At 36.9% G+C, this 60,122-nt stretch overlaps 1 long non-coding RNA gene and 1 pseudogene across 1 annotated transcript; one reads left to right on the top strand and one right to left on the bottom strand.

Annotated features, from left to right (window-relative positions):
• Positions 1-13,295: 13,295 nt before the first annotated feature.
• On the bottom strand, positions 13,296-24,123 carry LOC132614276 (uncharacterized). Its single transcript, XR_009572231.1, has 2 exons — positions 16,280-24,123; positions 13,296-13,545 (listed from the first exon to the last, which is right to left on the bottom strand). It is a non-coding gene; the product is annotated as an uncharacterized LOC132614276 (long non-coding RNA).
• Positions 24,124-25,994: 1,871 nt separating this feature from the next.
• On the top strand, positions 25,995-50,716 carry LOC132613262 (toMV resistance protein Tm-2(2)-like; annotated as a pseudogene).
• Positions 50,717-60,122: the final 9,406 nt, after the last annotated feature.

A 60,122-nucleotide genomic window follows, 5' to 3' on the forward strand; every position in this document is an offset into this window, starting at 1 on the left:
AGGAGGACTAATAATTAACTCCATAAATTATTCTCTTATTTTCATATTAAAACTATTTATAAGGCCTAGTATTTATTTTGAATAATTAATTCACAAAATGCCATGACTATATATTTTAAGTTAAAAGGAATTATATTTTATTCTTATTATCTAAACATTTCAAAACGTCATTAATATGTAAATATAAATTCAAGTATTGTTTTATAAATAACTCTTCAAGTTTGAATCAATCATATATATTTTAACCAAGCATAATTAAATAAAGTTTTAAAAAAGATAACTCATCATCTTTTGCATTCTATTTATGAAACAAGTCTATGATTTTCTACGCCATTGCACTCATATGATATAATTCTAGGTTTAAATTGGTTAGTTCTTTTTTTAAAAGCTTCTATTTATGTATGAATCATTACATTTTGCAAGTCTCATTTTTACAATAAAATTATTATTTTAAGCTTAACAACATTTATAAGTTTTATTTTTTAAGTGGACTACTATGTATTTCTTCAAGTTGGTTTAAATAGCATCATTATGTTTTTCCTTTAAAACCTCAACAACATTTACAACCTATTTTCCTAAGATTTAGGCATTATATTTAATCTGAATTAATTAACCTAAGTTTGGTCGGATAACCGTAAGTTAACGGATTCTAAAGGATGCCTAATCCCTTCCCTTTAGGATAATATAGAGCCCTTACCTAGAATCACATTGGTTAAGCAGACTACTAATTGAGGTTTAGTTTTAACTTTGCCTTAATTAATATTTAGGTGTCCTAATTCACCGTAAAATTAATTAGGTGGCGACTCCTTAAAATAAAATAAAATAGGAATCACCAATATGTCATACTCTTAAATTTAACCAGGTTAAAATGGGTTGTGACAGCTTGGCGACTCCGCTGGGGACTTTAGGCTCTTAACCATAACAACTTAGGTTAATAAATAATTTATTGGATGCTTTGTTTGTTCTGCTTTATTTTGCCTATATTGTTGCTTTCTATGCTTTTAAGTATTTTTTATTGTTCTATTCCTTATGTGCATTTTCTATATAATATGTATATTACTGCTTTCCTTAAACTGGCATTCCGTTCATATTTCCTCCATTTCTGGAAAACTCACACTATCACACGTACACGCGAGGTGTGTTTTGCGCACCCGCAAATTTCTTCGTAGAATCCAAATTTTAGGAGAGTTGGCGTATGCGCGGGGTGCCCGAGTAACGGGGACCGCGTAGCCTTCTCACTCGAGCAGTCCGCTCGGGAACCTTGTGTCTAGTAAACCCACTCTTAGTCTACCTAGGGTAGAGCGAAAACCAAAACCTTGTAAGGACATGCATCATTTTAAACCTAGGAGGCTTAATACCCTTGGCGTATTAAGTTCATTAGTCAACCTTACCAAATGTCCAAACGAGTCTATGACTCTAAGTGACACTATTCACTATCTATGTGCATTATTTGAAGGACAAATATGTGGAATATGTGGACCTAGTACTCTATAGATAAGTATTTCAAGGAAACTGACCTTTTGTTGCAGGTTGTCGTGGAGCATCCAAATTAATGCCGGAGGTTGAAGACAACCAAAAGAAATTAGTGGAGCTGAAGTATTAGATATCTTAGAGACGTATTATTGATTGGCATGTAATAATTTCTATTATTCTTGTAAATTAGTTGTAGGAAGAGTTATGGAATGATACATAAAAGACATGTTTATCCTTCAAATATTCATTAGGCCTACCTCTGGCATAAAGAGGTCCCTTGCATTATAAAACGCGATGTATTATGTGCAATAATGTGTTTATATGCAATAGTATTGTCCTTACCGTATACTGACTTATTTTCCTTTTCTTTTTCTTGTTTTATCTTTTTTCTTTTCAAACTTATTTTCAAAATAAAAGGTTGACTTGTGCTAAAGGGGAACTGGTGGAGCATTCATATTTCACACGGTCTAGAGCCAAGAAATCAGATTCCAACCCATCACAAATCACCTGGTTAACCAAAAGGACTCGTTCTAAAATGGAGCAAAGTTTGATCAATGCAACTATTTCATCTGAGCCATCTCTTAGTTACCAATCACGAGTGATCCCACATCCTCTAAAGAATCAGAAACACATTTGAAGATCATTGCTCGTCTGGAGCGACGAGTTGCTGAATTAAGTCACATGGTACTTCACAACCGGTCATTTTCTCAAACGCCACCACATGTGACTCCATCTCAGGGGGTTCGTCAGACTTTTCCTATGCCACCTCCCTTCCCAAATTTGGACGAATTTAACCAAATAAATTATTTTACCACTTCGCAGCCAGTTCGTTCCGAACCCCTCACTCAAAATGCTCCCTTTTTGTTTACAGCCACCTCTTCAAAAGCTCAGTTCATACCGCCGGCACATGATGTTATCAATACACATCAAGTTCCGCTAGTGTATACTTATACCACAGCTCCACCCATGACACAAATTCAAGGACCATGTCGCACAGACATTGATCATTATGTCGAAGTTGAAAATGAGGCACGGTCAGTTAATGATGAAATGATGAATAGAAAGCTCAAAAGTTTGGAAGATGCCATGAGAAGTTTGCGTGGAATTGGTAGTAATCAAAGCGTGAGATATGAAGAGTTATGTGCATTTCCTAAGGTAGAATTGCCACCAGGTTATAAGATTCCAAAATTTGAGAAGATTGACGGGTCGGGAAACCCTTTCTTCCATTTGAAAGTCTATTGTGAAAAGTTGATTGGTGTGGGGAAGAATGAAGGGATAAGAGTCAAGCTATTCAATCAGAGTCTGAGTGGAAAAGCCTTGGAGTGGTATTCCAAGCAGGACACAACCAAATGGCGTACTTGGGATGACTTGGCAAATGCTTTCGTGGATCATTACAAGTTTCATGTTGAGATTGCTCCTGACAGAATTTTGATTACAAAGTTGAAGAAGAAGTTAACCGAATCATTTCGAGAATATGCTATACGGTGGAGGGAAGAGGCATCTAGAGTACACCCACCCATGGAGGAGACAGAAATGGTTACTTTCTTCATTCAAGCACTAGAGCCGGAATACTATGAACGTTTGGTGACAATGGGCGGAAAGACTTTTGCAGAGGTGATCAAAGCCGGGGACATGATCGAAGATGCATTAAAACAGGGAGAATAACAAGTCTTGCGGTTTTACAGTCTACTAGTAGGTCCATACAAACTGGTGCTCTCGGAAACGGAAAGAAAAAAGAAAAAGAAGCAGCATCGGTAATGGCTTTGGGAAACACATCATACCACCATCAACAACCCCCGCGATATCAGTCTAACGCTCACCACTCACAATATTTCCAATATTCTCCACATCCATACAACCAAACTTTGTCATCTTACCAACCTCAATCACCACAAATTTCCTACCCCGTTTACAACACACAACCAGCATATCGAGCTCCACGACCACCAACATACCCAGCTCCACCATCACAATCTCATCATCCAAACAATGCATCTGCACCTCGCCCAAATAAAACCTTTTCACAATTTTACACCGTTAGGAGAGCCATTGAGCATTGTTTTTGAAAGACTGCAAGCTTTAGACTTATTGCATCCTGTGAAGGGTAGAATTCCAAATCCACTACCTAAAAGTTTTGATCCCACTAAGAAATGTGCATATCATTCGGGGGTAAAAGGCCATTCCACTGACCGTTGTTATGCATTGAAACACAAGGTTGAAGATCTTATCAAAGCAAAACAGATCGTGTTCAAACAACCAACATCGAACCAGGACCTGAATTGAAGAATTGGATTGGCATTTCAACCCCGATTCGCCGGGAGTTTCAGTAATTTAAGTTTAAATTTTCTCTTGTAATAGGTCGGAGGCATCAGCTAGAGCCTTTAGTTTCTTTATCATGTCGCCTCTATGTTTTGTTACGGCCTTTCTAAATTAAGACTGTGTCTTTATTTTTGTAATGAACTACGTTTGGCCTGACTTCCTTTTGGATACGTAGGCAGCCCACATCGGGTTCGGCCACTCTTTTCAAAATATTTCGGTGTCTTTGTTTTGTAGGTTTGAACTACGGGTGGCCTGATTTCCTTTTGGATACGTAGGCAACCCGAGGCGGGTTCGGCCCTTCTATTTTAAAATTTTTTATCTTCAGTTTGTCCAAACATTTTGGTTCCTATAAAATACATAAGGATTTTTATACAAGACTTGGTCTTCCCACCGTTTAAATTCATGTGTCTTAGTATCTTGAAACTGGGACAAATTTTTGAAATCGGTCAAATCACTTTCAAATTTTTTTTCATTACAACTTTCTCACTTTTCGATTGTTTAGAACCAAGTGTTTCCAGGACTTGAAACTGGGACAAATTTTGAAGTCGGTCAAATCACTTTAAAAAACTTTCATTATAAGTTCTTACTTTTCAATTGTCCAGAATCAAGCATCTCCGGACTGAAACTGGGACAAAATTTTAGAAGTGGCATAAAAGTGGTCTTAAATGTTTAACCATTTTAAATAAGAGTCCATCCATATTTCTAAAATGCAAATAAATTCCAAAATCAAGTCTTCCTAATCATTTTACAGATTAGAGCCACTAAGTATTTCCTTTCAAGGTCATTCAAATCTTATTGCTTTTTTTAAATACACTTTTTATAACGTAGCGGAGTTAACACTAAACTGGAGGGTTGGAGACAAACTCTGGAGTCTAAAGTGTTCAAGTTGAGTAGGACCAAGACAGAGTACTTGTAGTGCAAGTTCAATGACATACCACATGAGGATGACGAGGAAGTGACGTTTGGTACCCATTCCATCCCAAAGAAAGGTAGTTTCCTGTATCTCGAGTCTATTATACAAGGAAATAGGGATATTAAGGATGATATCCCACACCATATTGGTGCAGGGTGGATGAAATGGAGGCTCGCTTTAGGAGTGCTGTGTGATAAGAAGGTGCCAACAAAACTTAAAGGTAAGTTCTACTAAGTGACGGTTAGACCGACTTTATTGTATGGGGTGGAGTGTTGTGGAGTCAAGGACTCTCATGTTCAAAAGAAGTTGCGAAAATGAGAATGCTGTGATGGATATATGGGCACACTAGGAGAGATAAGATTAGGAATAAAGATATCTGGGACAAGGTGGGAGTGGCCTCAAAGGAAGACAAGATACGGGAAGCAAGGCTGCGATGGTTTGGGCATGTGAAGAGGACAGACATTGATGCTCCAGTGCGGAGGTGTGAGAGGTTGGCTATGGACAGTTTTAGAAGAGGTAGAGATAGGCCGAAGAGGTATTGGGGAGAGGTGATTAGACAGGACATGGAGCAGTTCCAGATTACCGAGGACATGACCTTAGATAGGAGGTTGTGGAGGACGCAGATTAAGGTAGAAGACTAGTAGGTAGTCCCGCTTACCCCTTTTCACTAGTAGCCATAGTTTTGCCCCATAGTTTCTTATCCTTTGTTTTATGCTACAATCTATTGTTTCTTGTACTTTGATATTCATCTGTGGTAGGTACGAAACCCCCCCCCCCTTTTCCAGTCTGCTGTACTATGATTTTTCGCTTTCGTTACTTCATTCCCACACTACTTTGAATTACTTGTTCTTATCTAACCTTTTTTGCCATGCTCACTCTTAAGCCGAGGGTCTTTCGAAAACAGCTTCCCTACCTTCCGAGGTAGAAGTAAGGTCTGCGTACACTTTACCCTCCCCATACCCCACATTGTGGGATTTCACTGGGTATGTTATTGTTGTCGTTTCTCACACACACAAAAACACAGAATAGCATCCAAAATGTAGTCATCAAAGAGTTTCGTTTAGGGGGAGATTATTCTCTCATAGTTTTATGCTTTTTTTTTTATATGTATAGTTTTCTTTATCGTCGTTCACGGTTTGCAATTGTAAGCTTCTGCATGACGCCGTATTTATTTCGATTCCCAACAGTTACGCCCCCAAAAAGGAAGGGGGGGGGGTCCCTGTTTGACATCTATCTTGTACAATTCATGGTGTGAATCATGTTCTAACTGTCTGAAGGTATTAATAAAAAATTTACCCATCAAAAGCTATTCAAGTTTGTAATTAATATAGACTGAAAAACTGAAATTCGAACATAACTTAAAAATATTGGAAAGCCAACAATCCATGAGCCTCTAATGACTAAAATCAAGTACAAAGCTTTGAGGTCGGTTGCCCAAACAAAATCACAGGAAACCGAGCTCAGGAGGCTGGTTTCTCCGGGAAAAAAAATAAATTCAATATTATCAACCTTCTGAGGTCGATTAATTCTTAAAAAAAAATCAAATCCTAGAATACCAACCCCATAGGTCGGTATCTATTAAAAATAATGAGGTCAGTATTTAATAAAAATAATTAATAAGTAAATAGAACTACTGGCCTCATGTGGTAGGTATTTTTAATATTTTCCAGGTTGGGTGTCAAAAAATCGAGTAGACCTCAAGAGGTTGATTTTTTTGTCAGGATTTTACCGACCTTCGTTTGGATGGTTTATCCAAAAAATTGACCTCCTAAGGTTGGTCTCCTGGGTTGATTTTGAGAGTTTTTTATTAGTGTTAGAAACCCATAAAAAGAGAGTGGTGATGAGATCAGTGTCCCATGCTATAGTTCTTTGATGAGAAAGAGATATATTTTGTCGGTGGAGGAATAAAGATATATTCTATTTACAAGAAAGATATGGAAGAAACTAGAGTCTGGAACCTAAATGACCCAAAAAATGACCAAATGAATCAAAATACCCCAAGAAAAAAAAGTGTTATCAAAGTACCTTTAACGCAGTAAATTAGTGTGTTATAGGAGTTAACAGTAATGTACGGTTAACTCCTGTTGACACCCAATTTTGTCCCACGTTTCCTCCAAAATAGCTATTTACACTTAAGAAATGTTTATTTATATTTTTACTATAATTATTAGCTTTTATTAATACCGGCATTTCATTATTCTATTGCAGTCACTAGCTGTTATTATTTTTGTTATTTATCCTTATCATTGTTATTATTATTATTATTATTATTATTATTATTGTTATTATTTTATTATCATTATTACCAGTATTATTATAATTTGCATTTCACCATTTTTACCACCTTATGCACACACATCGCATTTATTTTTGTGCAGTTAAGTAATAGCATTATTTACTGATATTATCGCACGGTTATTACAGCGTCTTATAATTTTATTATCTGAGCACTAATAAATATATATTTTTATATTAGGTAATATTTTAGCACATATTAGTATAAAGTTAATTCAAATAGGTCTTGTATTTAAATTTAGAAGCCCAAATCCGAGTCCAATCGATCCATATTATTTTTCAGACCAGTTCATGAAAGCAGCCCAATATCGTTAGCCCATATTCATCATCCCACATTTAATTCATCCACCAGCCTATACCCGCAATCCGACCCGACCCGACCAGATTCGCGTACAAACAAATGAAGCCTAGGGTTTCATATTTTTCCACTAGCGCCGCACCCCCCCCCCCCTCTCTCTCTTCCCTCTCTTCTCTCTCTCGTCACGCCCTTTCTCTTCCACGACCAAGATGGCAAAATTACAGAGGCCTTTCGCTTCTCACAGACCTATGCATGGTCGATTTGGGAAGGGAAGTTAATGTTTGTACCCCCCGTCAGTTTGTCGATCGTTGACGCGGGTAAATCTTGTCTCTTCCTCTTTCTTTTCTGCTAGAATCTGAAATGATTCTGATGAGTTTTGTCAAGTTGTGATCAAAAATCGTTTTATTGTTTTTTTTTTTTTTACTTTCAGGTACAAGAGTTTTAGTGGGTTTTGTATTCTTCTTCGTCTTTTTCTGATGGAGGATAGAAAAGCCCTAGGGTTGTTGACTTGAAAGGTATTTTTGAACTTCAAAAAATCCCGCTCAAATTTGTGGAACCCGAGCAAACCCTATATTTTCCCCCTTATAAATATTCGTTTACTGGGTTCGTAGAAAGAAGTTTTTGAATCGCCTAAAAACCCTTCCCTGAAAATAGATTCTTTTTAGTCGTGAAATTCCCCTAAAAATTGAAACAAGTTTTTTTTTCTCTTTCCTTTTCAACCGCAAAATCTCCTCTAAACAAAGCATAAGTTTAAGCCACTTGAAAATTCCCTAGAAAGATTAGTTTATTTTAGCAGTGGTGACATTGTCTGATATCGAAAAAATCTAAATCATTTTCTTTGTTTCCGCATTTGGTTCTGTTTGGGTTCGAGGAAATAATAACTCGGCGGGTTCGAAGTGTTTCGAGGTATATCGGAAGCTCGAACCTCACTTCGCTGCACCCGAAGAAGGTAATTCACCTTCCTTTAGTTAATTTTTTTAGTAATTGTTTGAAGTGCTTTAAACTACTTAGGTGATTTGTTTGGTTAGTTATGTTTTAGTTCCTGTTTGTGTTTACTTTAGTTGTATCATGCATGTTTAAGCTTAGATTAATCCTGTTTCTAGTTCTGTAGTTGTTCGGTTCTATGTTGTGTATCAATTTGGGTTAATCGTGTGCTTGTTAGGTCTACTATTATTCCACGTACTAGTTTAGCAGAAATCCTGTTGATACCATTATGTATGCTTATTGAGATATTTTAGTAGTTTGATAAAAATTGAATGTTGTTTCAGTTTGATGTCTTTTCATATTAGCTGAGCATAAGCATATTTATCTTTTGGGCTTCTTTAGTTGTGCGTCTCAGTTCGACTTGAGCCTTGTTCATCATTTGTGACATGGTAACTTAACTCAAAATATGGTATTTGCTTTCCTTATTTGACTAAAATATGTTGTTAAGGTTAGCTGATAATTAAGAAATGAGTTTAACATGTCAGACGAAGTCATAAACCTATATTCTAAATCTCACCTATCCATACTAGAAATGCCAGCCCATTTTTTTGTATTGTTTGAATCCCCTGGATATAAGTTAATGCCCAAATATGACTTAGTTGAACAAAATGGCAGGATCACTAACTCAAAATAACAGAGTTTGTCCCCTCATTGCCTAATATGATGTAATTAAAGTCTCTGTATGTTCCATGAGTTAATTTTAATAAGTGTTTAGCATTAGCATAAGCTTGTCTGATCCACTTAGCTAAATAATCTTCAAATAGTTTCTTGATAAGTCCAAATGGGGTTAATGAGGAGATGAACTTAATTTAATCCCCGTAGATGTGTAATACCTCTGAGTAAGTATACCTTCTGTTTAAAATGGTTAAGGATGATCATACTTGTAACTGTTCCTTGTGTTTACTTTGGTATGTCTGTTTTTGGTTTGAAATACGCGAGATGCCCCTGAATTTTCTTTCCTCTTTTCTTTGCATTTTCGAATCTGATCATGTTGCACCTCTCCCTTCCCCTTTAATGTGTTCCTCTGTTTCTAAGCATTTGGCATATGCCCTGTTAAATGTGAATCCAGTGTGCAAATCTGGTTTTTTGTCTGCTAAATGTTGTCTTTTTTTTTAGTGCTTTTGTATGTCTTAAAATGATGTCTTAAGTATGTCAACAAGTTGAAATTTATTGTTGTTTGAGTATTCTGTGTCATCATAGATAGGGCATTACTAAATAATTTCTTAATTCTAAAATATAGGTTCGGCTGGGATTAGTATATTTAGTCGTATTGGTGCTCTCTTTGCTTTGTTTTTGCTCAGCTTATTGTAGTATCTGATCCTGCTGTCCCCTTGTTTGGTTTACATTTACGCTCCAAATGCTCATGACTGTTAGCTAGGATACTGCATGTTTGATTTATGGCATATAGAAGGATATACCTAGATATACAAAGTATACCCAATTCTATATACATCCAAGGGTATAGAAGTTGATGTATTTAGTATATGTGGGATATATCACTTGTGTAAATTTACTAGTCTAAACTGTTGTTGGGTTTGTTTAATGTTTGGGCCTGTGTCTCCCTTTTAGCTGCTGGGCTTCGGCCATATGCTCGGTGTGAATTGTGGGGCTTGTTTGAACATTGTCTGGTTTGGGTCTTTATTTCCTCACAATTGTTAGAGTTGGGCCTCCTATTCTTCTTCCTGTGTTAGGCCTCTATGTGTACAGCAGGCCCAATTCGAAAACTCAGCCCAGTTACCTATTCTTGTATAGTCACTTATTTGGGTCGCGAGTTTGTTTGTCTTAGCCGAATAAAATTTAATTTTCTTACTATTATGTGAGGGTATTTGAAATTCTTTCTTTGTGTTATGAATTTTGCATTATCAATTATTCATTGATCGTATACTAATTCTTTTCCTTTTATCTTATGCATGACCTTCGCACACGAGTCCAAGGGACTCGTCTTCCGCATTCGATGTTAGGCTAAGGCCCAACGAAAATATTATTCCCCCTCTGTCCAGTTCTGTCCACAGCAAGTATAAAATATCTGGGCCGAAGCCCATATCGCACAAACAGAATCACAGCCCATTTGCAGCAGTGTTGAAAATTCTGGGCCAAGACCCAACGCCTGAAGCAGATTTTCTTGGCAAAGGCCTAAGTGGGCCGATAATCTGATTTTGTTTCTTCTGATTGATACGTATTTGGTTTGGGGTTTATGTCTTAACATTTTATTGTTGCTTGTTTTTTTTAGCCTTAGGTGAATCCTAATTAGTATGGGGTAGTTTTAGAGTAATGGGTAGCTAATTTAAGAAAAATTAACGATTAATTCCATGAGTTTCACTCTCTTTTATTTTACGTTAAATTATCTATAGTACTTATAATATTTATCTTCTTAGAATGATTGGTTTTCAACAATAGCATAATTACATATTTCGAACCAAGAGAATCACGTGTTTTTTTACTATCTTAAAAATTTCAAGGCGTCACTAATATGTAAATAATAACTTAAGTATGTTTTATAAAACATTGTTTCCAAGTTTCATTCAACTATACATATTTTAGCCGAGCCTAGTTAAATAAAGTTAGGAAAAGAGAAAGAAAATTCATCACCCTTTGCATTCTACTTATAAAAAATAAGTTTAGATTAAACAAGAGAATTTTAAAGCTTCATTTACATTATTTTAAACCCTTTTTGCATTCTATTTATAACAAGTCTAGATTTTCTAAATATAATGTAATTTTATTTCAAGTTTAAATTGGCTAGGTCTTCTCTTAAAAGCTTTTATTTACATGCAAATCATTATATTTGCAAGCCTCATTTTTATTAAAGCATAGCAATATTTATAGTTTATAGCATTTGAAGTCTCTTTTGTGCAAATTATTCTACAAGTCCTATTTAAATAGCATTATTAATATTCTTTCTTTAAATCTTAACAAACTCTATAAGTCTTATTTTAAAATAGCCTTTAAAGTTCTTCTTTATACAAATTATTATATTTTTGTAAATCTTATTTTAACTAACATTATTTTCCTTTAAAACTTTAGCAATGGTTGTACGCCATTTTGTCTAAAATTTAAACACTATATTTAGCCTTAATTAATTAACCTAAGTTTGGCCGGATAACCGTAGTTACGGATCCTAGAGGATGCCTAACCCCTTCCCTTTAGGATAATTAGAACCCTTACCTAGAATCGTAAGTTAAGCAGACCATTAACGGGGTTTAGTTAACTTTACCTTAGTTAAATAATTAGGTGCCCTAATTCACCTTAAAATCAATTAGGTGGCGACTCCTTAAAAGCAAAAAATAGGAATCTCCAATATGTTGTACTCTACTTTAACCTGTTTAAAATGGGGTATAAAAACTCCCATAACGCATTAATTTACTGCGTTATCCAATAATAATGCATGAAATTCCTGCGTTATAGAAGTTAAATAACCGACCATCGACTTTCTTCCCCACCACTGGTCCCCCACCCCCTTTTTGAAGAACAAATGCCATTAAAAACAAAACAACGCGGGACCACATTCCAAAACGGCCTTTTCGTTTCAAATTTTATTCCGAAAGTCAAGATTTTCAGTATATTCAAGTCAAGGAATAAAATTCGAAGGTTGAATTTTCGAAAAAAAAAAAAGCGACGTACAACTCTATTCAAACAACCCTACAACAAGCTTTGATTAAGGTATTTTACTATGAACTTTCTAATTATTTTGTTAAATATATTATAATCCTAAGCATGATCAACGTTTCATAGTCTCAAATTTCAAAAAATGAATTGTTTTTTTAGACTCATAGCTTTGTTTCCATTGGCAGTTTTCGAACTACCAGTGTTATTTTTTTTCTTGTTAATTTATTATTTTATGAATTTATTAGTAATTGTTTAATTAGAAAAATATTGTAATCTCCTATTATTTGTTAATTATCTAATTGTTAATTTTATTTATTTATGAAATTATTCATCCCATGTTAATTGTTAATGTGCTAATTAGTTATCTACTGTTAAGTAATTTTTAATTAATTAAGAATTTAAGCAATTTTTATTTAGATATTAATATTCAAAAATATAATATGACATAATTCTCATGACTTACAAATTTTGATTAACAAACGATAAACAAAATCCTTAGTTTAAGATTAGTTATTTAACATAACTTCCCGTTAAATAAATTAGCTATTTAATATAAAATTTTAGTTAAGAAATTAATTAATTAAGTAATTTTTAATTAGATATTATTATTCAAAAAATATAATACATCATGATTCTCATAATCCACAAATTTTGAATAAAGATGGACAAACTAAATCCTGAATAACGAATAACTAACTAAATCCTGAATAACGAACGATAAATTAAATCCTTAGTTTTGGATTGAACATCATTAATATAATTTCCTTATAAATGATTAGTTAGTTAATATAATTTTCTGATAAAGAATTAGTTAGTTAACATAATTTTCCTCTACTTTCAATAATAATGAATAATTTAGTCTATACAGATACTACACCTCCATGGATCCCAATGTTTACCCGGGACCCGACAATAGATCAGTACTTGCTCTACAAGATTATCATATTCTCTTTTAACCACAGGTCAATTATCCAATTTTTATTTATATTGGAGGTCAACCATACTCCATTTTGAACCCTTTCCTCAAAATAAAGCACAAATATAATTCCCTTTGTTTTATTTCCATTTAAAGTTGACTTGGGCCAAAGGGTTTAGAAAATTCTTTTAAGTCACTTACATATTTCCATCACGTCTACTTTGAAATCAATTTTGTTGTCCCCTTTGTAAACTCTTAGATTAAAAGAAGAAAAGTCGAATTTATTTCTTTAAATGCCACCGTTTTTAATTCTAGAAATTTAATAAAAAAAGCTTAACCTTTTCAAAAATATATACTCCAGTGTTCCAGTTTCCTACCTTGTAAGAACTTATTTTTTGTCACATTTTTTGAAGGAATATTATCATTTATTTTTTGTTGGGTCCAAATTTGATAAGTAACCAGGTTCCTATCCATTCTAAACGACATACACATTGTTTGCCTAATTTGACTAAGTTCTAACGATGGGTTTCAATATCCACTAGTATTCATACATACAATACAAATATAATTAAAATAAAATGACAAAATGAGTTGGTGGGTTTACCAATCCCACCAACCTAAACTTGAACCATTTTCACCCATGATTGCGCCTTCTATCTGCGGCTGCTGCTAGAAATGGGATTTGGCTGACTCCATAGAATGTTATGTTGGGCCTTTGGCACAACTCGCAATGCAAAGAAGCTAAAGTCCAATAGACTCGTTCGGGATTTCGTACATAGAAAATAAGGGAAAAAAGATTAGTAAAAGGAGAGAGGAGATTTAACATTAAACCAATACTCAACTAATATTAAATATATTTTTCCAAGGTGAATTCAAATATTTAAATACCAAAGATATGGTCATCAATTATTCAGAAATTTAATTATGTTCCAGTACTCCATTTTAAGCAAAATAAAGAGTTCTTTCAAATCTTGTTAATACTACACTTGGACTTAAACTTTAAAGGGAAACAAATGGATTTTCAATCTTAATATCAAACGTACGAGGCTAACCAAGAAAGTTCTGATCCTGTTCCATTAGTACTAAAATGAAGCTCCAGAGATAAAGTCCTAATTAACTTATTTATATACCCAGATGACTTATCATGCCTTGAGTAGGTCCTTGTTAATGTCCAGTAATTCAACATGAATATCTTAAAAGGAAAGGAGTGTCTTCGTAAAAGAGATTTAAGCAAAATTAACTAACAAATTTAAGTTGCAGCTCTAAACCAACTCAGTTTCCCAAAGACACAAGAGTCGATGGTAAAGTGTTAAGACCTGAACTAGACTATAACATATTAGATCATTTCTAAATTAAAGCAGCAACCAATTTGAAGAAAAATGAGAGCATACCTATTTTTATACCATAGCAACAGTGACCAACTCCTATCCTAAACTAGTTTTGGTGAGCATTAAATACTAAATTTAAAAGTTGAAAAATATCAACTGGATGCCCATAACTTCATTTAGTATTCAGAGGAAGTGAATTGTTCATCTTACAACCATAAATAGATATTGGCTAAACAACTACTCAAGTAAAACTTTGGAGAAGGTAAAGATTTAAACTTAACAGAGAAAGAGGGCATATTAATTCTAAATAGAGATGAGCATGTTATGTTAAGCAACTAAACAATATTAAGACACAAAAAAGAAAAAAGAAAGGGAAGATTTCATAATGCAACTTGAGCAAAGAAAAATTAACTTAAATTACTATTTTAGCAGTTATGTAGACTAACAAATCACAACAGATTCAGGCTAGTCCATTCTTCAAAGACATAAACAAACACTTGAACTTAAAATGTCATTCAACTTGGTGATTTGGAGAGTTCATAAGGGAAGGAAGAGGCTGGCAAACAGATCACTAACCCTTGCTTCAAATGATTTTATAACAGGAACTTGACTTTGCAAAAAAAAAAAAAAAAAGGAGCACACAATTAACAACTTGATTATTTTCTCAGGTTTTACCAATCAGCTTTTAAAGAAACACATAAACTATTTCAATTTAATCATTTACAAATGATACAGATCGAGTGGTTTTCTATACAAAAAAATGGATTCAAACCAACAAGTTCTGATTTTGAACTAGCAAATGATTTCAAAAGGAAGCACTTTATTCATAGTTCATATCAGTTCTAGCAGGGGAAGAGACAAAAGGCAGGGAAACACTTGTAAATCATTTTAAGGACCCCAAACCAGGAGCGATAAACTAGCAAACAAGAAACGGACTAAACCAAATACACTGTTACAGCAAATACTTAACCAAACACTAAACGTAAGACTGACACATGTAGAGTTTAACCATTTTCGGGATACTGAGATATAAAAACCAGTTTCAGCTTTTAAAAATCTTAATATATGCTTCAACCAAACAGAAACAAATTAAAGCAGCTAAACATAACAACCCAATTTTCCACTTCTAGCCATCTAACTAGTCACAAAGGTCTAAAGAAGGGAGAGGGTTTATGACTTTTATCCTGTTAAAATACACATGGGAGATACACTTATTTAGCAGAAAGGAAGTTAAATAGGTGATCACACTGCATATATTCATAGCTTAACAGTACTTCTATTAAAATAAAACAACATTCTTACAAGAGAATCAAGACAAATGATGACTTCCAAATTTAAGAACTGTTCAAATTCACCCCAAATGTTTATAAGCTAATCCTCTTGACATGTTTTGAACCAATTTTCAAGACTCAAATAATATCCTACTGGTTTTAAGGAATAGATTATCTTAAACAGCCACACAAACATCATTTTATATCCTTAAATAGGTGAACAAGAGAAAACTGGGAAGAAGTATTGTTTGAACTCATCATACTGATTTAAGGTAGTAGTGAAATTTCACATAAGAACTCCCGGAAAGAGTTTTAAGATCAGTTTTTAGTTAATGTTTAAGGTTCAACAAAATATACTTCATTACAGGAGTTTTGATTTCTTATTTTTACAATCCAAACAACACTTTTTCTTTGTTTCACTTTAGACTTAAAACTACATGAATACTTATCGTTACTTTCAGGTTAAATGGTGAAGAAAAGGATGTTAAACCCCAACAAAACCTCTGATCCATGCTAACTCTAAACAAACTGGGAGGCTAGGAATACCATTAAATCAGTGACTCCAAAAATAAAACAATGGGCCACTTACAACAACTGAAAACACGATAGGAGAACATGAAATGCTAAAAATAGATGGCTGAACATACTTGATATAAGGATTGACTCATGTTACATTAGAATGAGCAGATAACAGAACTGAAACAATAAATACACCTGCAAGCAACAGAACTAAAATAAAACCATCACGAGAAAGAAAATTACCTATCTAACTCAAATAATATTTCAAAACTAAACTTAATCTACCAGAGAATCGGAAAAAAAAACACACACACAGAACTAAAAATAGAAATAAAGCTAAGATGAGGAAGAAGTTACCTTTTCGTCGAGCAGCGACGGGGTGACGAGAGTAGCGAATCACCTTCGACCTTTCACCGACTCAACACGACCTTTCACCGACTCAACAAACTCACTCGAAACGAAACAAAATTTTTAAACTTGTTCCGATAATTCAAGAACGCGGAGTACAAGAGAAATTTCTTGTTTTTGGAGCCAAGAAATTTAAAATTCTAGAACTTGGGGTGTTCAAAACTTGTTCTTGAATGAACAGTGTAACAAACCGTTTGGTCGTTATGATCTTTTCAGCATTTTCACCCGTTTCTGAGCATTGATTAGCCCATTTTCTACCCGAGAGGATCGTTGGCACGCTTCCCGAGGTGTCTAGACCGGATTCAGGCAACTTTTGTGAAATATTGGCTTGAAATGAAAAATGGTTGATCCAAAGTTGACTTTTGGATAGACGTACCTTTTTCGGGATTCCGTCGATTCCTAGAGGTCCGGATGGTCGTTTAGAAATTGTGTGTGTATTTGGTTCGGTACCCAATGCACCTGGATGCATTTTGGGACTTAGGTTGGGAAATTGGAATTAAGGCATTAGGGGTTGACTCGGTCAACGAGATCTTTGTTGGGAATTCCGAGGCCACGGGCGCGTTCGTAGGGTGTTTTTATATGTGTCTATGTGTTTGGTATGTGAGCAGATGGCCTCGAAAACTAGTCGAAAAATCGGATCAATTGGTGAAACTTGGAGAGTTTTCTGGTGTCTGGTGCCCGCTTTGGCGGCAGCAGCACCACGGCAACGGTACCGCTAGAGTTGTAGCCCTGCCGCTGAAGCGGTCCAATGGCTTTTGCCTTGACCGCTAAAGCGGCACCACTGGGGTGGTCCCAATGCCGCTAAAGCGGGTGACCGGCAGTTTGTAAAATTAATGAAATGTTAAAAGCCCTTAAATCCTCATTATTTCTCATTTCAAAATTTGACCTTGGGGAACAGTTCTTGGAGGTAATTCTTTCTAATTCCTTTACTTTTCCTTTAATCATAATCATCTTAGATTCCCCTTTCCCTTGAAAAACCCCTTAGAAGTGGAAGTTGGAAGAGGGTTTTGATGAGCATTTTCTCTAGGCTATTAATGATAAAATTGAGGGAGTTTATGTAAGATTTTGATGAATCTAAGCTTGTTAATCATATATCTTCCATTTCTAGCGTTGAATTTCGGAATCAAAGAGTTAGGGTTTATACCAAATTTGGGGGTGTTATTATTATTCCACACTATTCTACTTTTATATATATATATATATATATATATATATATATATATATATATATATATATCGTGAGACTTACGCGTTTATTCTATTCTGTTGCTTAATTTCATTCTTTTATGTATTTATTCATTGTTAGGTTGAGGGTTAGCTTACCGAGGTGTTCGCTTATCGAGGTGGGAAGGTGAGTGCCCGCACGGCTTAGGCAAAATAGGTTGGGACAAGTTGGTATCAAAGCGCTAGGTTACCTGGTCTATAATACAAAAGCGTGTCTAGTAGAGTCTCGTGCATCGGTACGATGAGCTCCTTACTTATCTGCGAGAGGCTACAGGACATTTAGGAAATCTCACTTTCTTTCGTTTTTCGTGCTACTTTATTCGAATTGGTATCTGGAAAGATCAAATTAGTATCTGACCCTTATCTTTTCTCTCATAGATGGTAAGGACTCGAGCCACGATGGCCCGAGGTCATGTGCCAGAGCCCACAGCTACGGCTGGCACCCGAGGGCGAGTGACAACCAGAGGGTGTGGCAGAGCAAGAGGCTGCGGGGCTGCCCCAGCCAGGGGTAGGGCTCCTGCAGTAGGACAATAACGAGAGAGGTCTCCATCTCCCGAGCTCGAGTATCAACCGGATAGAGACCAGGCCGTAGAGGATGGTGTGGCCCCATCACGGACACAGCCTGAGGTTACTTCTGATCAGGCCGTGCACGACACAATGGCTAGGATTCTACTTCATCCTGATGCCCAGTAGGCGGCAGCCGGTGTTACTACTCCCGGCAGGGGTTCATAGACCCGAGTAAGGGCGCAGACCCCTGAGCAGGGACCTATGCGGGTGGTACATCCAGCTGCAACTATGGCTCCTTGCATTGATGCGATACCCACTCCTAGTGATGATATTAGGCCCATGAAGGGCGCTGTTTTTGTATCTGGAGCATGCGGGCATGTCTTTGGAGTCCTATGTGACCCGCTTCCTATATTTGGCCCGCTATTCTACTCCTTTGATCCTTGCTGCGGCTGATAGGATCAGGCGTTTTGTTGGGGGACTAGTGGGCTCTCTACAGATTCCTTGTCTTCAGATGGAGTCTATGGGGGGCTTCCTTCCAGTCCATTATCGAGCATGCTTCTATGGTTGAGGGAACTAAGTCCCGTGCTTTTAGTAGTAGTGACAAAAGATAGTGTCAGACTGGTAGTTTTGGAGGTCATGGTTCGAGGGGCGCCGGTCAATTTTTGAGGCCACCTCAGCCATATTCCGTTCGTCCCGTGCATTCAGCGTTGCCAGCTTCTTCTAGTGAGCCACCCATGCAGAGGGCTCCTGAGAGTTCGTTCTCCAAGCCAGTGGACAGGGCTGCTTCATTCGGGTATTCAACTTCCGTGTATCAACATTCATCTTCTATTACCTGTTATTCTTGTGGAGATATTGGGCATGTTGCTAGGAGATGTCCCCGACCCAGACGGGATTACCAGCCACCGAGGACTCCTACATCATCTGGCGGTCGAGGTGGTACTTCCCAGAGGGGCGGCGCTCAGTCAGGCCGCGGTGCTTCTCATGGTTCTAGAGGTGGTTCCCAGCCAGCTAGAGGTGGTTCTCAGGGTACGAGAGGAGGATCTCAGATCGGGTGTGGTGGAGCCCATTGTTACTCATTTTCAGGTAGGCCTGAGGCAGAGGCCTCAGATGCTGTGATTTCAGTTACTATTTTTGTCCGTCATAGAGCAACATTTGTATTATTTGGTCCTGGATCTACTTATTCGTATGTATTTGCATTTCATGCCGTTGGTTGGGATTTGCTTTGTGATAGCATAGATATACTTGTTCATGTGTCTACTCCGATCGGAGATTCTATGATTGTTGATCGAGTCTACCGATCTTGTTTGGTTACTTTTATGGGATATGATACTTGGGTAGAGCTGATGATTCTCGATATTGTGGAATTTGATGTTATATTGGGTATGTCCTGGCTTTCTCCCTATCACACGATCTTAGACTGTCACGCCAAGACAGTTACCTTAGCCATGCCGTGCATTCCTAGGCTTGAGTGGAAGGGTACTCCTAGCCCCGCTCCGAAGAAAATTATTTTCTTCCTTCGGGCAAAGAAGTTAGTAAGTAAGGGGTGTCTAGCTTATTTGGCTCGTGTTCATGATACAATTATTGCATCTCCACCCCTTGAGTCTATCCCTATTGTGAGCGAGTTTGCGGAGGTATTCCCGACAGATCTGTCGGGTATGCCACCCGATGGCGACATTGATTTCTATATTGACTTAGATCTGGGCACTCTTCCTATTTCTATTCCGCCATATCGGATGTGACCTGCTGAGTTAAGAGAGCTTAAGGAGCAGTTATAAGATTTGTTGAGCAACGGGTTCATTAGAGCGATGTCTCCCCTTAGAGTGCTCCTGTGTTATTTGTGAAGAAGAAAGATGGGACCATGAGGATGTGTATTGATTACAGCCAGTTGAACAAGGTCACTATTCAGAACAAGTGCCCTATGCCTCGTATTGATGATCTGTTTGACCAGCTTCAGGGTGCTTTGGTGTTTTCGCAGATTGATTTGCGTTCTGGCTATCACCCGTTGAAGATCAGGGCAGAGGATATTCCGAAGACAGCCTTTCGGACGAGATATGGCCACTATGAGTTTCTAGTGATGTCTTTTGGGCTTACCAACGCCTCGGTCACATTTATGACTTTGATGAATGGCATCTTTAGGCCATTCCTTGATTCCTTTGTGATTGTATTTATTGATGACATCTTGGTGTATTCCAAGAGTAGGGAGGAGCACGAGGGCCATCTTCGTTCTGTTCTTGGGTTGTTGAAGAAATATAGCTTGTTTGCTAAGTTTTCTAAATGTGAGTTCTGGTTGGTGTCTGTAACATTCTTAGGCCATGTTGTGTCTAAGGATGGGATTATGGTTGATCCACAGAAGATTGAGGCTGTGAGAGGTTGGGCGAGGCCCATTACTGTTATTGAGATTCGTAGTTTTGTGGGCTTGGCCTGTTATTACCGTCGCTTTGTGAAGGGTTTTGCTGCTATTGCTTCATCCTTGACCAGATTGACCAGATTGACTCAGAAGGATGGTCCCTTCCAGTGGACGAATGATTGTGAGGAAAGCTTTCAAAAGCTCAAGCTTCTTTTGACTACAACCCCGATTTTGGCATTATTCGTGAAGGGCAAGGATTTCGCTGTCTATTGTGATGCTTCCCATATGGGTTTTGGTGCTATGTTGATGTAGGAGGGTAGAGTGATAGCTTATGCTTCCCGACAGTTGAAGGTTCATAAGAAGAATTACCCTACCCATGACTTGAAGTTGTTGGTCGTGGTCTTTGCTTTGAAGATTTGGAGGCATTATTTGTACGGTGTTCATTGTGAAGTTTTCACAGGTCACCGTAGTCTTCAACATGTGTTTATCTTAATCCCAAGCAGCGCTGATGGATAGAGCTCCTGAAGGACTACGACATCTCTATTCTGTATCATCCCGGGAAAGGCAATGTAGTGGCTGATGCCTTGAGTCGCAAGACAGTGAATATGGGGAGTTTAGCTCGATTGATTGTTTCTGAGCCCCCGTTGGCCATGGAGGTTCATACTCTGGCCAACAGTTTCATTCGTCTTGATATTTCAGCCCCGGGCAGGATTTTGGCTTGTTTAAAGGCGAGGTCGTCCTTATTGGATCGGATCAAGACTCATCAGTTTGAGGATGCTCAGTTGAGCAAGATTCGAGATAGAGTTTTGAGGGGTGAAGCCAAGGAGGCCGTGATTGATTCTGACGACATTTTGAGGATTAGAGGACGCGTGTGCGTTCCTCATGTCGGTGATTTAATTCAGTTGATTTTATCTGAGGCTCATAGTTCTCGCTATTCCATTCATCCGGGGGCAACTAAGATGTACCGTGACTTGAGACAACACTATTGGTGGCGTCGGATAAAGAAAGATATAGTTGATTTTGTAGCTAATTGTGAAAATTGTCAGCAGGTAAAGTATGAGCACCAGCGACCCGGTGGGGTGCTTCAGAGGATGCCCATTCCCGAGTGGAAATGGGAGAGGATTACCATGGATTTTGTCACGGGTCTTCCGAAGACCCTTGGCAAGTTCGATCTATTTGGGTGATCTATCGGTTGACTAAGTCCGCTCACTTTGTTCCAGTTCAGGCTTCCCATACCGCAGAGAAGTTAGCCAAGATGTACATTCGGGATATTATGAGATTGTATGGGGTTCCTATTTCTGTTGTATCTAATTGAGGAACTATTTTCACTTCCCGTTTCTGGAGAGCGTTTTATGAGGAGTTGGGTACCCAATTGGATCTTAGTACAACTTTTCATCCCCAGATCGATGGCCCGTACGAGCGGACCATCCAGGTGCTCGAGGAAATGTTGAGAGCGTGTGTTATTGATTTTGGTGGTCATTAGGATCAGCACTTTCCCTTGGTAGAGTTTGCGTACAACAACAATTATCATTCGAGTATTGGCATAGCGCCTTTTGAGGCTTTATATGATAGGAGATGTAGATCTCTGATTGGTTGGTTTGATGGATTCGAGGCTCGGCCTTGGAGCACGAATCTATTGAGAGAGTCCTTGGATAGAGTGAGAGTTATCCAGGCCAAACTTTTAGCAGCTCAGAGTCGGCAAAAGGTGTATGCGGACCGGAAGGTCCGGGATTTGAAGTTTGCTATTGGTGACCAGGTTCTATTGAAGGTTTCACCCATGAAGGGTGTTATAAGGTTTGGTAAGAAGGGCAAGTTGAGCCCCAGGTATATTGGTCCGTTTAAGATTGTTGACCATATCGGTGATGTAACTTATGAGTTGGCATTGCCGCCAGGCTTGGCAAGAGTTCATCCGGTCTTTTATGTTTCGATGCTGAAGAAGTACCATGCCGACGATACCTACATTTTTCGTTGGGATGCTATATTACTTGATGAGAAATTGAGTTATGAGGAGGAGCCTATCGCGATCTCGGATAGGCAAGTTCGAAAGTTGAGGTCAAAGGAGATTGCTTCCGTGAAGGTGCAATGGAAGCACCGTCCTGTTGAGGAGGCTACTTGGGAGACCCAGTTTGACATGCGTAGCCGATATCCTCAGTTGTTTACTGATTCAAGTATTTCCCCGCTTTCTTTCTTTTCTTCGCTTGAGGACGAGTGACGGTTTAATTGGTATCTGATGTAACAACCCGTTTGGTCGTTATGGTCTTTTCAGCATTTCGCCCATTTCTGAGCATTGATTAGCTCATTTTTTACCTTAGGGGGTCGTTGGCACGCTTCCCGAGGTGTCTAGACTTGATTCGGGCAACTTTTTTGAAATATTGACTTGAAATGAAAAATGGTTGATACAAAGTTGACTTTTGAATACATGGACCTTTTCGGGATTCCATCGATTCCTAGAGGTCCGGATGGTCGTTTAGAAATTGTGTGTGTATTTGGTTCGATACCAAATGCACCCGGATGCATTTTGGGACTTAGGTTGGGAAATTGGAATTAAGGCATCGGGGGTTGACTCGGTCAACGAGACATCCGCTGGGAATTCCGAGGCCACGGGCGCGTTCGTAGCGTGTTTTTATGTGTGTCTATGTGTATGGTATGTGAGCAGATTTTCTCAGAAACTAGTCAGAAAATCGGATCAATTGGTCAAACTTGGAGAGTTTTCTGGTGTCTGGTGCCCGCTTTGGCAGCACCGCGACAGTGGTACCGCTGGAGCGGTCCAATGGCTTTTGCCTTGACCGCTGAAGTGGCACCGCTAGGGCGGTCCCAGTGCCCGTAAAGCAGATGACGTGTAGTTTGTAAAATTAATGAAATGTTAAAAGCCCTTAGACCCTCATTATTTCCCATTTCGAAATTTGACCTTGGGAAACAGTTCTTGGAGATATTTTGGAGATATTCTTGGAGGTAATTCTTGCTAATTCTTTTACTCTTCCTTTAATCATAATCATCTTAGATTCCCCCTTTCCTTGAAAAACCCCTTAGAAGTGGAAGTTGGAAGAGGGTTTTGATGAGCATTTTCCCTAGGCTATTAATGATAAAATTGATGGAGTTTATGTAAGATTTTGATGAATCTAAGCTTGTTAATCATATATCTTTCATTTCTAGCGTTGAATTTCGGAATCAAAGAGTTAGGGTTTATACCGAATTTGGGGGTGTTATTATTATTCCGCACTATTCTACTACTTATATATATTATATATATACATACTCATTCTTTTATGTATTTATTCATTGTTGGGTTGAGGGTTCGCTTACCGAGGTGGGAAGGTGAGTGCCCGCATGGCTTTAGGTAAAATAGGTCGTGACAAAGAGTTGGGTATCTATTTATAGAACCCCAAATGCTAGGGTTTTAGTGTTTGACACCGATATGGGACAATGTTTGGATTGCCTTGGAATGCATTTCAACTTGAAGTTCATTCATAAAGGATTTGAAATCCGAATCTTTTAAAGAAAATGGAAAATCGAAAAGATAAAAAAGAAAAGTTACCGTTTGTTTGACTTCACTAGAGGAAGAAGACAAGGATCGATAAATTTCTTGCTATAACTGGATGAACAATGGCTGAATTTCGCGAAAATATGCTGGAATTTTAGCCAAATATGGTGTTATCCAGCTGTGGTTTACATTGGGGACTTGGGAATGGCGTTTTGCTTTTGAAGGACTTTAGAATTCTGCGTTTTGAGAGAATAAACAACATAAACCGGTCTTGAGGAATTAAAGGGAGGTTTGGGCCGGGTTACACAAATATTTGGGCTGGATTGGACAACATGTAGCAGGGAATAGGAGCTGTTTTGGAGTTTGAAATCTAGCCAATTCGGAGTTTAAAATGCAGCCTCTTTGTTGACGAAATAACCAAATTAAACTTATTTGGAATGAAATTAATCAATTAATTAATCAAGCTTCTTAACTCTAACAAAGTAAATATTTATTTACAATAATGGATCTATTATAGTAATTAAGCTGTAAATGTTTTAATTTGACAATTTAAAAATATGTACTTAATTAAAACACTTGTTTTGATATAATTCGATTTTTCAAATTAATAAATATACTAAAATTAGTACATGATTACGTAAAGTTATAAGTAAAATATACATAACATATATTAGTGTATTTTGCCAAATGAAATGGCAAAATATTGCCGAAAAAGGTTTAGGAAAAGTTTTGATTTTTTGAATGAATATTTTACTCTGTTTGCAATTCAAGAAGCTTGACTAGTTAATTTGAATTTTTGGAGGGCAATAATTGGGTGTCAACACACACACACAAAAAAAAGGGTTCTATATAAAATATTGACATTTCGAAGTCTGGAATAGCATGATTAATCTATGACCCAAGTACGGAAAAAGTGTGAAAATTTAAACGAAAGAGCGTAATTAACCCTAAAAAAATTATCAAGGCCAAATAATGGAGCAAATTACTGCGTTAAATGACGTCATTAGCGCAATAAATTCTTGCGTTAAAGGTACTATGGTAACTCTTTTTTTGGGGGGTGAGGGGTGGGGGGTGGGGGGGGTGGGTGTATTTTGGTTCAAATCCTCTCCTTTTTGGGTCATTTAGGTTCCGGACTCGAAGAAACTACGACCACTTATTTTTTCTTATCACACATTGTTTGATTTATGATGATGGAAGAAACTATGACCACTCGTACATTATCTGTTCATGCTTCAACATGAACAATAATTTACACATCAAAAAAAGTAAGTGAGCACTAGTTGGACAATTCTAGACAATCTTTTAAGTTTATATGTTTAAAATTCTAGATAATCTTTTAAGTTACTGAATTTTAAATTAATAATTTATAAATATTGAATTAATTTCTAAAATAAATACAAATTTTGAATTAAAGCTATGGAATTCGCAGTCGAACCCGCTGCCAACACTCTCCCCTCCTTCTCTAACAAAGACACTAACAAATAACAATCAAAGCATATCAAACGCCAACATGATTAATAAAGATTAACAACTGTGTCTGACACTTATTATTTAAAAAAGTTCAAAATTTTTTAAAGCAATATTTCTAGATAAAAACTTGCCCGCACCGAATGCTTACATTAAATTAATAAATTTTACTTTAAAAGTTAAGAATGAGTGTGTGAAGACACATCAGTTAATCGTAGTTATAGTGATAAGTAAGTGTATACAACAACAATATATCCAGCGAAATCCCACAAAGTGGGGTCTGGGGAGAGTAGAGTGTTCGCAGACCTTACCCCTACCTTGTGAGGTAAATAGGATGTTTCTAGTAGACCCTCACAAACATATCTTGCATTCATCGATTTGGTGTAAGCATTCTTTACTAGTAAATTTTTAAGTTTTAGGTTAAAGATTTGATTACATATTAATAATTGACATGGTCCCTTTATTCTAATTTCTGAGCTCTTTCTATCTTCTTTCGTATACTACTTGGAAATAGGAGACTTGTGGAATCTGAGTGATCTTTATTTTCCTCTTTTTCTCTTCTTTTCTTTATTACTTATCCTCAGTTTTAGAAGTTTTCTTGCTACTGAAAAAGAAAGGAAAAAAAAGGGAAAAAATGACTGAAATTCTTTGCAGAAATAACTGGAAATCTACTCTTACAAAAAGGGAGTCATTTATATTGGTTGAAAGAGGGCATCGATTGGCTCCAGAAAGAAATGAGACACATTAGATCATACATAGACGATGCAAAGAACAAGGTAGTTGGAGGTGATTCAAGGGTGAAAAATTTAGTAAAAGATATTCAAGAACTAGCAGGTGATGTGGAAGATCTCTTAGATGAGTTCCAAAAATTCAACAATCCAACAACTGCAAAGGCGCAATTTGTTGCCTTAAGACGGCTTGCATATTCCGTTGTGCTTGTTTTGCCTATGAGTTTGCTATGGAGATTGAGAAGATAAAAATAAGGGTTGTTGATATCGACCATGTTAAAACAACTTACAACATCATACATACAAGTAATAGTAATAATAATCAGCATGATTGCATTCCGTTGGAGCGGAGAAAATTATTCCTTCATGCTGATGAAATCGAGGTCATCACTTTGGATGATGACTTCAGTACGTTACAAGCCAAGTTACTTGATAAAGATTTACAATATGGAGTAATTTTGATAGTTTGGTATGCCCAATCTAGGAAAAACAACTCTTGCCAAGAAACTTTATGGACATGTCCGTGATCAATTTGAGTGTTCGGGATTGGTCTACATTTCAAAACAGCCAAGAGCGGGAGAAATATTACTTGACATAGCCCAACAAGTTGGAGTGATGGAAGGGGGGAGGAAAGATAATTTGCAGGGCAACCTACAATTACTTTAGAAAATAAAAAGGTATGTTATTCTCTTAGATGACATTTGGGATGTTGAAATTTTGGATGATTTGAAGCTTGTCCTTCTTGAATGTGATTCAAAAATTGGCAGTAAGATAATTATCATATCTCGGAATAGTAATATAGGCGGATGCATTGGAGGCGATTTCTCGCGTCACGTGTTGGAACCCTTAGATTTAAAGAAAAGCTTTGAACTATTTACCAAGAAAATCTTTAATTTTCATAATAATAGTTGGGCCAATGCTTCACTAGACTTGGTAAATATTGGTAGAAATTTAGTTGAAAGATATGGAGGTATACCACTAGCCATCGTGGTGACAGCAGGCATGTTGAGGGCAAGAGAAAGAACTGAACATGCATGGAACGGGATACTTGAGAGTATGGATCATAAAATTCAAGATGGATGTGCTAAGGTATTGGCTCTGAGTTGCAATGATTTTCCCACTACACTAAGGCCATGTTTCATGTACTTGTTAGGTGTGGAATTGGCCAAACAAGTCAATTCTTTTGTTCACATAGTCGTGATGTAAGCGCTTACCTCATAATAGTCGTGATGTAAGCGCTTACCTCATCATAGGAAATTCATTCCTATAAATAGGTAGCTTATGGTTCATTTGTAAGATATCATTAAGATCATTTGCTATACACATCCCAAGAGAGAAAAAATCTAAGAGAAATACTCTTAGTGAAAGGCCTAAGTAAGAGAAGGTCTTTGAGAGAATTTTCTGTGGTAAAATTCTTGAGTGTAATTGGGATTGGGGTTGTGAGGTTGAGTGTTGTAAACACTTGTAATATTTCTTCTTTAATAAGATCTGCAGCAGCAACGTGGACGTAGCTCTCACATTGAGGGTGAACCACTATAAATCTGTGTGTGCTATTTATTCTTCGCTTACATCACGGCGTAAGTAGGTTCTGTCTAAGGAGGTTGGTATTTAAGTGGTCCAGCTGTGACCCTCCAATCTTTCCTGGGAACCTGCTTACAAAGGTCGGATTTGGGATTTAAATCCTAACAACTGGTATCAGAGCAACAGGTTGTGTTGTGATTTAGAAACGATGGGAGGCGAAGATGGTACGACGCACGACATCGGTAAATTCGATGGTACAGATTTTGCGTTCTGGAGAATGCAAATTGAAGATTATTTATATGGCAGAAAGCTTCATGAACCTCTGAGTCCGAAACCAGAGGAGATGAAGCAAGCAGATTGGGATCTCCTCGACAGACAAGTTCTGGGAGTCATTCGACTGACGCTGTCGAAGAACGTTGCTCACAACGTGGCAAAGGAGAAGACCACCGCAGATATGATGAAGGTATTGTCTGACATGTATGAGAAACCTTTGGCAAATAATAAGGTATTTCTCATGAAGAAACTATTTCATCTAAAGATGATGGAAAATGCTCATGTTGCTGCACACATAAATGAATTCAATACCATTGTAAATCAATTGTCATCGGTAAAAATTGATTTCGATGATGAAGTACAAGCTCTAATTTTGTTGGCATCCCTACCAAATAGTTAGGAGCCAATGAGAGCAGCGGTTAGTAATTCTGTCGGCAGTGACAAACTAAAGTTCAACGATGTTAGGGATCGTATCCTTGCTGAGGAGGTGCGCAGGACAGATTCGGGAGAGGCATCGACGAGTTCTGCTTTTAATGTTGAAAACAGAAGCAGAAATTATGACAGAAACTACAACCGAAATAGGGGCAGATCGAAGTCAAGGAATGGCAGGGGTCAATCCAGACCAGGACGAACACATGAGTGTTGGAACTGTGGAAAACCAGGTCACTTCAAGAAGAACTGCAGGGCGCCAAAGAAGGAGGACAACAAGGGGGCTGGAATCAACGTTGCTACGGAAGACATTGGCGATGCGTTGTTGCTATCGGTTGACAGCCCGATAGACTCTTGGGTGCTTGACTCAGGAGCGTCCTTTCATACCACCCCACATCATGATATAATGACAAACTACGTGGCTGGGAATCTCGGCAAAGTTTATTTAGCCGATGGAGAGCCGCTAGACGTTGTTGGCACGGGAGACATTAATTTGAAGATGTCAAATGGATCCTCGTGGAAGATTACAAAAGTTAGACATGTTCCAAAGCTGATGCGAAACCTGATTTCAGTAGGTCAGCTTGATGATGAGGGATATGATCTCAACTTTGGTAATGGGTCTTGGAAGGTGGCGAAAGGTGCTATGGTAGTTGGCCGAGGAAAGAAGATTGGCACTCTCTACATGACGGATAGCTGTCGTGATATTGTTGCTGTGGTTGACAACACAAAGAAGACAGATTTGTGGCATTGTCGGCTTGGGCATATCAGCCAGAAGGGGATGAAGCTGTTGGTGACAAATGGTTTAATTCCGGAGCTGAAGACGGTGGACCTTCATACGTGTGAGAGCTGCATTCTCGGAAAACAAAAGCGAGTAAGCTTCTCAAGTGCAGGCAGAGAGTTGAAGGTCGAAAAGCTGGAATTGGTGCACACAGACGTGTGGGGACCTACCACTGTACCCTCCCTTGGAGGATCACACTACTACGTGACCTTCATTGATGATTCAACCAGGAAGGTATGGGTTTATTTTATGAAAAATAAATCCGATGTGTTTAGTGTATTCAAAAGATGGAAAGCCATGGTCGAGAATGAAACAAACCTCAAGTTGAAGTGTTTGAGGTCCGACAACGGCGGAGAATACACTGATGGTGATTTCAAATGGTACTGTGCCGATAATGGGATCAAGATGATGAAGACTATTCCTGGAACGCCGCAACAGAATGGAGTAGCCGAAAGAATGAACCGAACGTTGAACGAGCGTGCTCGGAGTATGAGAATACACTCTGGACTGCCCAAGACATTCTGGGCAGATGCAGTCAATACCGCGGCCTTCTTGATTAACCGAGGACCGTCAGTTCCCTTGGATTTCAGAATTCCAGAAGAAGTCTGGAGTGGCAAGAAGGTAAATCTTTCATTTCTGAAAGTGTTCGGTTGCTTATCATATGTTCATAATGATGATACGGCTAGAAGCAAGCTTGATCCAAAATCAAAGAAGTGTTACTTTATTGGCTATGGTGACACCGAGCTTGGGTACCGATTTTGGGATGAACAAAATCGGAAGATCATCCGAAGCAGGAATGTTGTCTTTAACGAAGAGGTACTGTACAAAGACAAGCTGCAAAAGAATTCAGAATGTCAGGACAAGGAATCGGAAATAGTCGATTTGAGGGACTTTCCGGCACCTGAGCCGCAGCCAGGTACAACCGAGGCAGAGGAACAAACAATCCGAGAAGGTGCTGATGAAAGTGCTGATTCTGAAACAAATGAACAGACGCCAATCACAGAGCTGCGTAGATCATCCAGGATCAGGAAGCCGCTTCACAGGTACTCTCCATCCCTCAACTACATTCTACTCACTGATAGAGGGGAGCCGGAATGTTATGAAGAAGCAATGCAAGTCGATGAATCGACTAAGTGGGAGCTGGCAATGAAGGATGAAATGGATTCACTATCGGCAAATCATACATGGGAATTATCCGAGTTGCCAAAGGATAAAAAGGCATTGCAAAACAAATGGGTTTATCGGATAAAGGAAGAACCTAATGGAAGCAAGCGTTATAAAGCAAGGCTGGTTGCAAAGGGATTTCAACAGAAAGAAGGCATTGACTATACGGAGATCTTCTCTCCCGTAGTCAAGATGGTGACTATCAGAACTGTTCTTGGGCTGGTAGCAAAGGAAAATCTACATCTGCAACAGATGGACGTGAAAACTGCATTTCTTCACGGTGATCTAGACGAGGAAATCTACATGCGACAGCCGGAGGGATTCAAAATCAAAGGAAAGGAGAATCTGGTGTGCAAACTTCAAAAGAGTCTGTACGGACTAAAACAGGCTCCAAGACAGTGGTATTTAAAGTTTGACAGCTTTATGAAGAAAGCTGATTTTTCAAGGTGCGAGGCAAATCACTGCTGTTACTTCAAAAAATTTGAAGACTCGTACATGATACTGCTACTCTATGTCGACGACATGCTAATCGTAGGAGCAAACCTACAGGAGATTGATCGGTTGAAAAAGGGGTTATCGGAAGAGTTTGCAATGAAGGATTTGGGAGCTGCAAAGCAAATCCTTGGGATGAGAATCGACCGAAGCAAGGAGGGCATCAAACTCTCACAAGAAGAATATGTGAGGAAAGTTATCAAAAGGTTTAACATGCATGATGCCAAGCCAGTCAGCACTCCCTTGGCTGGACACTTTCAGTTGTCAAAGGATCAGTCGCCGACAACCGAGGATGAGAAGAAGCAGATGGACAAGATACCTTATGCATCTGCAATCGGTAGTCTTATGTATGCAATGATATGTACAAGGCCAGACATTGCACATGCAGTGGGAGTAGTCAGCCGATTTATGAGCAATCCGGGAAAGCAACACTGGGAGGCTGTGAAGTGGATATTCAGATATCTGAAAGGCAGCTCGAGTTCAGCTCTGTATTTCCGAAAATCAAAAACAGGATTGCAAGGGTATGTTGATGCTGACAACGGTGGTGATATTGATAGCAGAAAGAGCACATCCGGGTATGTTTACACCTTCGGAGGTACTGCAATCTCTTGGGTTTCCAAGTTGCAAAAGATAGTAGCTCTCTCTAGTTGTGAGGCTGAGTACGTTGCTGTGACGGAGGCCACAAAGGAAATGATGTGGCTACAATCTTTTCTGCGGGAATTGGATCAGGACCACGAGGGAAGTGTGCTATATTGTGATAGCCAAAGCGCCATTCATTTGGCAAAGAACCCGGTTTACCATGCTCGAACGAAGCACATACAACTCCGGTACCATTTCATTAGATCAGCTTTGGAAGATGGAGCGCTGGTGCTTGAGAAGATCGCAGGGAGTCAGAATCCAGCAGACATGCTGACAAAGGCAGTGACGATAGACAAACTGAAGCTATGCTCAACTTCAGTTGGCCTGCACGAAGTATGAAAGTAGGAAAGAGCTGCTGCATCGATCAAAGTGTGAAGACAAATTAAAATTAGTCTTCAAGTGGGAGATTTGTTAGGTGTGGAATTGGCCAAACAAGTCAATTCTTTTGTTCACATAGTCGTGATGTAAGCGCTTACCTCATAATAGTCGTGATGTAAGCGCTTACCTCATCATAGGAAATTCATTCCTATAAATAGGTAGCTTATGGTTCATTTGTAAGATATCATTAAGATCATTTGCTATACACATCCCAAGAGAGAAAAAATCTAAGAGAAATACTCTTAGTGAAAGGCCTAAGTAAGAGAAGGTCTTTGAGAGAATTTTCTGTGGTAAAATTCTTGAGTGTAATTGGGATTGGGGTTGTGAGGTTGAGTGTTGTAAACACTTGTAATATTTCTTCTTTAATAAGATCTGCAGCAGCAACGTGGACGTAGCTCTCACATTGAGGGTGAACCACTATAAATCTGTGTGTGCTATTTATTCTTCGCTTACATCACGGCGTAAGTAGGCTCTTTCTAAGGAGGTTGGTATTTAAGTGGTCCAGCTGTGACCCTCCAATCTTTCCTGGGAACCTGCTTACAAAGGTCGGATTTGGGATTTAAATCCTAACAGTACTTTGGCCTTTTACCTGAGGACAATGAAATTCTTGCTTCTGATTTGACAAATATTTGGATTGCTAAGAAGTTGATAGTAGTAAATAGTGGTAATAAGCGAGAGACTGAAGATTTGGCGGATAGTTTCCTAACTGATTTGGTTTCTAGAAACTTGATTTCAGTTTCCAAAAGAACATATGATGGAAGAATTTCAAGCTGTCACATACATGACTTGTTACATGGTTTGTGCGTTGTATTGGGCAAGGAAACTAACTTTTTTCAAACTGAGCACAATGCGTTTGGTGATCCCGACAATGTTTTTAGACTGAAAAAGATTACATTCTACTCTGACAATGTCATGAATGAGTTCTTTTGTTCAAATTCTAAGCCTAAGAAGCTTCGTGCACTTTTTTGTTTCACAAAATACCTTCGCCACATATTTTCTCAAAAGGATCATCTTGACTTCAAATTATTGCAAGTGTTGGTTGTAGTTATGCCTTAAAATCTTTATCAACATGTCACTATCCCAAACAAGATTGGGAACATTAGTTGCTTACGCTATCTGAGATTGGAGGGGTGAGTGACTAGAAACTGCCAAATAGTATTGTCAAGATCAAACGTCTAGAGACCCTAGATGTTGGAAAGAGCATCATTGGACTTCCTTCGAGTGTTTGGGAGTCGAAACAATTGAGACATCTTTATTGTAGAGATATTAGGGCATCTAACAGTCTCTTTTCTGTAAGCCCATTTTGCCCAAACAACATGTACTCATTGCCTGATAATCTACAAACTGTGATATGGTTTGATGATTTTATTCAACCAAGATTGTTGCACCGATTGATCAATTTAAGAAAACTGGGTATAAGAGAAGTATCTGATTCTACCATTAAGATATTACCAGTATCAATTGTTGACACCCAATTTTGTCCCGCCTCTCCTCCGAAATACCTATTTACGCTTCTAATATTTTGGCAACTTTTTTTTTTTTTAAAATATAGCTGTTATTATTATTATTATTATTATTATTATTATTATTATTATTATTTTATGCACACACGTCGCATTTACCTTCGCGTAATTTAATAATAGCATTTACTTACTGTTGAATTTCAAATATATTATCGCACGGCTATTATGGCGCCATTTTATTTTCATCTAAATACTAATAAACACATACTTTATATTAGAGGATATTTTGGCACACTCAGTATATGATTAATTTAAAATGGGTCTCGTATGTAAATTTAGAAGCCAAACTATTTCTTCCACCCAACCCAATACTTTAAAACAACCAGGCCAAATTAGTTAACCCATTATTTTCATCCGCCCAGCCCACATTCTCAGCCAATTCAGCCCAAAAGAAGATTGACCCAGTCCATTAACCCACATTCCCGGCCCAATTCACATTTAACAAAGGAAACCCTAAAAGGGTTTCCCTCATTTCCCTCATTTTCATCAGCCGCCTCCCCCGCTCCCTTCTCTCTCCTTTCTCCTCTTTCCCGATTCCTTCTCTCTCTTCTCTCCCGCTCCTCTTTCCCCCCATTTTCGTTTGTCCCCCCACGCCACTGCCGCTCCCACTTCCCTCTGTTCCCCATTTTCTCTTGTCCCCCCATTCCTCTCTCTCTTCCTCTTAAACGAAAACCCCAATCCACCCTATAAATAATCGGATCTTGAATCGGTTAGGGGAGGATTTTTGATGGGTGAAAAAACCCCAAGAACAGGAAGAGTAGTTTTTCGATTTCAGAAAATTCCCCAAGAACAAAATTTCAAATCGCAGAAACCCCCTAAGAATCAAGGCTTTTGAATCGCAAAATCCCCTGAAATTAAGTTCCGAAACAAGCTCTTTTTGTTATTTTTTTAAAAATCTCGAAAAATCTCTAAAATATAAGCCCTTTTAGCCGCATAGAATTCCTTAAAAATCAGTCCTTTAGCAGTTAGTTTTATTGTTTTAATATCGGGTCAAAAGGTTGCTAAATCAATTTTTGATTCGTTTGCCTTGGTATTGCTTTGGATCCGAGCATACGCAAGTTCGAATTTCAAAGTGTTTCGAGTGTAGATCGAAGATCCGTACCCACTTCGCTGCACCCGAAGAAGGTAATTCTCCATTCCCTCTTTTATCTCTGCTGCATTTTTTGTTGCTCTGTGTTATTTTAGTTATTGTTCCGTGATTCAAGCGTGTTAGTTAAGCTATTTTAGTTTGATAGATAAGTCTGGGCTGGTCTGTTTGTGCGATTAAGCATGTTTAAGTATGATAATGTAGTTTAGTTTGCTTAAGTACGTGAGCTACTCTTCCTTTAGTGGATTTCAGTTTTAACGGTTTAATGTGTGGTCGTGTGTTTATAGGCTAAGTTCGAGTCATGTTTAGTTAGATATGCTTCTGCGTTATGTTGATTCATTTTATACAGTTTAAGCCATGTTCTGTGCAGTTCAGTTTCCTGTTTTAATTCCAGCATTTTTAGTTATGGTTTATTTGTTTAGTTTCAGCATGAATTAATTTTGTTCCATAGTTATTTCTAGCTGAATCTTGGCCTTTTCCTGCGAAGCACGAATAGTTTATGGATTTTTCTTAATACTCCATATAAGTTTAAAATGAGTTTAGTTTAAGCGGATAAACTTATTCCAAAGATTATGGGTTGTCGATCATGTAGTGCTCTGAACCAGAATGTGTTGTTTTCTTGCTTAACATAGAAGATCATCCTTTCCCTGCTTTGTTGCCTAAAATGACATTCTCTTTGCCAAAATTGACATATTGGTTGTATGCACATATCTGGGCTCAGTCATAAATAGAGAATTTTGAATCCCATTCATTCACACAACTATTGGTTCCTTTCATTGTTTCGGGATTAGCTTGGATCTGTTAAGAGTTCACTATGATTGGCTTAGTTTTTTTTTAGATTATTGACTGTGGGTCCGTAATTATCCTTCTCCTTTTACTTCAGTTCTGTTCTTTTGACTTTGATGTTTCCCTAGTTCAGTGATCTACTGGTGCGTGAATTAATTTCGTTTCTAGCTATGGTTTCAGATTGGTTGTTGCATAAGTTAAAGCATGAAATCTATCCCTTCCCTCTGATTTCCTTTCAATTTTGTTGATTATTTTCAAATGGGTTAAGTAGAAGAGATGAACATGTTCTTGTCCGAGTATGTATTCCGTCACATTCTTCGCTATTAATATGATTAGATTTTGAAGGTAGATTAATCCGCCAATAGCCTGCTTTACTATTATTTTTTTTCTTCAACTTATTATATCACTATGAATATATGGGGATGTTGGTTAAGTTTGGTTCCTTCACTGTTTGACTAATAGTGAAAAAGAACATAATTTAAAATGTCTTGAATATTTGGGATGATATGAGTATATGTTTAAAAAGGGTAATGCGGCTTCTGTTTTTGCTCAAATAAAATAATGTTGATTCCAAGAGGCCTTTCCTAGCTTTGTTTAAGAATAGTCATGTAGTTATCAAATGATTCTTTTACCTTGAACCTTAAGTAGAAGTAGTTTATTTTAAAATCACTACCTGTTTACTCTCATTGTTATTTCTTATGTTCCAATGCATTTTTCTGAAAGTTTAGATTCAGGATAGTTTATATATTGGTTAAGCAGCTCTTTCTTTTAAATATTTGATTTCATCTCTACCTACACTCATATGCACTCCCAAGACAAAATGTACATGGCCTTTGGAACTTCTTTTCTTTTCCCTTATCTATTGTCCCTAACTTATGTATTAGATTCTTGTCTGTCTCAGAAATAGGGAATTGTCATCGTTTAATTCGAGCAAAAGGTTTGCTGTAAGATCGTTTCCAGTTTTCTCAAAATTTTGTTTCAGTCAAGTCTCATCCCCATTTCAATTGCCTTCTTGATTATATGTTATATGTTTGACCTTATTCATTGATTATATATTAATTCTTTTCCTTTCATTTTTATGCATGACCATCATATACGAGTCTGAGGGACTTGTTCTTCCTCCACATTCGGTGTTGGGCTAAAAGCCCAATGAAATCTTTTCCGTGTCCAGCCCAACAGCAGCAGATCAGCCATCCTTTAAAATGGGCTGAGCCCGTGCCCGATTGCAGCAGCCCTTCTTAAAAATGGGCTGAGCCCATTTAAATTATCTTCTCCTCTATTTATTTTGTGCATTTAATTTGTATTATGCAACTAACTCTTTATTTGTTTTGTTTTCTTAGTTTAGATAAATCCTAATGAATTAGTAGGTTTAGTTTTAGTAATGGGTAGTTAGTTTAAGGAAAACTAACAATTAATTTCATAAGCTTTATTCTCTTCTTTTCATGTTTATTTTATTTGGAATAGTTGATTTGCAAAATGGCATTGCTATATATTTTAAGTAAAGGGATTCATATTTTATTCTTACTATCATATACATTTCAAAACGTCACTAATACACATAATAAACTCAAGCATATTTTATGAATATTATTTTCAAGGTTCACCCAATTATATATTTTAACCGGGCATAATTAAATAAAGTTTAAAAGAGAAAGAAAACTCACTTCCTTTTGCTTTCCATTTAAAGAATAGTCTAGATTTTTCTACATAGTCATATTCATATCACACTATCTTATTCAAAGTTCAAATTTGCGAAATCTTCTATTAAAACTATTACTCATATGCAAATTATCTTTTACAAGTTTTATTTTAAAATAGTATTAGTATTCAAAATTATATCAACATATTTTTAAGTGTTATTTAGCATTTCAACCTTCTTTTGCTAAACGGCATTTGAAATTTCCTTTCTATATAAATTATCATATTTTCTATTCGTCTTATTCTAGCTAATATTTCTCATTTAAAACCTTAGTAATATCTATAAGCATTATTTTAAATAGAATTATTATATTTTTTATCTTTTTAAACCTTAGCAATAATTTACAAAATTATTTTCTTAAATATTATATTCGCGTTTAGTCTAACTAATTAACCTAAGTTTGGTCGGATAATCGTAAGTTAACGGATTCTAAAGAATGCCTAACCCCTTCCCTTTAGGATAATATAGAGCACTTACCTAGAATCACACTGGTTAAGCAGACTATTAATTGAGGTTTAGTTTTTAATTTTGCCTTAGTTAATCTCTAGGTGTCCTAATTCACCGTTAAATTAATTAGGTGGCGACTCCTTAAAACAAAATAAATAGGAATCACCAATACGTCATACTCCCTAAATCAACCCGGTTAAAATGGGGTGTGACAGCTTGGCGACTCCGCTGGGGAATTTAGGTTCTTAACCATAACAACTTAGGTTAATAATTAATTAATTGGATGTTTTGGGTGCTCTGCCTTTATTTTTGCTTTATTATTTTCTTATGTGCTTTTAAATGGTTGTTTTATTATGACAAGTTTTCTATGTTACTGCTTTCCTTAAACTGGCATTCCGTTCATATTTCCTCCATTTCTGGAAAACTCACACTATCACACGTACACGCGAGGTGTGCTTAGCGCACCCGCAAATTTCTTCGTAGAATCCAAATTTTTAGGAGAGTTGGCGTATGCGCGGGGTGCCCGAATAACGGGGACCGCGTAGCCTTCTCACTCGAGCAGTCCGCTCGGGAACCTTGTGTCTAGTAAACCCACTCTTAGTCTACCTAGGGTAGAGCGAAAACCAAAACCTTGTAAGGACATGCATCATTTTAAACCTAGGAGGCTTAATACCCTTGGTGTATTAAGTTCATTAGTCAACCTTACTAAATGTCCAAATGAGTCTATGACTCTAAGTGACACTATTCACTATCTATGTGCATTATTTGAAGGACAAATGTGTGGAATATGTGGACCTAGTACTCTATAGATAAATATTTCAAAAAATTGACATTTTGTTGCAGGTTGGCATGGAGCATCCAATTAATGCCAGAGGGTTGAAGACAACTAAAGGAAATTAGTGGAGATGAAGTATTAGATATCTTAGATTAACTTTGAATTGTATTATTAATTGACATGTAATAAATTTTTATTATTCTTGTAAATTAGTTTTAGGAAGAGTTATGGAATGATACATAAAAACATGTTTGTCCTTCAAACGTTCGTTAGGCCTACCTCTGACATAAAGAGGTCCCTTTGCATTATAGAACGCGATGTATTATGTGCAATAATGTGTTTATGTGCAATAACATGTCCTTACCATATACTGACTCGTTTTTCTTTTTTCTTTCTTGTTTTATCTTTTTTCTTTCAAACTATTTTTCAAAACAAAGAGGTTGACTTGTGCTAAAGGGGAACTGGCGGAGCATCCATATTTCACACGGTCTAGAGCCAAGAAATCAGACTCTGACTCATCACTAATCACCTGGTTAACTAAAAAGACTCGTTCTAAAATGGAGCAAAGTTTGATCAATGCAACCACTTCATCTGAGTCATCTCTTAGTTTACCGATCACTAGTGATCCCACATCCTCTAATGAACCAGAAACACATTTGGAGATCATTGCTCGTCTGGAGCGAGGAGTTGCTGAACTAAGTCACATGGTACTTCAAAATCAGTCATTTTTTCTCAAACTCCGCCACATATGACTCCATCTCAGGGGGTTCGTCAGACTTTGCCTATGCCACCTCCATTCCCAAACTTGGATGAACTTAACCAAGCAAACTAATTTACCACTTCTCAACTAGCTCATTCCGAACCCCTTCCCCACCTAGTTACTCAAAATGCTCCTCTTTTGTTTACAGCCGCTTCTTCAAAGGCTCAGTTCATACCACCGACACATGATGTTACCAATGCACATCAAGTTCCGCCGGTATATACTTATACCACAGCTCCACCCATGACACAAACCCAAGGACAATGTCACGCAGATGTTGATCATTATGTCGAAGTCGAGAAGGAGGCAAGGGCGGTTAATGAGGAAATGATAAATAGAAAGCTCAAAAGTTTGGAAGATGCCATGAGAAGTTTGCGCGGACTCGGAAGTAATCAAAGCGTGAGATATGAAGAATTATGTGCATTTCCTGAGGTTGAATTGCCACCAGGTTACAAGATTCCAAAATTTGAGAAGTTTGATGGGTCGGGAAATCCTTTCTTCCATTTGAAGGTCTATTGTGAAAAGTTGATTGGTGTGGGGAAGAATGAAGGGATAAGAGTCAAACTATTTAATCAGAGTTTGAGTGGAAAAGCTTTTGAATGGTATTCCAAGCAAGATACAACCAAATGGCGTACTTGAGATGACTTGGCAAATGCTTTTGTGGATCATTACAAGTTTCATGTTGAGATCGCTCCTGACAGAATCTCAATTACAAAGTTAAAGAAGAAGTTAACCTAATCATTCCGAGAATATGCTATACGGTGGAGAGAGGAAGCATCTAGTGTACACCCGTCCATGGAGGAAACAGAAATGGTTACTTTCTTCATTCAGCCACTAGAACTAGAGTACTATGAACGTTTGGTGACAATGGGCGGAAAAACTTTTGCAGAAGTGATCAAAGCTGGGGACATGATCGAAGATGGCATTAAGACAGGGAGAATAACAAGTCTAGCAGCATTGCAGTCTACTAGTAAGGCCATACAAACTGGTGCTCTCAGAAATGGAAAGAAAAAAAAAAAGCGGCAGCGGTAATGGCCTTGGGAAATACCTCATACCACCATCAACAACCCCCGCGAAACGCTCACCACTCACAATATTTCTAATATTCTCCACATCCATACAACCAAGCTTTGTCATCTTACCAACCTCAATCACCACAAACTTCCTACCCCGTTTACAACACACAACCAACATATCGAGCTCCACAACTACCAACATACCCGGCTCCACCATCACAATCTCATCATCCAAACAATGCATCCGCACCTCGCCCAAATAAACCGTTTCACAATTTTACACCATTGGGAGAGCCATTGAGCGTTGTTTTTGAAAGACTGCAAGCTTTAGGCTTAGTATATCCTGTGGAAGGTAGAATTCTGGATCCACTACCTAGAAGTTTTGATCCCACTAAAACATGTGCATATCATTCGGGGGTAAAAGGCCATTCCACTGATCGTTGTTACGCATTGAAACATAAGGTTGAAGATCTTATTGAAGCAAAATAGATCATGGTCAAACAACCGTCACCAAATGTGGTTAACAATCCACTCCCGACCCATGATGGGGCCACGATAAATATGATTAGAATAGATGAGAATGATGACGATCCAGCCGAATTCATAGTGCCTGTGGATAGCGTGGAAGATCATGGTCTTGCAGCCGTCGCTTCTCCGGCTGTAGTGATAAGGGGTTGTGTACCTATCGAGATATTAGGAGCTTCGTCGACGCCTGTGGAAGTAGTTCAAGCACCAAATCAGTTACCAGTGCTCGATACTAAAGTCGTATCGTGGAATTATCAACAAGCTGTGATGGAGTGTCGAGGAAAGGAAGCGATTACTGACAAGATTAAGACATCAGGAATGACAAGGTCTGGAAGATGCTATACTCCAGAAGAGCTAGCTAGATTGGGGCAAACTAAGGAAACCAATGTACCTCCCAAAAGGGTCGTGACAGAAGCAGAAGCAGAAGAATTTTTTAGGAAGATTAAGGCTAGTGAGTACTCAGTTGTGGATCAAAAAGACCAATGCCCAGATTCCTATTCTCTCTTTGCTTTTGAGTTCGGATGTGCACAGAAATGCACTCTTGAAGATTTTAAATGAAGCATATGTTCCAAGCGAAACAACTAGTGAGGCGTTAGCCGGGATGATTGAGCGCGTACTTGACAGCCATCGAATCAGCTTCGATAATGAAGAACTCCCGCCAGAAGGATGCATGCATAACAAAGCGCTCTATATAACTGTCAAGTGTCGTAACATGTTTGTGGCTAAAGTGTTGATTGATGGGGGTTCTGGACTTAACATCTGTCCATTAACAAGTCTGAAGAAGATCGGATATAATGTTAGTGAGCTCAAGACAAGTGATGTGAATATTCGAGCATTTGATGGGGCTCAAAGGCGTCCTATTGGAGAAATAGAGTTGAAAGTGTTGATTGGGCCTGTTGAGTTCATTATGGATTTTCAAGTACTTGATATTTCCACGACATACAACATGCTATTAGGAAGACCGTGGATCCATCTGGCTGGAGCTGTACCATCTACTTTGCACCAAACTGTCAAATTCGAGTGGGATCAACAGCAAATATGTATACATGGAGAAGGGGACACGTCTATCTATCGAGAGCAGTCCATCCCATTCATCGAGGCAACAGGAGGGTTCGATGGAGCAACTTACCATGCTTGGGAGGTTGTGAATGTCACTAAAGTGGTTGAAGTGTGTCAAACTCAAGAATTTAAAAGGTCATGCGCCGCAATTATGGTTGCAAAGGAAATGCTGAAAAATGGGTACCAACCTGGATTTGGGCTAGGGAAGACATTAAATGGGCGGGTTGAGCCAGTCGTTCTCCCTGCACAACAGTTTACATTTGGTTTGGGCTATGAACCAACTGAGGAAGAAATGAAGAAAGCACGAAAGAATAAAGGGAAGGAGATTCCACTGCCAAAACCCATTCCTACCATTGATCAAACTTTCTCAAAACCTGCCAACTTCAAAACTTCAGATCTGACCGTTGAAGTTGCCTATGATGATATTGTGGAGGGGATCAAGAACCTGTTCGTGGAAGATGAAGATGATCATGCTGTGGTAATCAAAGACTTTGCTGAAATACTGACCTTGCAGGCTGCTGAGCCAGGACCTGAGTTGAAGAATTGGATTTTATCTTAGCCCCGGTCCACCGGGAGTTTCAGTAATTTAAGTTAAATTTCTTTTTGTAATAGGACGGAGGCATCAGTTGGAACATTTAGTTTCTTTTGTCATGTTGCCTCTATGTTTTGTTGCGGCCTTTCTAAATTAGGACTTTGTCATTTGTTTTGTAACGAACTACGTTTGGCCTGACTTCCTGTTGGATACGTAGGCAGCCCACATCGGGTTCGGCCACTCCTTTCAAAATATTTCAATGTCTTTGTTTTGTGGGTGGAACTACGTGTGGCCTGATTTCCATTTTTGGATACGTAGGCAACCCATATCGGGTTTGGCCCCCCTTTTTTATTAAAAACAAAAAACTCAAAAGTTCTTATTTTGATCACGAACTACGTCTGGCCTGATTCCTTTGGGATACGTAGGCAACCCGAGGCGGGTTCGACCCTTCTATTGTTAAATTTTTCAATATGTTCGGTTTGTCCAAACCATTTTAGTTCCTATAAGATACATAAGGATTTTTATATAAGATTTTGGTCTTCCTACTGTTTAAATTCATATGTTTTAGTATCTTGAAACTGGGACAAATTTTTGAAATCGGTCAAATCGCTTCCAAAAACTTTCATTATAAGTTCTCACTTTTCAATCATTTAGAACCAAGTGTCTCCAGGACTGGAAACTGGGACAATTTTAGAAGTAGCATAAAAGTAGTCTTAAATATTCAACAATTTTAAATAAAGTTCGTTTCATATCTTTCTAGAAATGTTGATAAATTCGAATTCGAGTCTTCACGATCATTTCATCTGTTAAATCCATCAAGTATTTCCCTTCGAAGTCATCCAAATCTCATGACTCTTATTTTGCAAAATACACTTTTATAACTGAAACTCCCCGACAAGGCAAATATGGAATGAGGCATCGAAGAACGTGGACGCGACCGAAACAAGGATCAATTCAAGGGCAAGTTCCCCGACATGCACAAGTCAACCAATTTTCTTTTAAACTCACTATTCTTCGTTGATGAGACAGGTTCAATTGACATGAATGTTGCATATCTGACTCTTCTTAAAATTTTAATTATGGACGGGATCAAAGAGTTAGCTTTCTTCAAAAAAGCAAATATTCTTCAATGTGGATGCAAAGGTAGCTTGCGCTAAATGGTGGATGTTGTTCCACTTGTCATGAAATTTTGGTCGCAACAGCGGACATGAATTTATCTTCTCAACCAAGGGCTGTGAGCATAATTCTTTCAAACCCAGCTATTTACATATTCTTATCACTAACAGTTGTTTTAGCTCGTGGCATTCCTCGATGGATCAAGGGCACATAATCGTGGAGTTATCTTTCTTCAAGGTGGATACGGACATGGTCACCTATTATCGGGTTAAATTCCTCAACTTTTTCATCACTTTATATATACTTATTTATTTCAAATCGATAACAAGTTATTTTTTTTTAGAATGTGATATTTACTAAGATGACAAGATCGAAATCTTGCATCATATATTAAATTGTGAGGATGATTATAGATTTAACTTCCGTCACAATGGAACATGGATTGGGATATAAACGTGGATACCTTTCTACAATACTATTTTAAAGTGGACGTGGATTTACATTTGTTACATTGTGGATGTGGACGTGGAAGTGGAAGTAGATTTATATTATAAAAAAAAATGGTGGAAGGGGATGTGGATTCATATGAACATTGTGGACGTGGAAGTGGATTTATTTTAAAGTTTGTGAAAGTGGAGGTTGATTTATTTTTCTTGCACCGTGGAAAGTGGATTTATTTTTTGAAAGTGGACGTGGATTTATTTTTGTACCGTATAATACGGATGTGGATGTGGATTTATTTTTGCACCGTACAATACGGACGTGGAAATGGACGTGAATTTATTTTTTGTACCGTATAATACGGATATGGATGTGAATTTATTTTCGCACCGTATAATACGGACGTGGAAGTGGATGTGGATTTACATTTTTGTACCGTGAAATGCGGACGTGGATTTATATTTTTGAACTGTGGAAGTGGACGTGGATTTATCTTTTTGCACTGTGGAAGTGGATGTGGATTTACATTTTGGTACCGTGGAAATGGACGTGGATTTATATTTCAGTTCAGGCACCCACCTTATAATGCGGGTATTTCAAATTTCGATTCAGGCGCCCACCTTATAATGCGGGTATTTCAAATTTTGATTAAGGCACCCACCTTATAATGCGGGTATTTCAAATTTCAATTCAGGCACCCACCTTATAATGCGGGTATTTCAAATTTTAATTCAGGCACCCACCTTATAATGCGGGTATTTCAAATTTCGATTCAGGCACCCACCTTATAATGCGGGTATTTCAAATTTCAATCCAGGCACCCACCTCATAATGCGGGTATTTGATATTTCAGTTCAGGCACCCACCTTATAATGCGGGTATTTCAAATTTCAATTCAGGCACCCACCTTATAATGCGGGTATTCCAAATTCCAATTCGGAAGTGGATGTTGATTTATATTATGTACAGTGAAAGTGGATATAGATTTATATTTCCGTAAAATAAAGTGGATGTGGATTTAGCTCTCGTCAAGGTGGATATCAATGTCGACTTAATTCCTCTTCAAGTGGAAGTCATAAATTTAATTCATCTCCAAAGTATATTGTGGATTCAACTTTCGAAACAGGGGTTACAAGTGTAAACTTCTCTAACCCTGTCTTATTTACACATATATTTCTTTATTGCTAACAATTGTTTTTAGCTGGTGGCTTTGAACAATATCGAAGTTGGCATCACACATCAAATCGTGGAACTATTTCTTCGGCAGCGAACTGGGGCAATTTATCGGGAAAGATAATCAGACTTCCCGACACGGGTCAAAGATCTACCTCGAACACTCGTCTCTAGTCACAAGTATTCTCTTGCATTCCAGCAATTCAATTTTCAGAATTCTCAAGTTCTATCATGATACCCAGTGTCATCATAATTCAACACTGGGATAATATTTTGCAAGATTCGCGCCAATCGGGGTTCATTAGTCATAAGGTGTCGTAGTTGTCCCAGAACTACACTTGACCTGATTCTCGTGCAACCCGAGATATGTAGGCAACTCGGAGACCGGAGTTCGGTCATAATCCTCTCAAATTTCCTTTAGCTGGGACAAAATAGGCTACCGAGTCAACGTCTTTGCCCGAAAATTCTTTCATCATTACCGGGCAAAGAGGGACAAGTTGTTGACACCCAATTTTGTCCCGCCTCTCCTCCGAAATACCTATTTACGCTTCTAATATTTTGGCAACTTTTTTTTTTTTAAAAAAATATAGCTGTTATTATTATTATTATTATTATTATTTTATGCACACACGTCGCATTTACCTTCGCGTAATTTAATAATAGCATTTACTTACTGTTGAATTTCAAATATATTATCGCACGGCTATTATGGCGTCATTTTATTTTCATCTAAATACTAATAAACACATACTTTATATTAGGGGATATTTTGGCACACTCAGTATATGATTAATTTAAAATGGGTCTCGTATGTAAATTTAGAAGCCAAACTATTTCTTCCACCCAGCCCAATACTTTAAAACAACCAGGCCAAATTAGTTAACCCATTATTTTCATCCGCCCAGCCCACATTCTCAGCCAATTCAGCCCAAAAGAAAATTGACCCAGTCCATTAACCCACATTCCCGGCCCAATTCGCATTTAACAAAGGAAACCCTAAAAGGGTTTCCCTCATTTCCCTCATCTTCATCAGCCGCTTCCCCCGCTCCCTTCTCTCTTTTTTCTCCTCTTTCCCGATTCCTTCTCTCTCTTCTCTCCCACTCCTCTTTCCCCCCATTTTCGTTTGTCCCCCCACGCCACTGCCGCTCCCACTTCCCTCTGTTCCCCACTTTCTCTTGTCCCCCCGCTCCTCTCTCTCTTCCTCTTAAACGAAAACCCCAATCCACCCTATAAATAATCGGATCTTGAATCGGTTAGGGGAGGATTTTTGATGGGTGAACAAACCCCAAGAACAGGAAGAGTAGTTTTTCGATTTCAGAAAATTCCCCAAGAACAAATTTTCAAATCGCAGAAACCCCCTAAGAATCAAGGCTTTTGAATCGCAAAATCCCCTGAAATTAAGTTCTGAAACAAGCTCTTTTTGTTATTTTTTTAAAAATCTCGAAAAATCTCTAAAATATAAGCCCTTTTAACCGCATAGAATTCCTTAAAAATCAGTCCTTTAGCAGTTAGTTTTATTGTTTTAATATCGAGTCAAAAGGTTGCTAAATCAATTTTTGTTTCGTTTGCCTTGGTATTGCTTTGGATCCGAGCATACGCAAGTTCGAATTTCAAAGTGTTTCGAGTGTAGATCGAAGATCCGTACCCACTTCGCTGCACCCGAAGAAGGTAATTCTCCATTCCCTCTTTTATCTCTGCTGCATTTTTTGTTGCTCTGTGTTATTTTAGTTATTGTTCCGTGATTCAAGCGTGTTAGTTAAGCTATTTTAGTTTGATAGATAAGTCTGGGCTGGTCTGTTTGTGCGATTAAGCATGTTTAAGTATGATAATGTAGTTTAGTTTGCTTAAGTACGTGAGCTACTCTTCCTTTAGTGGATTTCAGTTTTAACGGTTTAATGCGTGGTCGTGTGTTTATAGGCTAAGTTTGAGTCATGTTTAGTTAGATATGCTTCTGCGTTATGTTGATTCATTTTATACAGTTTAAGCCATGTTCTGTGCAGTTCAGTTTCCTGTTTTAATTCCAGCATTTTTAGTTATGGTTTATTTGTTTAGTTTCAGCATGAATTAATTTTGTTCCATAGTTATTTCTAGCTGAATCTTGGCCTTTTCCTGCGAAGCACGAATAGTTTATGGATTTTTCTTAATACTCCATATAAGTTTAAAATGAGTTTAGTTTAAGCGGATAAACTTATTCCAAAGATTATGGGTTGTCGATCATGTAGTGCTCTGAACCAGAATGTGTTGTTTTCTTGCTTAACATAGAAGATCATCCTTTCCCTGCTTTGTTGCCTAAAATGACATTCTCTTTGCCAAAATTGACATATTGGTTGTATGCACATATCTGGGCTCAGTCATAAATAGAGAATTTTGAATCCCATTCATTCACACAACTATTGGTTCCTTTCATTGTTTCGGGATTAGCTTGGATCTGTTAAGAGTTCACTATGATTGGCTTAGTTTTTTTTTTTAGATTATTGACTGTGGGTCCGTAATTCTCCTTCTCCTTTTACTTCAGTTCTGTTCTTTTGACTTTGATGTTTCCCTAGTTCAGTGATCTACTGGTGCGTGAATTAATTTCGTTTCTAGCTATGGTTTCATATTGGTTGTTGCATAAGTTAAAGCATGAAATCTATCCCTTCCCTCTGATTTCCTTTCAATTTTGTTGATTATTTTCAAATGGGTTAAGTAGAAGAGATGAACATGTTCTTGTTCGAGTATGTATTCCGTCACATTCTTCGCTATTAATATGATTAGATTTTGAAGGTAGATTAATCCGCCAATAGCCTGCTTTACTATTATTTTTTTTCTTCAACTTATTATATCACTATGAATATATGGGGATGTTGGTTAAGTTTGGTTCCTTCACTGTTTGACTAATAGTGAAAAAGAACATAATTTAAAATGTCTTGAATATTTGGGATGATATGAGTATATGTTTAAAAAGGGTAATGCGGCTTCTGTTTTTGCTCAAATAAAATAATGTTGATTCCAAGAGGCCTTTCCTAGCTTTGTTTAAGAATAGTCCTGTAGTTATCAAATGATTCTTTTACCTTGAACCTTAAGTAGAAGTAGTTTATTTTAAAATCACTACCTGTTTACTCTCATTGTTATTTCTTAAGTTCCAATGTTTTTTTCTGAAAGTTTAGATTCAGGATAGTTTATATATTGGTTAAGCAGCTCTTTCTTTTAAATATTTGATTTCATCTCTACCTACACTCATATGCACTCCCAAGACAAAATGTACATGGCCTTTGGAACTTCTTTTCTATTCTTTTAGCTATTGTCCCTAACTTGTGTATTAGATTCTTGTCTGTCTCAGAAATAGGGAATTGTCATCGTTTAGTTCGAGCAAAAGGTTTGCTGTAAGATCGTTTCCTGTTTTCTCAAAAATTTGTTTCAGTCAAGTCTCATCCCCATTTCAATTGCCTTCTTGATTATATGTTATATGTTTGACCTTATTCATTGATTATATATTAATTCTTTTCCTTTCATTTTTATGCATGACCATCATATACGAGTCCGAGGGACTTGTTCTTCTTCCACATTCGGTGTTGGGCTAAAAGCCCAATGAAATCTTTTCCGTGTCCAGCCCAACAGCAGCAGATCAGCCATCCTTTAAAATGGGCTGAGCCCGTGCCCGATTGCAGCAGCCCTTCTTAAAAATGGGCTGAGCCCATTTAAATTATCTTCTCCTCTATTTATTTTGTGCATTTAATTTGTATTATGCAACTAACTCTTTGTTTGTTTTGTTTTCTTAGTTTAGATAAATCCTAATGAATTAGTAGGTTTAGTTTTAGTAATGGGTAGTTAGTTTAAGGAAAACTAACAATTAATTCCATAAGCTTTATTCTCTTCTTTTCATGTTTATTTTATTTGGAATAGTTGATTTGCAAAATGGCATTGCTATATATTTTAAGTAAAGGGAATCATATTTTATTCTTACTATCATATACATTTCAAAACGTCACTAATACACATAATAAACTCAAGCATATTTTATGAATATTGTTTTCAAGGTTCACCCAATTATATATTTTAACCAGGCATAATTAAATAAAGTTTAAAAGAGAAAGAAAACTCACTTCCTTCTGCTTTCCATTTAAAGAATAGTCTAGATTTTTCTACATAGTCATATTCATATCACACTATCTTATTCAAAGTTCAAATTTGCGAAATCTTCTATTAAAACTATTACTCATATGCAAATTATCTTTTACAAGTTTTATTTTAAAATAGTATTAGTATTCAAAATTATATCAACATATTTTTAAGTGTTATTTAGCATTTCAAACCTTCTTTTGCTAAACGGCATTTGAAATTTCCTTTCTATATAAATTATCATATTTTCTATTCGTCTTATTCTAGCTAATGTTTCTCATTTAAAACCTTAGTAATATCTATAAGCATTATTTTAAATAGCATTATTACATTTTTTATCTTTTTAAACCTTAGCAATAATTTACAAAATTATTTTCTTAAATATTATATTCGCGTTTAGTCTAACTAATTAACCTAAGTTTGATCGGATAATCGTAAGTTAACGGATTCTAAAGGATGTCTAACCCCTCCCTTTAGGATAATATAGAGCACTTACCTAGAATCACACTGGTTAAGCAGACTATTAATTGAGGTTTAGTTTTTAACTTTGCCTTAGTTTATCTCTAGGTGTCCTAATTCACCGTTAAATTAATTAGGTGGCGACTCCTTAAAACAAAATAAATAGGAATCACCAATACGTCATACTCCATAAATCAACCCGGTTAAAATGGGGTGTGACATCAATCCCTGTGCCAATTATGCTTTCAAAGACGTTGGAGAATCTGAAGCTCCAATTTTCCAGTCACACGAGTGAGAAAATAAACTTGTTTTCATATCAAAATCTTATCAAGTTGCATTTTGATGGGCTCTGAATAATGCCCATCAACTCTGAAACATTCCCTCCAAATTTCGTCAAGCTTACTCTGAAACATGCCCTCCAGATCCATTAGAGTATATAGTAGAAGAGACAGAGTAATTATAAATGGTGAATGGATAACTGCCTTACCAGTATCTGAGGTCCACTATGCTAGTGAGGGGCTATTTCAACACTATCTTGGTATAATACACTGGGAGTTCGGGATACCTCAGAATGTTCACAGATTCAAGTGTTTCAAGATATAGAGTCTGGCACCTAACTTCAAGGTATGAGTAAATCAGAGTTGGGAGCGAAACATTACTGGCACAAAAATGTTTCAAGTGATTGGCAAGTTAAACAGACTAAAGAGGTTGTCAAAGCTATTAACAGGGAAAGGTTCAATAAAGTGGAAACTAATACTGAGAAGGCACAAAAGAAACTGCAGAAGTGTCAAGCATAACTGCAACTGAGTCCTAATGACTTGCAACTCATCACTGAAGAAATGTAGTTGCTGAAGGAGTATGAGACTTGAAGCCTAGCCAGAACACAGTTTTTGCAACAGAAGCGCAAAATGCACTAGCTTCAGTATGGAGATTTGAACACTAAATTCTTTCACAGTGTTTTAAAAGTAAGAAGAAGTGCAAATGGAATCTTTACCATCAGAGACTCAGATGGCATGCTCAAAACTGATATGCAGGGGATTTATGGGGCATGCACCAACTTCTATATTAATATAGAACACATGTTTATAGTGCAACAGTAAGAAGGGGGCCTACTGTTGCCATGGAACAGAGTGATGTGCTAGCCAGGCCAATTGAAGAATCTGAGATCAAACAAGCGTTGTGGGCTATAAATGGGGACAAGGAACCTAGTCCTGATGGATTTGGAAGCCACTTTTATAAGGATTGTTGGGAGATTGTGAAGAAAGATTTGGTTGATGGGGTGAAGGAGTTTTTCTATTCTACGAAAATTCTAAAAGCTTGGAATAATGCCATCATCAGATTGGTCCCAAAGAGTAATCATGTTGAGGCAGTAGGTGGCTATAGAGTAATAGCATGTTGTAACACAATATACAAAATCTCTAAGGTTTTGTGTCAGATTGAAGTTGGTGCTGTTGACACATAGTTTTTGACCTCCCGTAGTTTATTTTAATCACTCAGAGTCCTTGGATAATAAATAAAATGAGTTGTGCACTTTAAAGGGTTTAGATAATTTTATATAAATTGTTCAAGTCAATATTTTACTCCTTTAAATTGATAAAAAGATTTTTATGGCATCACAAATTATTTAGAAATTAGTTGGAGCCCTTTATGACATTTATGAGATACTTATTAGATTTAGTCAAGGAAAAAAAGGGCTTTTTTGTTTTAAAAAATAATGATCATTTATTTTAATTGTTTAAATTGTCAAAAACCAAACTTAGCAAATACTTTCAATTCAAGGAGTTTTGAGTAGTTAAAATAACTAACCATTTCATCCCTTAATCTTTAAATTTTGTATAAGGGCATAATTTGTCAAAATTATTTATAATTATCTATCAATGTTTTAATTAATCAATTAGGTGGTCATTATTGCAAATTTATTTTTAAATTATTTGATTATTTGTTATGGCCACAATTAGTTTAACCAATTCATGGTTTCAGGAATTTGGGGTCATTTTTGTAGAATTAGCCTCTTAATGGCCTTAATTGAAATAACCAAATTCATTGGCTCAAATTAATTAAGGTCATTAATGAAATTTAATTTTAAAATATGCTAATTAGGCCAAATATGGCCATAATTGAAATAATCAATTGGATTAGAACTAATTAGGGTCATATTTGCAAAATTAAGCCCATTTTTACACAGTTGGCCATTTTTTAAAAATTATTTTAATAGGTTAATTATGCCCTAATTTGTTTATAATTGGAATATTATCACCAATAATCAATATTTTAATTTTATCTGATTATTAAATTACCTATTTTACTCTATATATACACGTGTATACACTAGGTATACATATATATGTATACACTACAAAAAAGGGGCCAGCCTTATATTTTTAAGACTTGGACCGAGTCCAACCCAAAATAGGCCAAGACTCGGCCCAACCCCGCGTAAAGATAAATGGTTTTATCCCCTTTTTCATTATTCAAAACAAAAGACCCTTTTTCCTTTTCCTTCTCTCTCTTCCCTCTTTCTTGCAAACCCTAAGGCCGCCGCCTGCTTTATCTTTCTCTCTCGTCCCAAAAATGGCAAAATCACAGAACAAATGAAAGATGCACAACTTTTGCAGTGTTATTACGTGTAACAAATTAATTCAAAGGTTGTTTTTACCCAGATCTTTCCAAAATCAGTAATAGATCCTTTTTCTTTTGAAATTATTTAGTCAAAGTGGATTATTGCTGTCTTATTTGTTGTATTCTGTTCATGTTTGCTCGATTTCCATTGGGTGGGGGTGAGTGGTTTGGATCAAGTCCCATGAGGCTTAGATCTGAGCATTCACTTACTGTTATAAACGTTTTGAGCCATAGATATGCTTTACAAGGTTATTTTCTGGGAAAGATTAGTTGTCCCACATCGGTATTTTGAGGGTTTGAACAATTTTTGAGGTTCTATAAATAGAACCCCACCCTTACCATGAAAAAAAGTCAGAAAAATTGGGAAAAACTAAAAGAGGCTAGAAACTTCGAATCCAAGCCTCTCAGTATAAATTTTTTAAGACTTTGACTTAATTTGAGGTTTTTCTTTGTTCTAAAAATTCGTTTCTTACTTATTTTGAGTCTGGTGTGGCTGAGTATGGGTTTTGGAAGCACAAAAAGGCTTTCAAGTTCAATCTTGACCATGGCTGTACTTTTAAAAGGTAACATTTTATCTTTTTGCTTATTTTTGTTATTTTCAGTAGTTTTGTTATGTGATAATGGTCTGTTTGATGTTAGTTTGTCTTTGGTTCAATTAAGTGGTAATGTGCTGGTCCAAATGATGCTTAAGGTTCATTAGATGTTTGGAAATAGAGATCACTTCCTTACCTTCATAAATGACATGTTTAACCTTAATAATGGTTGTTTGTATGGACTGAATGTGTAAGCCTAGATGATTTTATTGATGTTTCTCTATAGATAGAGATGTACAGATTGTTGTATGCTTTATTAGATGTTGAAGGTCATGTTTGGCTGCTCAATCCTTAAACATGACAAAATATGAATACATGATTAATAACAGTAATTTTGGTGAACTTCTAGACTAATACTAATCTTATTTGAATGTGAGAGATTGCTAAAGTATTGTGATGATCCATCTTGAGTAGTCTAGGGCAGTTGCTAGTTTTCTTGATGAGATTGTGTAAATCTGAATGCTTAATCTGCTTTCCTAAGTCTACATACTTTGTTTATGGCATGGTAAATGGTATAAGCCAATGATTAGGATAAATATGATCATGATTGGATTAAAATAAAGCTTAAAGAGTTTAGGCATACTTATATGAGTCTTATGATGTGGTCAAGGCACTAGAACATGATTGAATTAGGCTTAGTTGCATTTGAATAGGTCTGAGTCTACCTAAGTCTGGATTAGCAAAATAACTTTGAGTAGTTGTAAAATGAAGGTTCAGGCTAAAGTTTATTTATTTTGTAATATGCTCCCAAGTGGTCCATTAAAGGCTAGTGTAGGCTTATGAAGATGTAAGACCATTTAAGATGAATTAGGGCACCTAGACATAACTAGGATGATTGTGTCGCATGATTGTTTGTTAAGACAAGATCTAGCCTAGATTTTTGTGTCACCAGACCCTTTTCCCCCTTTTTTTTATGACCCATGTTTGAGTCTTTAAAGGGGTCCAGTGACGCTGAGACAGTAATTGAATCCTAATATTCTCTTCAACTTTAAAATGATTAGTCAATCAATGAAATAGAACTATTTGAGTCTAATGGTTATTGTTCAGTCTAAGCTTAAGTCTAAAATGATTAAGATGTTCAAATCTTTTCAAAAGGGTAATGTCTAAAAGGAATTCAAAGTAGCTTTCACAATTAAGACCCTGAGTTGAATTGATTGAAATTGTTAACTCGTGTGGTTAATTAGGTGTTTAGATGGAATTTGATATAAAGGCAGTGTCAAACTAACCTTAACCATAAGGTCTTGGTGGTTGTCACTGGGCATGAGGATAAGGTAAAAGGTTGAGGTTGCCTTGGGAGAGTAAAGGGTGAGCTTAGGCATGAACTGAAGATAATGACCAGTGGGGTTTTGTTCCCTTTTTTACTAAAAGCAAGACTCAAGAAAGGGATGGGGAGGTGACGACCTCACCCTACCCTGTTTCTCTTTTAGGACCCTGAGGTTCCCTTTTTCCCTTAAACCTCATTTTCATGGCTGTGGAATTCACAGAGGTCTCACGTTTGGTTAGAAGTATTTTACCATGCCTGGGGGGGCTCTGAGATTTTATGCAATTAAAACTAAGTAAAAATAAAGTGTGAGGGTCTATCCCATTCTTTGCCATGATTAAAGGGATTAAAAACTGCAGTACTGACTGAAGTTCTAGGAGTAAGTCATTTATTTGGGCCTGGATTCATGTTTTACAATTCAAACTTGCTTGCTATGTGTTGTTTAAGACTGAATATATTCAATGAAAACCTGTATGATATATTTATGCTTGACTTGTCTGTGTTGTTGCCCTAACCATAGTTTGAATCTAGAAAGAGGATATTTTAGTTAATAAAAGATTGGTGGGAACTCTTACTTTGAAACTGAACTGTTACATTTTGACCTTGCTATGCATTGTAGTGTAACTTAGATTAAGGAGATAAGGTTGTACTCTATTTAATGAAGTCTATCTCTATATTGTTAGTGTGTTTAAAGTCCTATCATGTTTAGAACTATAGGATGAAATAACTGAGTACTGAGTTTATGTCAAATAATGAATAAGTAATAAGCTGGAATTGATTTAATGTTGTTGTTTGAGGATGCTGTGAGTACTCTTGAAACAATTTGTGAACCACTTGGAGTGGGGTGGTCTTTTCAAAGATACATCAAGAGAGGGTAGGGAAGAGTCAAGCTTAGCTTGATTCATAGTACCTACCCTCCAAATGAGGGGTGTCATGACACAACCTATGGACCATGGGGGCCATTCCTGTCATGAGGATGCATTGATCTTCCTTGATCTCACCATTTTATCAAAGGTTGGAAATAGGAAAGGGGGTGGGAAAAGTTAACTTGTTTGAATGTCTGAGGGAACTTAGGAAATTAGGAAGAAGAAATTGGTTGTTTCAATAAGGTGATTTTTGCTTTCTTTCTAAGGGAAATGGACTAGTTTAAGGCTGTTAGTAATAAGTGTCCTATTAGGAGTTTAGAAAATTCTGAGTTACAAAGAGTTGTTTGAAACCTTATGTCATTCCCTTTTCTGTGAGGCTTGGTGATATACATAGCTGCTCTTTTTTTTTTTTTTTACTTAAGTGGCAACTCACATGAAATCTAGCTGTGTATATGCTCCTACTACTGTTGATTAAACCAAAGGCTCATTTCTGTGGGTTTCTCTGGGAATCTAATTGACTCAGCTTCAAATCATTTAGTGTAATTTTAATTTAGACTCCTGGTTTTCCAACCCTTCTTTGTGGTCATAAGTTGTAATGTGTTAGATTGTTTCTTTTCACCTGCATCTCTCTATTGTGCTCTGTTATTGCATTAATTAGTTCTCACACTTGTTGCCATGAGGACTGCTAATATGTGAATCTGGTGAATCATTTGTTTGATATGTATAGGAATCAAGCTAGACTTGAATCAGCTTTAGTTTTTATATTTGGACACTGTTGTAAGGGGCAGGGACTAATTAAGTGAATGGAATGATCTTGAGTCTAAAATTCAAACATAAAGATTATGAATATACATAGGCTATGCTTAGGTCAATGAAAAGGAAGAGGGTATACATATGGTATACACTTGATATACACATCACATGTGTATGTCATAGTATACTATGTGTATACAGAGGAAAATGTTAGTGATAAATAAGGTGTATGTGAATGAATAAAGGGGATAGAAACTTTATTGAAGCTTTAAACTTTCAAATGCGTTTTCCTTTAAAAGGCAGTTGGGCCAAGCCCAATTCAGGTGAAATTAGAAATGGGCCAGTTTTCATTAAACCACAATGGCAAAGAAAAAAAAGGATGATTTTTGTTTAGTTCATTTATTGATTAAGTATTTTGAAGCTGTTAAGTTATTTTTCATATCATTACACTGCCATATCTGTCTCAGTCTCCTTATTATGACTTTGAGTTTATTTTTTAGTATTGTTTGTATTTAAATTACTTCCATACGTGGTGATGCTTGTGCACAATTATGGAGCTCTGATTGTATCCTATGGCAACACTGGTTAGAGGAGTTGAGGTGGTTTGCGGAATAGGTGTTAGCCATTCCCCGATGTTCAGCCATGCCTGGAGTTCATGAAACCCCTTGGAACTTGTGCGGCATCGGGAGTACGAGTGGTGACAACCTTTTCCCTTGCATGGTATGAGTTCCAAATCAATGAGGCCAATAGTATACAATCGAGTGCCTTAATTGTGTACCTTGTAACAAATTTGATATATATATATATATATATATGTGTGTGTGATAGGTTCAGTAAATGTAGACTAACCTGGGTCCTCTTTCTTTTTCCTCCTCTCACTACATGGCCATTTGGGCCGAAGTCCAGTCACCCTATTGGGCCAAAGGCCCAGTAGGGAAATTTCTTCGAAATTATTGAGTCCAATAAGAGAAAAGGGAATCTAATATATATTGAATGCCCAGTCATGGGTGAAAATGACAGGAAGGCCCAACCATGGGTAAAAATGGTTAACTAGGGGTTTGGTACACCCCTAGTCTATCCCTTCTCCATTAATTATATATTATGCTAGTTTCTTTTGTTGTTTAAATGTTGTATCGTATTTTTATTTGTAAAACAACTCACACTATTACTGGAATTATTATGGTTTGAACTAGACATCTTAGGCAAACGGTACATACGCCGTTTAGCTCGACTTTAGGTCTCCACGCGATTTTCAAAACCCCGGCTCAATACATAAACGATTTTTGAAAGAGTAAAAATGGCTAAGTAAATCAATAGAAAGGGTAAAAGGGATACATCATTTATGGGAGACTGTTACCAGTTTTCTAATGAAGAAAAACAAATTTAATGTTTCTAAAAGAAAAAGAGCTTTTATTTTTTCCTTAAAAGTCTGTTTTTTCTAAAAAACAGATTTTCTCTTAAGTCTGACCAGAAAATGGTTTCAAATTCATATATATATATATATACACACATAATGTGTTCATGTACTAAACACAAGTCTTTTTCCGGACTAAGGCCCAGTAGAAAGATGAGAGTTTTGGGGGGTTAATGCCCAATCGAAAATTACGTTTTTTAAGTCCTACTTAACCAAAAAAAAAAACAGAAAAAAGGAAGAAAAACGCGTTTTGGGCTGAGCCCACTCCCAATAACAAAAGGGAAAACAAGATTCTAGGCTAAAAACCCAACAGACCTAAACACTATTCCTTTTAGAAAAAACATAAATTTGGGCCAAAGCCCACGTCAAAATATTACTTTTATTTTCCAAATAATTGGGCTTTAGGTTTAAAAAAATTCCAGGACCAAAAAATTGGTTTAGTTATATAAGCTGTTATGTCCCATTTTAACCGGATCAAAATAGTGTACAACATATTAGCGATTCCTAATTAATTATGCAAAGAATCGCCACCTAATTATTTTTAAGATGAATTAGGACACCTAAAGTAATGCTAAATTAACTCTAATTTAAAAGCCTACTTACCCTATATAATTCTAAGTAAGGGTTCTAATTATCCTAAAGGGAAGGTATTAAACATCCTTTAAGATCCGTTAAATACGATTAACCGATCAAATTTAAGTGAATTAATTAGGCTTTAAAAGATCGTTAAAATATAAGTGCTAAGTAATACATTTTGTTGATGAAATAATATCAAAATTGTAAGTCATTTGAAAAGTCCTGCTTTTAAATTTAAAGGCTTAATTCTCCAAAAGGTGTTTGAAACAAAAATGGGCAAAAGTTTTGCACGTTATTTTCCCAAAAGTAAGCTAAAATTTAAACCTTTTCAATAGACTAGATAGTAATAGAATAATTTACAAAAATAGATTTTGAACTAAAAAGTTGCGTAATAGAAACGTATTGCCCACATCCAAAACCAAAATTGTTTTCCAAGTATGTCTCCAAAGTTAAAAGACTTAAACATATTTCTAGATGAAAACAGGGTAGCTACTATTACTACTTAATCTTTACATCTAAGTGTTATCCTCAATATGATGAATATCCTATTAATATCGGGAAAGAAAAAATCTAAATAATTAGATAGTCTAACTGTCAATCCCATAGCAATTAAGTTTTCGGCACACAAACACATAAGTTAGCAAACAGGAAGAAAAGAACAAAAAAAGACATAAGATGATAAGCATGTTTTCCATCCAATTTTCCGGGGATGGTAAATTGCCCAGCTTCATTGTTCAACAGAAACAAGGAGGAAATGACGTCGTGTTGGCTCCGCGTAGCGTTGGCGTCGTTGAGTCTCAAGTGAGACTCTTCGACGCTCCGGTGATCATGCGAAACAACAAAATGAAAAGGGATTAGCTAACGTCGAGGATTGGACAGTTAATTAAATAAACATAAATGACCGCTGAAGACAAGATATTAGAAACCTTTAATCCAACCAGAGTTAAACAAATAAAATATTTCACATATTCATCATAGTGAAACATAAATAATCGTTGATTACAAGATCTCATGCATTAGGATTTAACCAAATGAAAAAAAAAATAACATTTAACTAGCTTTGTCACTCCCCAGGAGATTTGATTCACCTAAACTCAACTAAAGTAGTTAAACAAACCAAAGGACACTTAGGCAGGGAGGAAACATTTCAAAACATACATATATCAAAGGTGATTAATTCTAAACACATAATGTCTGATAGTCATTTAAACAACCATGAGTTATCATAACAATGACTAGATCTTAAGGAGAACTCAAATCCATTACCTCTACTTGTAGTACTCAAATATAAATATACAACTAGTCATTATTTAACTACATGCATTGTTAAACTTAAGCTCTTAACATCATAATCTCATTGCTTTCTTTTTTTAGATAAAAGACTAGGAAAGAATTACTTTCGGCAAACAATTTCTTAAAATAGGCATAGCATTTATCACAGAGATAAAGAGCGAAGACAGGGAAACAAGATTGGAGAAAAAAAACTTATTCTTAATATATTGATAATAAACACGATAAGGAAAACAAGATCACATTTGGTTTCAACAAAGACTTTAACTGATTAAGAGTATTCTCATTCACTTTTAGACCAAATGGTTAGTCCTTTTCATAAAACAGTAAACTATATACTACTTCCTTATATATGTATAAAATGAACAGATGCACCACACCGTAACAGTGATAAACTTTATTTGAAAACTTGAGCCTTTTAATTATAGAAATCATCTTCTAACGTCATTTCTAATTATTATCTAAGCTAAGAAAAAATGCCCTTAAGACATAATTTTCTTGAGACACAGAGAGCATTTATATCACATAGACAAAAAGTAGAGAAAAGGTGGTGGATGTACCTTTTGTGGGTGCAGTGAACGGGGCTTTGGCTTTTGCTTGAAAATAAATCGAGATTAAGAGTAGAGTTTGAAGGAGTAATATTTGGAAGTAGCGGCAGCCAAAGCTTGTTCTTTGCTGGAGATATAAGGTTGTATTTATAGGAGGAGATTAGGGTATGTGTTGCGATTTTTGGGCGGGATTTTGGATTTGGATTTTTTAAATCCGAACGTTGGACATGGTCAAATTGGTCTGAAAGGGGAAGAAAGCAGAGTGAAAAATCGAGTGAAGATGACATGTATCTCCATATTTCGAATAGTTTCAGTCAAATATGAAAGAGGGAGCGTCCTTCTGAGAAAAAGATGAATCTTACTCGAAATAGGGTGTGCAATCTTCTGACTATAGTTGAAGATAGGTGAATTATTGTGTAGAAGAAGAAAGAGAGTCAGCGGCGCCGTTTGGATAGCCAAAGTGCAACCCTAGTTTTGCCTTGAGAAAATGATAGTATTTGGGTAGGGTAATTTCATATGAGCTGATGAAGAGTCTTCTTTGCTGGGCTTAGATGAAATGGGCTGTAGCTTCTTGGTCGAAATAAAGAGGCTCTGGACTTAAATTTGGACCTAGAATCCTTCCTTCCATATTCCTTGGCTTCTAAATTTCTCAAAGATCTTATGTCCATATTATGTAATAAATGTAATAATAGTAGATACGTATATAGTAATAAAAATAATAGTAGTAGTAACCAACAACATTAATAATAATAATAACAATAGCAATAATTATAATAGTACTAATAATAGTTGTAGCAGTAATAAAATAGTGGTAAAAAAATAGATTTTTGATACTAATTTAAAGGCTCGAGAAAACAAGTTGGAAGAAAGGAGGGTCAAAATTGAATGTCAACATAAGCAACTTCTTATAAAAATAAAATCTATATAAATCATTTGAAAACACAAAGT

The sequence above is a fragment of the Lycium barbarum genome, chromosome 10 (assembly GCF_019175385.1).
Source record: "Lycium barbarum isolate Lr01 chromosome 10, ASM1917538v2, whole genome shotgun sequence".
In the NCBI taxonomy this organism is placed as follows: Eukaryota; Viridiplantae; Streptophyta; class Magnoliopsida; order Solanales; family Solanaceae; genus Lycium; species Lycium barbarum.